At 35.4% G+C, this 72,089-nt stretch overlaps 1 pseudogene; it reads right to left on the minus strand.

Moving 5' to 3' along the window:
• Positions 1–6,813: 6,813 nt before the first annotated feature.
• LOC149559579 (pre-mRNA-splicing factor cwc22-like) lies at positions 6,814–53,440 on the minus strand (annotated as a pseudogene).
• Positions 53,441–72,089: the final 18,649 nt, after the last annotated feature.

Consider the following 72,089-nt stretch of genomic DNA (forward strand, 5'->3'; position numbering starts at 1 on the left):
ACTTTCATACAAACCCAACCTAGACCAACAGTATGACTCAAATGACTTTAGATGGATGCTAATAGATCCATTCACCAATTAAATAAATATTTTTACATTATTTATCATCTTAAGACCTCCTTTGACAACTTATTACAAATGGCTTCTCTAGCTTTTATATCTTTGTCTTCTTGAAATTTGGGTGCCTCTGCACCACATTGGCCAGATGATAAAAAAAAATCTATTGCATTCTCTATTAGAATTTTTCCACACAGTCCTATGGCTACAATTTTGGTCTGCCATTCCTAGGATGTGAGTTTCTATGAAAAGGGCTTTGATATGTTCATTAGTGGTGATGCTTCCATCACCTAAGAATTTAGGAAAGTTTTTTCTTGAACTAGATGAGAGTGGATGATATGTTACAAGCACTAGTGAACCTGTTGCAGGGCAGCCATAATTGTCCTAGCAAGGTATGGTGGAAAATTTACAACCGGACGAGCAACTACTTTAGTAAGGCTAATATGTGTCAAGTGTTGTATGATGAATTTTTATTTATGGGGGGTGAAGGTGGCCTACTCCTACTCTTCTTTTCACCCTTTCATTGATTTACTTCTAGGAGGGGGAAACCAAGTTTTGTAAGCTTTTCAAAAACAAGGTCTTGCCTTCCTTGATCTTTGGTGCTTCTGAGAAATATTCTTTATTCCAAGGTGTTGAGTTAATTTCACCTCTGAGCTTCATGATCTGCTTTTCTTTCTACTCTTCAAAGCTCTCTCCTCTGAACAACTCTTTCTAGTGCTTTGGCTCTAGCTTCTTCTTCTTGTAACACCTGGCTGGCATTTTTGTAGTGCTTTGTATCTCTCTTATTCCTCCAAATGAATGTATTCAGGGATGAGATTATATCTTCCTAATCATCTTGGAATCCAAGATTAGGTTGGAGTATTGGGACTAGGTTCTCATGAGGTAGTACCATCTTTCCTCAAGTTATAGGTTTATGGTCTAGCAACTGTTCAACTCCCCAATAGAGTCACCAAAAATCTATTGGTAAACAGATTGTTCTTCTATCTTACTCTTTGAATGCCCAATATTCTTGAATGATATTTGGTTACAACAGTTGGGAAATCATAGCTTAGTGATTGAATTCTCTCTAAATTCTTACATACAACTCCCTCAGATTTTGTGATTTTCAATGAATCATGTTTATTCCTAAATCTAAATGGGGTTTGTTCTTGACCCATGAATAGGAGAGGTCAACCAAGTTAGGCCTTAAAAGAAACTAACTTAGGAAAAGGTTTGAGTCTTAAAACTAACCAAGTCTACAAACCCACACATCTTATGAACTCATAGAGATTGATGAAATGTTAATGGATTCTATCTATGAATCAACTACTTAACTGAAATCTTCTAATTTTAATAAAGAAAAGAACTAACTTGCAAGAAAACACAAAATATAATCTCTTTAAACTTTCAATAACACTATTATTATCTACAACTTTTTGCATTTAACAAGGGAATAAAACTTTGTTTATTCCTTAACTGAATTCAACTGAAAGAGATATTCTAAGTTAAATCACAAAAATAATGGAATAGTAAATAATCAACACAAAATACATTCAACTTGTCTCTGCAATATGAAGTATCTCACACCAAAAATTAGCCAACCTTTTATTAATCTTTCAATTAGGTACATATAGGATTTCAAGATGACCATTACAAAATGAAACTCAAATCGGTTCATCTCCTCAAATTTGACAAATGGAAAGGAGCTAATTGCCAGTTACAATCATTACATCAAAATATGAATGGGTGAGATAAGAATCACTTCACCTTCTTTCCTTTTTCTGACTTTGCCTTATAGGCTTTGGCGGCAACAATAATTGGGATCAACTCTTCATGTCCATGAACATAAATTTTAGTGTATCTTAAGAGCCACTTGGAATCCTTCTTCTGCTACTAGGATCATTTCATATTTGAATTGCATACTCTATAGTCATTCGAAAGGGCTCATCTCCCTTATGCAGAATCTTTGCCTCTATAGCTTCTTTAGCCTTCATGTGGATGATCATTTTCAATAAGGAAATGCAATCCTCACTCTTGGATTTCTCTAATGACAGGGTAGCTTGGTTAGCTGAGATATTATCTTTCTCTTTTTTGAGCCTCAATACTGCATTACCCAGTTGCTGTATGATTGCAAGACCTTCAAACTTGAGTTTTCCACTCTAGTCCCTACCAATATGCTCAAAGTGTTTTCTTCTTGTAGCTAGGAAATGATAGCTTGAATTTTTATGGTTGTAGGGTCATTGGTGGTTGACACTCCTAAGATGCTTGCTAGAGGGGTGACTAGTTGCCTGATGAAGTAATTAAGTTCAAACATTTCTACCTTCATTGTAACTTTAGCCAACTTAAGGATTTTGTGTTGTCCTTCTATCACATCATTTGTTTATTTCCACAGGCCCACCTTGGTGTCATGTCTAACTTCTCCAAGGTCTACAGAATGCAGTGCAAAGTTCTCTACAGAAATGTCTTCAATTCTCCCTTCCTTGGTGGGTTTAACAATCTCCATAGTCAAATGTCTTGTATCAAGATCTTGGCCAAGGATCGACAGGGTCTTTTGCTTCTTAACTTTACTCAAAGCTAATCTATAATGGATAGCTACAAACAAAGTTTCTTTATTTGGGGCTCCCTCTTCTTTACTCTTCCTCTTTCTGTCCAAGGTGTCTTCCAGCCATGATTCTATGTCAATCACTTTAGATGCAGTCCTAAGTGTGTCTACATTGAACATTTTCCTTTTGACTAGAGTCAATATCTTCACAGCTGAAGAGAAAGGGTTCTTTGGGACTTGGGAAATAAGTTTTGAATCTTTTGGATCCTCCTTTATTTCTGTGGTCTTTGTAGCTTTGTTGAGCTCGGTAGACTCGCTCTCGCTACTTCCACCATCTCCAAGGTCCACCACTTGTATTCGGGGACTACTTGGTAGGAGTAATGCGAGATTCACAGATGGGATCAGACTATTGTGGGGTGAGAGGGCCACCATGATCATAATGTCCCTCAATTCCTTTGTCTTCTTCTTTTTTGCCCCTGTTTCAATTTTGATCTTTGGTACTGAATGATCCTGACAAGTTTTATCAAGGGGGATATTCTTTTTAGGATGATTGGTCACCTCCACTAGCTAGTTGAGCAAGCCCTTGAGTGATAGGCAAGACTGTACCTAAGGCACCACTTTGGGAAGAGGAGGTTGTCACTATATCCAGAGATGCTTGGGTGGTTGTACCTTTGCTCCTACTTCACTATGTCATGGCCCATTCAACCCATTTTCCAATTCTCTTGTAGATTATGGCCATTATCATGTCTAGGTCTGCTAAAACTTCTTTGTAAGATTTTGAATTTATTGGAGCACTCCTTAGCTTAGTCAATTAAGTGTTGCTATACATGTTCTGACCATTGTCTTCAACTCCTTCTACATCAATGTTAATCTTATACATTTTCACATGGTCGACTATCAATCTCTCAAAGGCTTGATCATGACTCTCGAACTTATCTTTATAGTTGGCCCAATAGTCCTCAATGGTAGTAACATGCTTTATCATGCTCCCTGTTTGCAATACATCTTTGGCATACCCATTTGGGCCGAACATGAGCCTTAGGACTTCATATGTGTCTCGCTTATATTTCTTCTCAAAAACTTTCATCATGTTTTTTGGCATCAGACTGAGTGTCAGAGGTGAAGGCTCTAACTTTCACAAGGAATTCTTGTCCTTTCTTCTTTAGGCTCTCGCTCAGTATATTCACTTGTAGGGCTTTCCTTTTGATCTCGATCAACATGATCATGTCGCTTAGGTACCTTGGTAACTTTAAGGGGAATCCATCAAATGTCTTAAGACACAAATATGAAAATGATGAGAACTAAATGAAGAAACATCCAAATTGACTAATGGAAACCAAGGCTTCTGGGCTAAATCTCCTTTCTGAGCATCCCTGTAGCTCCCTACAAATCCTCATAGTAAATGCATCATTCACCTTAACATATAATCTGAATAACTATTCTATAACTATAGACATGGATAGAATTCATAAGATTTAAGATCATCAGGGAAAGTTTCTAATCTTGGGAGGCCAAGCCATAATTGGAGTGAGGCCAACATATAAATCAAGAAGGAAGACATGTAGAATGTATTATAGAACTTGGCTGCCTAGAGAGTATTGGACATAATTTTGCTTACCTCTTGAGCCCAGTCAATGTATTGGGTATTTGAGAAAATTACTTGAACTAAAAAGAAATCTTGCTTGACAAAATCCAAAGCTTCTACCTTACCTTTCAACCTATGCAAGAGGACCAAAATATCAATGATTTTTGGCTTAAGGTTTGTCCCAAACAAGGTTTTGGGAACTTTACTCTTATCACTCCATGGTTTCTAGAACCATGTCCTCCTGATTTATTTCCTCCAAATCATCTTTTTAGCTAAGAATTTTGAGATGGCTCCACCAAAGCCTAAATTGGGGAACTCCTCTTGCTCTGGCACCTGAAGGCAATTCACCATTGTTTGCCTATAAACTGAGATTAGCACTGTATCATCGAGTAGCACAATTTTCCTGGTTTCTAGGTTGTAATGATGACTAAATTCATAAATAAACTCAAGGGCTTGGACCACAACCAAGAAACTAGTTGTTTCAACTAAACCACATCCTTGGAGCTTCTTGAATGATGGGATGAGCATTCTTCACATACTGATGGTGATGACAACTGCTCATTGTTGCAGAGTTAGTTTGGGGCTATTTTGTTGAGTGGTAACTTTGACAATGGTGTAGAAGCTCAACAAAGAGAAATAACCTCGAATCCATTTCTTTCCTACGTATTTTGATAACTTTTCTCTTTGAATAATGGTGGTCAATTCATATAATTAGCTTGTCACCTTGATTTTATGTTATTTTTAAAAAATTTAATACATTCATTTTGAAATGTTTGATTGTCTTTCTAATATTAACATTTAATATTTTTAAATACTTGATTTAGATTTAAATCATTTTTCACCAAATTTTGGGATAGGGGAATGAGGGGACAAGATGGGGGGGCAAAAGGCCTAAATTTGGGGATGGCAAGATGATTGGTGGGGCTTGGAGTAGAGCTAATATAGATATTGTACTTCAAAAACTAGTTATGAAGAATGTATAAGAATCACATTTCAAATGAAATTGTGGTAAATTAGTAAAATAACAAAATTGCAAATACTAAATAGTAAATAGTAAAATACTAAGATATGAATTGTATGTGTCAAATATGATTGTTGATCGTGACTGATATTTTATGAACAGTGATAGAGTCATTTACCACTGTTTATATGAAACCCTTATACACTGAGATTAACCATATATGAAAATGGAATTGGATAATCTGATAATCAATTCTTGTGCAAGTTTTTTTTTTCTATTCTTGCATTCTCTCATCTTGATGATGGATCATGGAGTGTGATCCGAAATGTTGATGGTATAAAAACTTAATGGATCATGGAGTGTGATCCGAAATGTTGATGCTAAAAATACTTACACAATAAAATCCAGATATAAATTCACACATTTCAAATGAACTGTGGAAATCTGATAATGGTAACCAAATGTTGGATAAATATGACAGTAGCAATAAAAATGGAAACACCAACATAGAAACCCCAGTTCTGATTTTTATTTAGGGTAGCTAGTGTAATCACTAATCAGCAATAATGTATGCAACAGTAGCTGCAAACCTTCATAAAGCTAAAAGTGCTTTTCAGAAATGTGAAATTTCAAGTCTGAGGGCTTGCCAAGGGATGTAACAGTTTGACTAAACTTCTTTATCAATAACTTAATAGTAGAGTGAATCTCATTTAAAGAAAAATGCTAACTAATAATTTTACAGACTGTCATATAAGCTTGAAAGGGCAGAAGTAGAAATCTTGATATTATTCACATCCCATTACACTGCAAATGTTTTTAGTTTTCACTGGTTTTTCATCCTTTTAGATTAAGCTAAACACCAAAGATTCACTAGTATGGTTTTTAAAGTTCTCGAACAATGGGTGCAAACAGTACAGTTCTTTTCATTTGGGGTTTAGATTAAGAGAAACCACTATCAATATCTCACAAAAAGTTTCCAGGTTTAACAGCCATCAAGAGCTTTTAGGATCCATTTCACAACCAAAGAAATATCCTTAATATACAAAATTTGTAGGGTATATTCTCCTCTAAATTCTAGGTTTGCAACTTCACTCTCAACTGACGGCAAGCCTCCTAACTAGATTACCATCTGATCGAAGGAAAGCTCTAACCATTTTTTTTTAAATTACTTCATATGTGAAGAACAATACCAACCTTAAGGAAAACTTGAAATTTCCAGCAATAGACATGAAATTATTATGCCACTTATTCATTTGTTTAACCATCTTCTTCATCACCAGTGACCACATGTCCCTTTAGTGAGAACATAAGCAATTTGGATTTAAAGGTACACCACTTGTTTAGACTACCTCAATTTGCACAGGAAACAACACCATGTCACTAGCAAAATGGTGTTCTAACAGGACTTTATTATTTGGTAAAGACAAACCTCTATGGGGTGGCCCTAAACAATTATACCTTAGTGAAGAATTTCAGCTTCAATAGCAAAGGAAGGGTCAAAGAACTACCCTATCTAATAAATCTTTGAAGCTCAAAAGGTGAGGAGAACATGTAATATTCCTTAGGGTAAAATAAAGAACCCCCAAGGATAGTGAATAGAAACTGGTTAGGGTTCCACTCAGGTATGTATGGGTTTTCTTCTTTAAACCAGCAACTAGAAGTATGCAGATCTGCCAGTTATATGCCAGCAACAATTGTAAATGCAGTGGTAGCACCTTCTTATGTGTTACATGTTGTGAAATCCAAGAATATCTTTCTTCAGTTTTTCATAGGTTGCCTCATGCTCTATGAAATCAAGATCTGGTTTAAAAACATCCAGACCAGCTTCTTGATCAAGTTCATCTTCTAGGAAAACTTCATGTGTTAACTGATCCTCTTGCTCTACAAGATCCAATTCTGGACGCACAGCTGGATGACCCTCAAACTTTGTTTTGCGAATTGCAAAAAGACCTTCAATTAAAAACTGCACTCGTTTGTTAATTTCCCCCTCATGGAGAATACCCCTAAATCTTTCAAAAATCCCATAGAGACCCTTGGGTGAAAGGTCTTGCAACAAAGATCCACATTCTTTAACAAACCCAACAGCAACCTCTACACTATCATCTGTAGAATTCTCAAGTAAAAGAGTAAGCAGTTCCAAGGCAATGATCTCATGTGCAACTTGTTGATTCACTAAATGAGCTATGAATTTTGCTGCTGCTATCAACAGGTGCTTGTCATTGCGCTTGTATGCCCTTTTGAGCTGTAATATAGTCCTTCGCAAGAGCAGATTACCAACTTCAGGAAACTTGGTGTTAACTACAGCAACCAAGGCAGCAAAAACATCTGTGAATCCAGGGGATGCCATTTGGGATTTCATACAGGACCTACAAAATAGACCCCTTCCACGGATCAGATTCTCTGCAAACAATTCTGGAATGATGGTCTTGATGTTGGATGCATTTACCTTATTTACCAACCCATTGATACTCTTTCGAAGGGCATCCCATGTCATCCGTTGGGGGAATGTAAACCCCCCCACTTCTTCCAGTACATTTCTCCGTTCCTCTTACAGGACCCTCGCCATTCCCATTATGAGATGGATCGGGCACACCAGAAATTTTCATTTCCACTGCCTGTCCGTCCCGCTTGTTTGTATTGCCTGTCTCCTTATGAGACCTAGTTTTCTCATAACCATCTTTTTCTTCAGGTTTCTCTTTTATGTGACTCCTCGTTTCTCTATATCCGTCAGGATCTTCGTGTCTTCTCTTGTTTATGTCCCTGTCCTTGTCCATCTCCCTGTCTCTATCCCTGTCTTTGCCCCTCTCTTTCTCTTTGTCCCTGTTCCTGTGTCCACCTAGGGCATGCCTATTAGTGTGGCCATCAACACCTTTATCCCTCGATTTTGTTCTGCCTTCATTGTCATCAGATAGTTGCCATTTACTGTCAGAATGTTTTTCATCCCTACTTCTGTGCAAGAGGTGCCGGTTGATCTTTTCTTCGCTGGAATCGACAAGCTTTTCTTTTTCCCGGGATTTTCTTTCATCTAATCGGTGCCTTCTGCCGCGATCCCTTTCATTCCTGCGTTCCTCGGGAGAAACCCTAATTCTAGAATTATCTTCCACGATCTTCTACTTATTTCTCCTGCCTGTTCCAAACTTCTCATCCTCGCTATCCTCTCCCTTTCTGTCTTCTTCTGAGGAAATTTCACCCTCTGAGAACTGCTTCCCTCGTTCACCGTGTCTTCTCATGTTTGATGTCTCGGTTTGAATGGCCAATTCAGATTCATGCCTACAACAAAATTTAAAATACTTAATCCCTAAATTTTCAAGCGTTTACAATAGCAGATTCAGTTTTTTTTCAGATTTCACACAAACCAGGGAAGATGCTGTGAACTTACCTGGCAAGGAGAGCCTCAATCAAACAAACAAATCAAGAAAACTGGCTTTCGAACCCCTGTAGCTCAACTTGAAACTATCAAAAAAAACTCATCTCGAAGATATACAACTGACCACATGTCAAAGTACTTTTAATTCGGAGAAAATAGACATGCATATTCTTAAAACACCGAAATACGTAATACATTTTTTTGTCTAATTTAAAATTTCAGAATTGTTACAAATAAAATTAAACTAGCTTATATATACCTCTATATATATTACACTGAGAGTAATCGTTCTCGAGGCGCCTATTTTCATTTTCATAAATTCTAACTGTGACTAAAATAACATACAAGCTTCTTTGTTCTTTTGGGCCGAGTGAATCATCTCTTGAATGATTAGAAATCCATCCATAATAGATTTTCCTAGAACAAAATCCATTTGTTCTTCAGAGATAATCTTTAGAAGAATTAAAAATTAATTAAAATTGAAATCTAAATCAAAGTAAAATATTATAACTAATTTTAAATTTCAATTTACATCTACATCTAAATCTAAATAAAAATAGAAATAAAAAATAGAAATCTCACCTGCAAAAATATTACTCCAAAATTTCAATTTACTCCTATTCAAAAACTCCAATCTAATTTTCTAATAACCTCCACCTCTTCTTTCCTGCAAAAACATAAAATGAAAATGAAATGAGGAGCCTTGGTTTTATAACTTCTGAGAGGCTCCTCATATCCCCCAACAGACGTCTCTTTACATTCCACGAATTTGTTTCAAATTTTCCCACTCCCCGCAAAAAAAAAGCATGAATGTGCATGAATGTGCAAGCAAAATTATATTTAACAAAAAAAAATCATAGTGAAATTATTTTGCCCCTATTTTTTCGGGCCCTCCTTTTTTCTTTTTTAATATTTAATTTGGAAGTTTGTAACCGCTCCCAATTCTTTTCTATTGACAAAGAATTTTGGCATATTCCCGTGCTAGGCATTTGTGCTGCCATTGTATAGAACGCCTCTCAGCGTAACAAGCCGGAGACAAAACAGATGCATCAAGATCAGGAAGTCATTAAAAATACAATAGATAATTGGCCCTTTCAAAGCTTGAAGTTTGATATGTTCAAACTTGTTTTCACTCAAAATATAGATGGAATTATTACAATTTAGCAGGTAAAAGATCCATGGCAACAATAATCAATTCAATTATATTTAATTAAAATTAAGATTAAGATTGAAAAGAAATAGTAGTTGATATTTTACTAAGATTATAATTAGATTTTCATATAAAATTGAAATTTTAATTAATTATATAATTAAAGTTAACCATTAAATAAGTATGAATATGATATTTATAATTATATTATTCCAATATATTTTAGCCGATAGGCTATTTGTGGGAACTTTGTTCTCGAAAATTTAATTTTTGACGAAAATTTTACAAGAGTTTGACTGAAAATTTGAAAATCCTTCTCGTTAATTATTTATCGGCCAGTTTTTTGATATTTATTAGTTGTTATCTCCAGTTTTAACTATTGTTTTTCTTTTTCTATTTATTAGTTGTGATCTTCACATTAGCTCATGTGGTGATCTATTCAAACTTGAAGCTTTGAAAGGGCCAATTATCTATTGTATTTTTAATGACTTCCTGATCTTGATGCATCTGTTTTGTCTCCGGCTTGTCCAACACTTTGAATTTTTGAAATCTGGTTCCCGAGTCTTAAGTTATCAAAGGTAAATGATGCCTTCCAAAACACGAATTTCATCTCAAAATCTTAACCTCTCCATCAAAAAAAGGTTAAGATAAGTTTCCAAAATACGTGTTTTTAAACAAATTTTCAACCATTGACCTCATCTAAAAAGGTTAAGGTTTGGGATCCAAAACATGTGTTTCATCTTAAAATCTTAACCTCTCCATCAAAAAGGGGTTAAGATAAATTTTCAAAACACATATTTTGAACCATTAACCTTAACCTCTCATCCAAAAAGGTTAAGGCTAGAGGCTCAAAACACATATTTCAAAAACAATTATTAACCTCATGTTTTTGAATGTTGAAAGATAAGATTCAAAAGAGGAGTCATCTCAAAGGCCTCTCTATGATAGAAAATACATCTTAATCATGAAAGAACGAAGATATTTCTTCAAGGTATTCGATAGAGGCTTCAAAAATCTAAAAGCAAGATAATGTGCAAAGAAATCATTGGGGAGAGAAATGTTGAAATCCTAAGAGCTCTCTTGGAAACAGATTTCCTCCTCAAGAAAAATTAGTAGGTGAAGATTATTGATTTACAAGGGAAAGTGATATTACTTCTCCATACAAAACCCATGATGTGCATCATTCCAAGTTATTTGGCATTGGATGACATGTACACAAAGATGCAAGGTAGCCATGAAGATCATGAAGAAGTGGTTTGGGTTGGGTTGTGTGATGAAGGAGAAAGAACAATGTTTGAAAGAGTTGTTGCAGATACTCCTTGGCCCGTGCTCCCTAATCCATGATTGATTAAATAGTCATTGGAACATTTTTTTTTTACTTCACTAAATTTACCATCGTCGTGTGCAAGGGTGATGGTGGTGGATGGAAAAGGAAGAATCTCCAACAAGAATGCTTCGGAGATGATAGAAAGGTGGTAGCTTCAATGGTAAGAAACAGTCGCGAGAGAACCTCAAGGAGGAAGCTCAAGTAGGAGTTAGGGTGTAGCTTGATATGTAGGAGGCATGATAGTAAAGTGTGAAGTTGGTTATTGAAGAGTCGGCTATGTAAATCAATGAAGGAGACTAGAATTGGGTGCTTATGTATAGGAAGTCAGTTATTATTAACCTTTGATAATAAGAGAAGGGTGGTGGCTTTCTTGCCTATGTAGAAAGGTTGTATGGAAACCAAACCCCATACTTTCTATTTGATTCCAAATATCAACATGAGAAAAACTTGGTGAAGCCATATGTTGGTCTAAGGAAAGCACTGGCCAAAGTATGAAGTTTATGACTTATTTGACAAAATGCACTAGGATACAAACTTTCTACTCATGATCAGGCACTCCACGTGACATGCTAATTATGTGGAAACATAAAGAGGACATGGAAACTAGTTGATCGATTTTCTCAAAATGATGTTATCCTTGTAGCTTGGGCAGTATAAACAAGGCAGGTGAACTATTTGACCAAATTCCACACTAAAGAGTGTTTATCATGATTACAAATTTTGTATACATTTGGCAAAATAGATGCAACTACAGGTATTCAGATGGATTTCATGATCAATAGTTGTCAAGATTCTACTAAGCAAAGCTACTAACTTGTTTGATAAAGTACCAAGGCAATATACATCATTACACCAATGCAATGGATGTTTCTTGATGTTGATAGGTTATTGTTAATCTAATAATGTAATCTATTTGACATAATGACCATGCCCATATGATAGACTCCATAAGACATCTTTAGTAGATAATGGAAACATGGAGGTGTTTGATGTGGAGTTCATTATTACGACCGACAAGTTGATGGGTGCCAAGAAAGAATCATTTGACAGTGGTAGACCAGGCTTCAACTAGATTCATCAAGAGTGATAAATGGGGTATTGTGGGTCACGGTTACAAATCTTCATAAGAAGACCGACACTATACATACACATTGGGAGGTGGAGGATAGAAACAAATATAAAAGTATTTACCAATCTCCCTTTTCTTGTAGCTGAGCCTCTACATAGCATTTCTAGAGCACCACGATATCAATCTTCATATACAGTTGAGGGATTACTTGATTTACAAAGTGATTTAGAATTCGTCTCACAAATTTTTGAGAAGAAAAATGTAGAGTAGATATAAGCACAATTGGAGGGATCATTAACCTAAAGTTAGTATTCGGTGCACTCATGTATGCCTCATGCTCTTGATCTCTTCGTGAAAAGAGGATATATATTCATTAATAAAGTGATATAACTCAAGAATAAATCATTCAAATATCAAAGGAGATCTATAAGGATTGATTATTCAATCTTCCTCTCGAAAGATGTAAGATTTGAGTTTTAGGTTATATTGGGTTAATTTTGTAGAGGTTAATTAACCTCACCCAAATCACATATTTGGGAAGTAGTTATTAACCATAGAAGGGTAGTTCTTAACCTTCATCTCTATATAAGGAATCGTCTTACCTTTGTCTAGGGACTTCTTTTCTAATTTTTGAATAGGAGAAGACTTAGATTAGAATTTTAGTGATAAGATGATATTTGGAAAGTGTGTACAAATTTTATCTTTGTAATTGAAAATTCCTCTTAGGTTCTTGGTGCAAGAAAATAAAGGAAAATGTTATTTGAGTTATTTTCTCTCAAAATCTAAATTGTTAAAAATATTGGTTCTCTTTGCAGTGAAAATTTTCATGGTATTGTGCAGATGTTTATGAATCTTTTCATCAACATTGTGCTGGTGGTAATTCTCAAGCATACATCTTGATTGTTGTTATTAGCGGCTTAAGTTAGTCCAGGAAAGCTTTGAAGTTGTGTGGTGCATTTGTCATCAATGGCTTTCTATTGATCTTTTAAAGTTTGATTTCATCCTTTTTTGAAAACTTCAAAATTATATCTTACGAGGGAGTTGCCCCTCTAAACACAAAGGAAGCCCGCATATCAAGGGGCTATCCAACTATTGTGAACAATTTGCCACATACACTCCGTTGGGCTATTTTCAAGTGACAAATCTATTTATCAACAATTATAAAATGAATAGGTATGTTTAATATAGTTATAATTGTAATAAAATTAAATTTTGAAAAAAAAAATTTAGTTTAAATGCATCTTAAGGTACATTTTTTAATATATATGTGATTAGTAATATTATATATTTTATATCATGGTAACTTTCATATTATATAAATTATAATTTTTTATATAATACTTATTTTCAAATATGACACAATTATATATTATTTTTTAATCTAAAAATATAATTCCATACAAAAATTAAATTTAAAATAAAATAATAGAATCTAAAATTTTAATTACAATAAGATAAAAATACAATGAAGAATAGTTTTAGGGAACTATACTAGTTAAAAATTGTAATTTTATAGTGTTTCCTATACAAGGTTAAATGGTTTAGTAAAAATAGTAAAAATGGAAAAGTTATTAAATGATGCAATAGTACTAGCATAGGGCAAGTATGAATAAGACCTAAATAAATTAATAAAACTAAATAAAAGATATTTTTGCATGTAATCCTAAATTGTCAAATAGAAAATTTGAATCTATAATTTTTTATTTGAATATTTAAAAATGACATTTTAGAAAATATTTAAACCTATCCTTTTGAAAATAAAAGCCACGATTAGTTACTCTCTCCCCAAACTAATTCTCACTCTCTCTCCCCCGTACTCAAACTTTTCAAAAAAGTTAGGTTAGAGAGTTAGAGTTAAAGAGTTTGAGTTAATGATCAGCCTTCTCACTCTCTCTCCTTGAACCCATACTCACTCTCTCTCCCCAAACCTTAACTTTTCAAAAGTTTGAGTTAAGATTTGAATTTCACCCCAAATTTGTTTTTGCCACCTCTCAATATTTCCAAAAATCCCAACTCAAACTTTATTTTAGAGTATTTACCTCTCAACTTCTCTTCTGGAGTAGAGTACACAAATGACAATGAGCTATTGACAAATATTTTGGAGAGAGAGAGTTATGTGGCCTCATGAAACAAAAGCACGAGGAGTTTGACAAATAACTCCCATAAAGGTTCATATGCTCTCATACTCTTAATGTTAAACCACAATATGAAATGATGTAACATGTGTAATTCAAAGTTCATTAAAATTTTGTAGATAATGGTCAAGCAATTCCAAATGTGAGTGTGAATGCCCTGAATTTGACAAAAAAAATAGGCACATAGAGAGAGTGGTCCCCTCAAGATCTGATAATGGTGAGAAAATGACCCTAGGAGAATTCCAAATTTGGATAGGAAATACATATGCAACAATGATGGATTTGGTGGGTTATTGAGAATGAAAGAGAGACACATTGTATGGTAAGATAGTAATGGTGAACATGCTCAAAGGAGAAATTAAATGGAATGCTCACTATTTCATGGCCTCCATTAACAGAAAGTTTGACACCTAGAATGCATAGTGGAAAAATAATAAAAGAAGTATCAACCTATATGGTGAAATGCCCAAAGATAGTTTGGTATACCAAACTGATATGCATGCAAAATATGGAATCATAGGCATGACATCAACCATATGTTTGACATAATCCATGGAAAGAATATGACAGGTATGGGTTTCTATGCATAAAGAAAATTTTCAAATCCCCATGGAGGCCCTCGGGTAGATCAAGATATAGTTCTAGACATTTCCCTACTCTTGCAACAATCCCACAAGTAGTTGTTAGCAATTTAGCCATACATGCAATCAAGAAACTCCAAAAATTGTCCACTATGACACATTCATGACCCATAGGGAAATGTCCACTATGAAACTGGGGACTTCCAAATCTGTCCACTATGACCCAGTCATGATGTCTAGGTATGACTTATCCTTTACAAAATCATTTCACATAATTTTGACCATTTTTAACCTGTTTGGCAACTTTTGCACAATTGACATCTTTTTGACATCATTCCCCAACTTTTGCCAATTCACAAGGTATAGTCCTCAACCTATGCAGAAGGATGTAAAAATGTCATAGAGGACAAGATAACTCAAAAACACACCTTTCTTGGGTTGCCAGGGTATAAGACCCACAACCCCTAACACCCAAAACATAAACAACCTAAAGTAAGAAAACAAAACCACCTAGAGTGAATTGAACCTAGTCAAATCCACCTAGGAGCAAACCCAACAATGACCTTTTGAGGCCAAATCACACCAAATTGACTTGGCTAGGGTCAATGCAAGCCAAAAACCCAAAGGGTAGAGTCAGGACTACAAGTTAGCCTAGGTGCTCCTCCACCATACTCCGTTAAAAAAAAAAGTTCAATCCCCCCTTAGATTAAGCAAGTTGGAGTCTATGCCCAACTTCTTAAAGTCTACTTCCTTGATCCAAGTAACCTCTACATCTGCTTGGCCATGCCACTTGACAAGATATTCCCAATAAGTTGTGGTCCTAGTCTTCTTGTGGACGTTTGAATCAAGTACCATGTCAGTTATTTATGGTGGGGGAGGAGTCAAATTTAGGTCTTCAACTACTTAGGTGACTTCCTTAAGTCTCTGATCAACAACTAGAACTGGACCTTTATACATAATTAGGTCTACCACATTGCAGATAGGTGACAAGCCAACTTCCTCGAGAAGTTCTGCCTTGTAGGCATTGTTTCCATATTTGGCCAATATATTGCATGGTCCGAACATCCTCATTTGAAAGCTTGTGAGGGACCCCCTTCTGCAACCTTGCTTTCTATAAATGGACCATCACAAGGTGCCCAACTATGAACTATACTTCTCTCTTACTATCATCCATTTTATGTTTAAGTTTCTTAGTGTTATTAATGAGAGTCTTCCTCACTATTTCATGGAGCTCCCTCATGGAATGTGTAAAGTTTTCAACATAACCATTGCCTTGTCTCCCATTCTTGAAATCTCTTAATTCACACACACCTCTAGGGTGTAACCCATAAATGGTTTCAAAAGGGCCTTTACGATTTGACCTATTGAATGTGTCATTATATGCATACTCTGCCTGTCCAATGAGTTGGTCCCTAGACTGTCCATATTCCTTAGAAAGAGACCTCAGTAGGTTTCCAATACTCCTATTGATAACCTCATTTTGTACATCTATATGACTATGGTAGGCAGATCCAAAGGAAAAATTTGATCCTAACTTGTGCCACAAGGCTTTCCAAAAGTGACTCATGAATTTGTCTCCCTATTTGAAAAAATACTTAAGGGTAGGCCATGGATCCTTACCACCTCTTTAAAGAATGAGTATGCAATTTGGCAAGCATTATGTACTATCCTACAAGGAACAATGTGTGCCATTTTACTAAATTTGTCCACCACGACATAAATTTTATCAAAGTCGTGCTTGGTCTGTGGTAATCCTACTACAAAATCCATGCTTAAACACTCCCATGGTCTGCTAGGAATTGGTAAAGACCTGCATTGAAAGATGTACCTTTTTCCTTTTGACACACCAGACAACACTCCACATATTGTCTAATATCCCTCTTCATTTCAGGCAAAAAGTAAAACATAGCAACTAGTTCTTGTATCTTATTGATGCCAAAGTGACCACTAAGTGCCCCATTATTCTTTTCTTGAATCAATTTTTCCCTCATTGATCTCTTAGGAACACATAATTGTTAGAAATAGGGATTACTGGAAGGGAGGTGAACCAGTAATCTATAAACATTAGTCACCAACTAGATATTATTTCTTACTTTAAACCATACATAACAAAGTAATAAAGTAATGTTGAATAGTAATAGTAACCATGCACAAAGATAACTCATAACACCATATTTTGTTAACTAGGGAAACCCTGGCCAAGGGAAAACCCCAGTGGGGATGATACCCACTAGATAATATACTGATATATAAGTTCCTTGTTAGAGGATGGACCCAATTAGGAGTCAATGAGAAAATTTAGTATAAGGAGTCCTTGTTAGGATACTATGAATACATGTTAGAAGACTGTAACCCTATTAGGAGTTATGCCAATCCTGTTAGGAGTTCTAGTACAATAAATGCAAGACGAGCCCACTGCCCAAACATGCACTTCCAATTACAAGAAGAGTGCACTAGCCAAATGAGTAATCAGACTTCTAGAATAGGTACTGTAACTTCTTTCTCAACTGATCTCTAATCTTCAGCTTGATCCAAGATCATGAAATAGCTTTTACAAAACTTTGCATATATCACTTTCACAAAAGTTCTCACCCAATTACTCAACATAACAATTACAAGATAACACATACAATCACACTCTCATTGTGAGATGTCCTTTACATAAATGCCATGCCTTTACACAAATTTTTGCCAGGTTGGCTAAGACCACAATACACTTTTGCAACTTAGAGTAAACATCTAAGATGTCGGCTGTAATTGGACAAGTAATTATTTTGTAAACAAAATAATCCTTTCCTTCAATTCTATTGTCATGTTTCGCTAAAACATGAATATCTCTTTTTCATACAGTTTGTATTGACTTCCAAGGTTATACACATCACCATCAACATGTATACAATTTCCACCAAATTTTTCTAGTCATAATTTGACATCAACAACAAGTTATAAACAAAACAATACACTATTGTATACCAAATTTATGATAATAATGACATATCTCCATTATCCAATTATCAACAATCTCCCCCTTTGGCATTGATGGCAACAAAATAGGGAAAATTGGCTAAGTAACAAAAACTCAAAGATAATAATACAGTAACATTATATCTTTTACAAATTGTCCATCTTTTCATATGTTTCCCCTTTTAATATACTTTCATAATTTTATCTTCTCTTTATCTTTATTTACAATTTTCTCATGTACTTCTCCCCCTTTGACATCAATGACAAAGGTCAAAATGCCAAAATTGTTCAAAAATTGTCCATCTGCTATCAAAAATGTTGTCTTTCTGCCTTAAGCTGATAGAATCTTCATCCAATCTGTTGGAAATATTCAAAACTATGCTAAGTTACTGAGAGAGGAGGGGTGAATCAATAACTTCTAAAATGTTAGCAATTTCAATTCTTAATCCAATAATTAGTTAACACTTTATTCATCACATTTGATCTAATTGCATGCATGAGAAACTGAAAACATAAAAGCATCCATAACACTTTGACACAAAGATTTGGTGACCTAGAAACCTTCCAAATAGAAAGTAAAACTACGGTGGGGATGATGCCCACAAAATTTAGTACTGCAACATTAATTTGGCCTATTAAGGCTTACATTGATCACTTCTGATGATGTGCCCTGTTAGGAGCAATTAGAACTACTAGGTCCACCTTGTGAAAGGATTTACAAACATACAATGAAGTATGCACTCAGTAAAGAGATTTATGAAAGACTATTAGGTATACCTTGCTAAAGGATTTTGACTAGTTCACCTATTAGGATGAAGCAGTAGTAGATCTCTGATTTACAATTGATTTTGTTAAAAGAGATTTCTTTATGTACAAATCACCTTTCTATGATAGATATGTCTCTACTCCTCCTTATGCTTTTATGGCCTTTACAATTCACTCTTTTTCTACTACATTCATAACTTGAACTTTCACATACACATACATATTCACATTACATTGATATGGTACAATATATTACATATATATACCTATCCAAATTACACAATTACAAAGTCGGTGCCCATGAAGACACTTGGGTTCTAAAGATTGACTCGGTGAGTTTTTGATACTCGACATCCACTATCAATGCTCAACATCATCATGCACTTGGTAGACATAGAAGCTTGGTCCATACTAATCACTTTCAAGTAGTCTTCAACGCAGTCTACATTGGTGACTTATTAGATATTGTGCAGCTCAGAAAACACTAAATCGCGTGGTTAGCATAGAGTAACTTGGTTAACACTAGCTTTGCATCACATGCGCTGTGAACTCTGTATGTATTGCAATGCTCAGTAACCACTGATAAACTTAGCATACATTGAAATGCACAGTTTAAACTGTTGGACTTTATATTGACTGAATCTACTTGGTAACCATTAGGATTTGTCCAAAGGACTTCGTAGTAACTGTAAAACTCGATGACAACTGAATTGCATGGAAAACACTGAGAACTGAATAATGAGCTCAGTAGCTATATACAATCTGAATAAGTGTGTGTCACTAATAACAAACCTCACTGATATGTCAACAATCTCCCCTTTTGGCATTAGTGACAAAAACACTTATTAGCCAAAACTGAATACCTTGTATTCATCACCACGTGATACTAGCTCAGAAGAGTATACTATATTTTTTGAGATTTTTCAAAATTGATTTTGTAAGGAATATATAATATACTATACATCTTTTTTTATATACAACATGTCTTACTGGTCATTTCACACTTGTTACAAGTTCTCCCCCATAGCATATTTCTCCCTCATATTGTCTTCTGTCTTTCTCCTCATATTATGTGTCTCTCCCCCTATTTGACAGTAATGCCAAAGAATTATTCTAACTTATTTACATAGAAAAACTAAAATGGGATAAGAATTCAGAATGTATCTCGAGAATGATTTCCAACGTTTTATCCCAATTTTCTTGCACAACTTTACATGTATGAAGCGCAATTTGTACCTCTGCTAATAGTTCAATCATATGGTCCACAATAGAGAAGCTATTATCATGGATTAGATTTTTTGAAGGTACAATATGTTTTTGCATTGTATCCATGTTTGGAAGGATCATATTTTGTATGTCAATCAATGTTGATCTAATCCTTGCTTCTTCTCTTAGCAATTCAACTTGCATGTCTAACAAGAATCTTAATTTCTTGAAATGTGTAGAGCTTGAACTAGGGTCAAGTTGCAACTATTGAGCACTAGCCTTTAGATCTATATCTATTTTGGACAATTTGTCCTTTATTTCCTTTGTAAACTTAGAGACATCACATAGTTTCCCAAAAAGTGATGACACATTTGAACATGATGACTCAAGATTGACCAAAATTATAGAAAGCTCTACTTACTAAATGGCTATTTGCTGAGCAATGTGCTACAACACTTTATTATTAAATTTATTTTCAGCCTTTTCCACTAACTTATCTTGTCCATCAGTGTCCTCATTGAATTTCTGGACTAGTTCCGCTAGCTGATACAAAATAGGTTGAGAAGAATCAATCTCAATTCCTATTGCCTTTGTTAAAATCTTCTTAGCATCTTCAATTATCTTATACTCTTTATCTCTCTCCTCTCTTGGTCTTTTTTGTTTAGCCTTTTTCTCGAGGAGTTCACCAAATGTCTACATTTAGTCTAGAGTAATCTTGTAAATATCCCAATTGGGATTATTATTTCCTCATCTAAATTGATGTCTTCCTCTATCTCCTTTCCTTTCCCCAAAAATTTTGTGCTCGATTGAACCTTAGGCTCAACTGTCCTTACACTTATTGCTTTCATATCCAAAATCAAAACAATAGTAGACATACTTGGGCTTGCAATAAAAACTGATACTATATTAACTGAAGGAATACTTACATAAATACTTGAAGAATCCAAAATTTATGAAGCCAAAGTTGTAGAACCCAAAACTAAAGTAGTCAAAGCTAGTGTGCTTAACACTAATATACTCAAAATTGAAGTAGCCAATGCATCCATAGTTGATGATGCCAACTTAGTTGATGAAGAAGGAGTCTGCAGCTCAGTAGATGAAGTAGAAGTTACTTCTATCAATGATGTGTTGAGCTGAGTAGGGGCAAAGAGTGATTGGACATTTGATATATCACTAGTGGTCACAATCAAACTTGCTGAAGTTGTCTCCATACTTGATGTAGTCAATGGTTTTCTTAGGGAGTGAGGAAGAGAGGCAACAACTGTTGCAACTATTTTGACTGGGTTAGTCTCATCATCATTTTGCTTTTCTTCCTTAGTATCCTCTTGCTCCTTGTATTCTTCGTAATCAACTGTAACAAAATGAGTTGATCCTTCATCATCCTCTTCATCCTTGTCTTCAACATCATCATCATCATCCTTTACTTCAACTAGAAATTCACTTGGTTTGTGAAGATGATAGGCATTTTTCCAACTGTTTGTTTCATTCCTAACAACATGCTCAATGTCCTTGATCAAAACTAGACAAGTATTTTTAACTTTAGAGTCAAATTTTCTTCATTTTTCTTTAATGAATCTTTCACCTTAGCATCTAATATGCTCGGTAATAACTACCTCAAGGTTTGTGCATATATGTCTTTAACTATTTGCATAGCAAAATCCCATCTTGGCTTTATCTTTTCTAATAATTCACTATGAACTTGAGAAGCGATTTGATCTAGTGAGTATTTCCACTTACAATTTGTCCTTTATTGTCCTAATCTCATATTTCAATGATTTAAAATTTGTTATCACTGCTCCTTCTTCCAATTGCTTTAACCTATCCTAGAAGGTGTGTGGAGATCTATTGAATATAATGTCATCTCCTTCCTTGTTAGCTTTCTTTCGTGATCTCCTTCTGAAGACACCAGTGGATGACTTTACTGGCTTGGTGATGATCACCTTGCCCTTTTTTCTTCAAAGGTTCTTCTTTCTTAGATTCTTCTTCATCCTCTGCTTCCTCCACATCCTCACTTTTTCCCTCGGTTAACAAGAGAGGTGCACTTGATTTTAGCTTTACTATCCTTCTCTTTCCTTTGTTGACCACCTGTGGGAGCTTTATTTCAAGTTCAATCCTGGCCTTTGCTTCATCACACATTCCAAAGTAAGAGGCCTTAGGATCAACCGGTTCATTGACAAGAGCTTCAATGATATCCTTTGTCTCATCAATATTCACCTCATAGCCAAGAGGTTTCACCCACACAATTCTAGGCTTAACTACCTAGATATACACCTTGTCACTATCCACCATGAAGCATACATCATCCTTGTAGTCTTCAACTAACTTCTTTAGAATTTTGAAGCTATTGTTCACTTTCTCTTTGAATACATTGAAGTAGTTGTCCATGATATTGTTGTAGTTCTCACCCATCTCGACAATAGATTCATTTATTTGGTAGAGCACGGGAAAATCTTTTCTCCAAACTACAGTTCCTTTAGAAGGAAAAACTTCTATACATAAAAGAATAGGTAGTTTAACAATGAACCAAACTTGTATGGGTTATTCTTTGATGTTCTTATGCTTTCCATGTTTTTGTTGAACTATCTAACAATAGTGGCAAGGTCATATGACAAGTTGTTCTTAACCACCCTGTATGCAAATCCATGGCTTCACATGACACACAGTTTAGTCAGCTTGAACTGTATATCTTGTGTGCAATAACATGAATTCCAAATTTTAATTTTACATTAGTGACACTACTGATTTTTATTCCTCTACCATACCAAATGACTACTGGTATTATGGTAAAATAGGGCATAAGAAGAAAGACTACTAGTCTTGAAAGAAAAATGGAGGAGAAAAGAAAGATGGAGACAAGGAGGCAAATGTGGTAAGTAACAAATCCAAAGGGGATGCTTTGCTTCTATCTTTAGAAAGTGTTGATGATTCATGGGTTTTAGATTTTAGTGCTTCATTTCATGCGACACTTCATAGAGGTTATTTCATTGATCATGTCCAAAGTGATTTTGGTCTTATTTATTTGGGGGATAATGAACCCAATTAGATTGTTGGAAAAGGAAAAGTCAAGATTAAGTTGTAGAATAAGAATCATTGGCTACTATTAGAAGTTCTAATCTTTCCTTGGTATATTTATAAACCAAGGTTAGAACTCCTTTCTTTATTGTTGTAATATATTAGGATATAAGCCAAGGTATCCTAATATATTTCTTTTTTGTCCTTTTTCCACTACATCTTATTTTGTCATCTAGTGGAATATGTGAGGACAAATATATATTGTAATTTCTAATTTTAGATTATTCCTCCTTAAGAGGAATCTCACACTTGGCCTCACACACTTATGAATGGTGGCATTCATAGACATGGGAGTTACATTCTAACTCCTCTCTCTCATCTCTATTTTAAGAGATGACCCTCTTCTCTCATTTAACAATGAGGTTTCTTCCTCTTCTCAATTATTGTATGAGCAATTTCTCTCTTTCTCTCTCTCTTTTTCTTCTTAAGCTTTTCATGCCTCATTCATAATGTCACAAGGGGTTTTCTTTGCTTTCCCCTTTCCAAATATCTTGTCTCATGGTGTTGGAGCTTAAAGTTGTCTCTCTCCTATTTTATGGTAATATCTTTTCATGCATTTACTCACTTAGATTCTTTCTTGGTATTGCTTATTTATAGATTTCTTTTTCCATTTCTAACAGCTACTACATGATATAAGACATGTTCCAAGGCTGAGTAGGAATTTAATTTTAGTAGGGAAACTCAATGATGAGGGTTGTGTAGTTACTTTTAATGATAAAAATTGGAAGGTTTCAAAAGGTTCCCTTGTAGTAGCAAAACATGTGAAAGTAGGCATCTTATATCTTTATACAGATCATATTATTCCTTCTACTTTAATTATTTCAGAGAAACAAAAATGTTCAGGAACAGTTGTTGTAGTTGAGCAGGGAGAACAAATAGCTACTCTAGATTTTGATATAGCATTGTGGCACAACAGACTTGGGCACATGAGTGAGAAAGGTATGAAAGTACTTCATTTAAAGAAAGTTTTACCAGGTCTAAAATGTGTTAATATGGATTTTTGTGAAAGTTGTGTGTATGAAAAATAAAAGAGAGTGAGTTTTGTGAAGACTGGGAAGGAAAATAAAAGGGAGAAATTAGAGCTTGTGCATATAGATGTATGGGGACCGGCTCAGGTATCTTCCCTTGGTGACTCTCATTATTATGTTACATTTATTGATGATGCAACTAGAAAAATATGGGTGTATTTCCTTAGATAGAAATTTGATGTATTTAAAACTTTTAAGAAATGAAAATGCTTGGTTGAAAATAAGATTGGTAAGAAATTAAAATATCTTAGATCTGATAATGGTGGTGAGTATTGCAGTCATGAATTTGAATATTATTGCTCCACTAATTGTATTCGTAGACAAAAAACTATTCCAAGGACTCCACAGAAAAATGGAGTGGTTGAACACATGAACATGACTATAATGGAGCATGCAAGGAGCATGAGGTTTCATGTTGGGCTGCCCTTACACATGTCGGTGGAGGTTTTCAATACTATTGTATATTTGATTAATAGAGGTCTCTCTACTCCATTTGGTTGTAGTATTGTAGAGAAAGAATGGACTGGTAAGAAGGTGAGTTAATCTTTTCACAAAACCTTTAGTTGTGAAGCATTTGCTCATATATATTTTTAAAATAGAACCAAGTTGGAAGCTAAGTCAAAGAAATGTGTATTTGTTGGATATGGCATTAAAGAATTTGGTTAAATACTTTGGGATTTTGAAAATTGTAAAATTGTAAGAAGCAGGGATGTCATATTCAATAAGAAAGTATTGTACAAAGATCTATTGCAGAAACATGAGAAGAAATAAGATGATTATAGTAGGTGCCATTTAAATCATTGTGTTTATTTTTAGAGATTGAATGATCATAGCTACATTGTGTTTATGTAAACCTCCATCCTCTTCTTTCAACATGTAAACTCACTTGTTTTGTAAAGCCCTTTTACCTGCAGGCAACTTGCATAAATCTCGTGTCTTATTTTTCAACAAAGAGTCCATTTCACCAGGTTAGTCATAAAAGGATTTGCACAAAAAAAGGGCATTGATTTTGATGAGATATTCTCTCCTATTGTTAAAATGACTTCTCTTCACACTGTTTTAAGTATTGTGGCTATTGAAGATTTGCACTTGGAGTAGTTTGATGTTAAAATAACCTTCCTTCATGATGATTTCAATGAAGAGATATATATGGCATAGCCATATGGATTTGAGGTCAAAGGTATGGAGAACTTAGTGTGCAAATTGAAGAAAAGTTTATATAGCTTAAACAAAGCACCTCGGCAATGGTATCTGAAATTTGACAATTTTATGGATGAGCATGGATATAGTAGGTGTCATTTAGATCATTGTGTTTATTTTAAGAGGTTGAATGATGATAGATACATTATTTTATATTTATATGTTGACGATATGCTTGTAGCTGATCTGATGGACGGATCTAGACTAATTGCAGTATTGAATATTTAATTAAAAATACAACTCAACAGAAGTCTTAATAAATTTAATGTAAATGAAATTAAGCATCACAAACTCAAAATATTGAAGTGAAATAAATAGAATTGAGAGAGAGAGGAGAAGATAGAAAGTGCAAACAAAATTTGATTTCAGAGTTCGCCACAAATGTGACTACGTCTCTGGGTCGGCTCCAATAGAGTGCAACCGATCTGATTAATCTCCAAAAATCAATTACAAATGCACCAAGTCCATTCCTTCAAGAAATTCAGCAGCAACAAAACTCTGATGTACAAGAATGGCTCAAAAATCTCCTTACAAGACCTCTCTATTCTTTCAAAACTTCACCAAAACCAATTTCTCTACAAGTCTCCTTCAAGAATTACAATAATTCTCCAACTTTGATTGCATTCCAAAATGACATCCTACCCCCCTTTTTTATACAAAATAATTTTCCTAAATTGGCTCAAAACCAATTAAGGATATAAAACAAAACACCCCCTTTGAATAACCCCTTTGCCATTTTTATATTTTGGCATTTATACAATTTTGGGGGTTAATTATTAATAAAATAACAAATATATCCTATTTAAAGAGTAGGCGGTTTGTTTGTTTTAAACTCAAATAAAAATTATGCCCCACATATAACTAAAACAATGCATGGTGCAATGACCACATAGCTTTTACACCCGTCGCAAGGTCGGGGGTTCAAATCCACAAGTTGTTTAAACTAAACTTGGCGGCAGGAACAATTTAAATAGCAAATTTGACATTTTATGTTGAATACTCCGTGTGGCCCAATGACCAAGTCTTGTTTTGGTAAAGAGGTGGTTGGGGGTTTGACCCCCACTAGCCCAAGTCTTCCATCCACTTGCCAATGATGTCTAAATGCCACCATGACATCATCAAAATTCAAAATTTTATCTTTGTAATTGAAAAATCCTCTTAGGTTCTTGGTGCAAGAAAATAAAGGAAAATGTTATTTGAGTTATTTTCTTTCAAAATCTAAATTGTTAAAAATATCGGTTCTCTTTGCAGTGATAATTTTCATGGTATTGTGCAGATGTTTATGAATCTTTTCATCAACATTGTGCTGGTGGTAATTCTCAAGCATAGATCTTGATTGTTGTTATTAGCAGTTTAAGTTAGTCCAGGAAAGCTTTGAAGTTGTGTGGTGCATTTGTCATCAATGGCTTTCTATTGATCTTTTAAAGTTTGATTTCATCTTTTTTTGAAAACTTCAAAATTATATCTTACGAGGGAGTTGTCCCTCTAAACACAAAGGAAGGTTGCATATCAAGGGGCTATCCAACTATTGTGAATAGTTTGCCACATACACTCCATTGGGCTATTTTCAAGTGACAAATCTATTTATCAACAATTATAAAATGAACAGGTATGTTTAATATATTTATAATTGTAATAATAATAAATTTTAAAAAAACTTTTTTAGCTTAAATGTATCTTAAGGTACATTTTTTAATATATATGTGATTAGTAATATTATATATTTTATATCATGGTAACTTTCATATTATATGAATTATAATTTTTTATATAATACTTATTTTCAAATATGACACAATTATATATTAATTTTTAATCTAAAAATATAATTCCATACAAAAATTAAATTTAAAATAAAAATAATAGAATATAAAATTTTAATTACAATAAGATAAAAATACAATGAAGAATAGTTTTAGGGAACTATACTAGTTAAAAATTGTAATTTTATAGTGTTTCCTATACAAGGTTAAATGGTTTAGTAAAAATAGTAAAAATGGAAAAGTTATTAAATGATGCAATAGTACTAGCATAGGGCAAGTATGAATAAGACCTAAATAAATTAATAAAACTAAATAAAAGATATTTCTACATGTAATCCTAAATTGTCAAATAGAAAATTTGAATCTATAATTTTTTATTTCAATATTTAAAAATGACATTTTAGAAAATATTTAAACCTATCCTTTTGAAAATAAAAGCCACAATTAGTTACTCTCTCCCCAAACTAATTCTCACTCTCTCTCCCCCATACTCAAACTTTTCAAAAAATTTAGTTAGAGAGTTAAAGTTGGAGTTAAGTTGGATGGTTTGAGTTAATGATCAGCCTTCTCACTCTCTCTCCTTTAACTCATACTCTCTCTCCCCAAACCTTAACTTTTCAAAATTTTGAGTTAAGATTTGAATTTCACCCCAAATTTGTTTTTGCCACCTCTCAATATTTCCAACAATCCCAACTCAAACATTATTTTAGAGTATTTACCTCTCAACTTCTCTTCTAGAGTAGAGTACACAAATGACAATGAGCTATTGAAAAATATTTTGGACAGACAGTTATGTGGCCTCATGAAACAAAAGCACGAGGAGTTTGACAAATAACTCCCATAAAGGTTCATATGCTTTCATATTCTTAATGTTAAACCACAATATGAAATGATGTAAAATGTGCAATTCAAATTTCACTAAAATTTTGTAGATAATGGTCAAGCAATTCCAAATGTGATTGTGAATGCCCTGAATTTGACAAAAAAATAGGCACATAGAGAGAGTGGTCCCCTCAAGATCTGATAATGGTGAGAAAATGACCCTAGGAGAATTCCAAATTTGAATAGGAAATACATATGCAACAATGATGGATTTGGTGGGTTATTGAGAATGAAAGAGAGACACATTGTATGGTAAGATAATAATGGTGAACATGCTCAAAGGAAAAATCAAATGGAATGCTCACTATTTGATGGCCTCCATTAACAGAAAGTTTGACACCTAGAATGCATAGTGGAAAAATAATAAAAGAAGCATCAACCTGTATGGTGAAATGCCCAAAGATAGTTTGGTATAACAAACTGATATGCATGCAAAATATGGAATCATAGGAATTACATCAACCATATGTTTGACATAATGCATGCAAATAATATGACAAGTTTGGGGTTCTACGCATGAGGGAAATGTTTGAAATCCCCATGGAGGCCTTCGGGTAGATCAATATATAGTTCTAGACATTTCCCTAATCTTGCAACAATCCCAGAAGTAGTTGTCGACAATTTATCCATACATGCAATCAAGAAACTCCAAAAATTGTCCACTATGACACATTCATGATGTCTAGGCATGATTTATCCAGTATGAACCTGGGGACTTCCAAATCTGTCCACTATGACCCATTCATGATGTCTAGGCATGATTTATCCTTTACAAAATCATTTCACATAATTTTGACCATTTTTTACCTGTTTGGCAACTTTTGCACAATTGACATCTTTTTGACATTATTCCCCAAATTTTTCCAATTGACAAGGTATAGTCTTCAACCTATGCACAAGGATGTAAAAATGTCATAGAGGACAAGATAACTCAAAAACACACCTGTCTTGGGTTGCCCGGGTATAAGACCCACAACCCCTAACACCCAAAACATAAACAACCCAAAGCAAGAAAAAAAAACCACCTAGAGTTAATTGAACCTAGTCAAATCAACTTAGGAGTGAACCCAACAATGACCTTCTAAGGCCAAAACATACCAAATTGACTTGGCTAGGGTCAATCCAAGCCAAAAACCCAAAGGGTAGAGTCAGGACTACAATTTAGCCTAGGTGCTCCTCCACCATACTCCCCTAAAAACAAAAAGTTCAATCCCCCCTTAGATTAAGCAAGTTGGAGTCTATGCCCAACTTCTTAAAGTCTACTTCCTTGATCCAAGTAACCTCTACATCTTCTTGGCCATGCCACTTGACAAGATGTTCTCAATAAGTTGTGGTCCTAGTCTTGTTCTAGACCTTTGAATCAAGTACTATGTCAGTTATTTATGGTGGGGGAGGAGTCAAATTTAGGTCTTCAACTGCTTAGGTGACTTCCTTAAGTCTCTGATCAGCATCTAGAATTGGACCTTTATACATAATTAGGTCTACCACATTGAAGATAGGTGACAAGAAAACTTCCTCGAGAAGTTCTGCCTTGTAGGCATTGTAGCCATATTTGGCCAATATCTTGCATGGTCCGAGCCTCCTCATTTGAAATATTGTGAGGGACTCCCTTTTGCAACTTGGCTTTCTATAAATGGACCATCACAAGGTGCCCAACTATGAACTATACTTCCCTCTTACTATCATCCATTTTATGTTTAAGTTTCTTACTGTTCTTAATGAGATTCTTCTGCACTGTTTCATGGAGCTCCCTCATGTAATGTGTAAAGTCTTCAACATAACCATTGCCTTGTCTCCCATCGTTCAACTCTCTTAAATCACACACACCTCTAGGGTGTAACCCATAAATTGTTTCAAAAGGGCTTTTACGATTGGACCTACTAAATGTGTCATTATATGCATACTCTGCCTGTCCAATGAGTTGGTCCCTAGACTGTCCATATTCCTTAGTAAGAGACCTCAGTAGGTTTCCAATAATCCTATTGATAACCTCATTTTGTACATCTATATGAATATGGTAGGTAGATCCAAAGGACAAATTTGAGCCTAACTTGTGCCACAAGGCCTTCCAAGAATGACTCATGAATTTGTCTCCCTATTTGAAAAAATACTTAAGGGTAGGCCATGGATCCTTACCACCTCTTTAAAGAATGAGTATGCAATTTGGAAAGCATTATGTACTATCCTACAAGGAACAACGTGTGTCATTTTACTAAATCCGTTCACCATGACATAAATTTTATCAAAGTCATGCTTGGTCCTTGGTAATCCTACTACAAAATCCATGCTTAAACACTCCCATGGTCTTCTAGGAATTGGTAAGGACTACTAGGAATTGGTAAAGACCTGCATTGGAATATGTACCTTTTTCCTTTTGACACACCAGACAACACTCCACATATTGTCTAATATCCCTATTCATTTTAGGCCAAAAGTAAAACATAGCAACTAGTTCTTGTGTCTTGTTGACGCCAAAGTGACCACTAAGTGCCCTATTATTCTTTTCTTGAACCAATTTTTCCCTTATTGATATCTTAGGAACACATAATTGTTAGAAATAGGGATTATTGGGAGGGAGGTGAATTAATAATCTATAAACTTTAGTCACCAACTAGATATTATTTCTTACTTTAAACCATACATAAAAAAGTAATAAAGTAATGTTGAATAGTAATAGTAACCATGCACAAAGATAACTCATAACACCATATTTTGTTAACCAGGGAAACCCTGGCCAAGGGAGAACCCAGTGGGGATGATACCCACTAGATAATATACTGATATATAAGTTCCTTGTTAGAGGATGGACCCAATTAGGAGTCAATGAGAAAATTTAGTATAAGGAGTCCTTGTTAGGATACTATGAATCCATGTTAGAAGATTGTAACCCTATTAGGAGTTATGCCAACCCTGTTAGGAGTTGTAGTACAATAAATGCAAGATGAGCCCACTACCCAAACATGCACTTCCAATTACAAGAAGAGTGCACTGGCCAAATGAGTAATCAAACTTCTAGAAAGGTACTGTAACTTCTTTCTCAATTGATCTCTAATATCCAGCTCAATCCAAGATCATGAAATAGGTTTTACAAAACTTTGCATATATAGCTTTCACAAAATTTCTCATCCAATTACTCAACATAACAATTACAAGATAACACATACAATCACGTGCTCATCGTGAGATGTCCTTTACATAAATGCCATGCCTTTACACAAATTTTTTCCAGGTTGGCTAAGACCACAATACACTTTTGCAACTTAGAGTAAATATCTAGGATGTCGGCCGTAATTGGACAAGTAATTATTTTGTAAACAAAATAATCCTTTCCTTCAATTCTATTGTCCTGTTTTGCTAAAACATGAATATCTCTTTTTCATACAGTTTGTATTGACTTCCAAGGTTATACACATCACCGTCAACATGCATACAATTTCCATCTAATTTTTCCAGTCATAATTTGACATCAACAACAAGTTATAAACAAAAAAATACACTATTGTATACCAGATTCATACTTCGACAAATTTTTGAGTCCTAAAAGCTAAGTATCTTTATTTATGAGGTTTCATGTAATCATGTACATCATCTGTTGCCATAAATGATAATAATTACATATCTCCATTAGCCAATTTTCAACAATATCCCCCTTTGGCATTGATGGCAACAAAATAGGGAAAATTGGCTAAGTAACAAAAACTCAAAGATAATAATACAGTAACATTACATCTTTTACAAATTGTCCATCTTTACATATGTTCCCCCTTATAATATACTTTCATAATTTTATCTTCTCTTTATCTTTAGTTACAATTTTCTCATGTACTTCTCTCCCTTTGACATCAATGACAAAGGTCAAAATGTCAAAATTGTTCAAAAATTGTCCATTTGCTATCAAAAATGTTGTCCTTCTGCCTTAAGCTGATAGAATCTTCATCCAACCTGTTGGAAATATTCAAGACTATGCTAAATTACTGAGAGGGGAGGGGTGAATCAATAACTTCTAAAACTTTAACAATTTCAATTCTTAATCCAATAATTAATTAACACTTAATTCATCACATCTGATCTAATTGCATGCACGAGAAACTGAAAACATAAAAGCATCCATAACACATTGACACAAAGATTTGGTGACCCAGAAACCTTCCAAATAGAAAGTAAAACTAGGGTGGGGATGATGCCCACAAACTTTAGTACTGCAACATTAATTAGGCCTATCAAGGCTTACATTGATCACTTCTGATGATGTGCCCTATTTGGAGCAATTAGAACTACTAGGTCCACCTTGTGAGAGGACTTACAAACATACAATGAAGTATGCTCTCAGTAAAGAGATTTATGAAAGACTATTAGGTCTACCTTGCTAATGGATTTGTATTGGTTCACCTATTAGGATGAAGTAGTAGTAGATCTCTAATTTACAATTGGGTTTGTTAAAAGAGATTTCTTTATGTAGAAATCACCTTTCTATGATAGATATGTCTCTGCTCCTCCTTATGCTTTTATGGCCTTTACAATTCACTCTTTTTCTACTACATTCATAACTTGAAATTTCACATACACATACACATTCACATTAAATTGATATTGTACAATATATTACATATATATACCAATCCAAATTACACAATTACAAAGTTGGCCCCCATGAAGACACTCGGGTTCTAAAGACTGACTCGGTGAGGTTCTGATACTCGACATCCACTATCAATGCTCAACATCATCATGCACTTGGTAGACATAGAAACTTGGTCCATACTAATCACTTTCAAGTAGTCTTCAACTCAGTCTACACTGGTGACTCAGTAGATATTGTGCAACTCAACAAACACTAAATCGCGTGGTTAGCATAGAGTAACTTGAAATGCACAGTTTAAACTATTGGACTTTATATTGATTGAATCTACTTTGTAACCATTAGGATTTGTCCAAAGGACTTAGTAGCAACTGTAGAACTCGATGACAACTGAATTACATGGCAAACACTGAGAACTAAATAATGAGCTCAGTAGCTATATACAATCTGAATAAGTGTGTGTCACTAATAAAAAACCTCACTAATATGTCAACAATATACCCTTTTGGCATTAGTGACAAAAACACTTATTAGCCAAAACTAAATACCTTGTATTCATCACCACGTGATACTAGCTCAGAAGAGTATACTATATTTTTGAGATTTTTCAAAATTGATTTTGTAAGGTATATATAATATACTATACATCTTTTTATATATATAACATGTCCTACTAATAATTTCACACTTGTTACAAGTTCTCCCCCACAACATATTTCTCCCCCATACTGTCTTCTTTCTTTCTCTTCATATTATGTGTCTCTCCCCCTTTTTGACAGTAATGCCAAAGAATTATTCTAACTTATTTACATAGAAACACCAAAATGGCATAAGAATTCAGAATGTATCTCAAGAATGATTTCCAAGGTTTTATCCCAATTTTCTTCCACGACTTTACATGTACGAAGTGCAATTTGTACCTATGCTAATAGTTCAATCATATCGTCCACAATAGAGAAGCTATTATCATGGATTAGAGTTTTTGAAGGTACAATATGTTTTTGCATTGTATCCATGTTTGGAAGGATCATATTTTGTATGTCAATCAATGTTGATTTAATCCTTGCTTCTTCTCTTAGCAATTCAACTTGCATGTCTAACAAGAATCTTACTTTCTTGAAATGTGTAGAGCTTGAACTAGGGTCAAGTTGCAACTATTGAGCACTATCCTTTAGATCTATATTTATTTTGGACAATTTGTCCTTTATTTCCTTTGTAAACTTAGAGACATCACATAGTTTCCCAAAAAGTGATGACACATTTGAACATGACGATTAAAGATTGACCAAAATTATAGAAAGCTCTACTTGTTGAATGGCTATTTGCTGAGAAATGTGCTACAACACTTTATTATTAAATTTATTTTCAGCCTTTTCCACTAGCTTATCTTGTCCATCAGTGTCCTCATTGAATTTTTGGACTACTTTTGCTAGCTGATACAAAATAGGTTGAGAAGAATCAATCTCAATTCCTATTGCCTCTGTCAAAATCTGCTTGGCATCTTCAATTATCTTATACTCTTTATCTCTCTCCTCTCTTGGTCTTTTTTGTTTAGCCTTTTTCTCAAGGAGTTCATCAAATGTCTGCATTTAGTCTAGAGTAAGCTTGTAAATATCCCAATTGGGGATTATTATTTCCTTATCTAAATTGATGTCTTCCTCTATCTCCTTTCCTTTCCCCAAAAATTTTGTGCTCGATTGAACCTTAGGCTCAATTGTCCTTACACTTATTGCTTTCATATCCAAAATCGAAACAATAGTAGACATACTTGGGCTTGCAATAAAAACTGACACTATATTAACTGAAGGAATACTTACATAAATACTTGAAGAATCCAAAATTGATGAAGCCAAAATTGTAGAACCCAAAACTAAAGTAGTCAAAGCTGGTGTGCTTAGCACTAATATACTCAAAATTGAAGTAGCCAATGCATCCATAGTTGATGATGCCAACTCAGTTGATGAAGAAGGAGTTTGCAGCTCAGTAGATGGAGTCGAATTTACTTCTATCAATGATGTTTTGAGCTGAGTAGGGGCAAAGAGTGATTGGACATTTAATATATCACTAGTGGTCACAATGAAACTTGCTGAAGTTGTCTCCATACTTGATGTAGTCAATGGTTTTCTTAGGGAGTGAGGAAGAGAGGCAACGACTATTGCAGCTATTTTCACTGGGTTAGTCTCCTCATCATTTTGCTTTTCTTCCTTAGTAGCCTCTTGCTCCTTGTATTCTTCGTAATCAACTGTAACAAAATGAGTTGATCATTCATCATCCTCTTCATCCTTGTCTTCAACATCATCATCATCATCCTTTACTTCAACTAAAAATTCACTTGGTTTGTGAAGATGATAGACATTTTTCCAAGTGTTTGTTTCGTTCCTAACAACATGCTCAATGTCCTTGATCAAAACTAGACAAATATTTTTAACTTTAGAGTCAATTTTTCTTCATTTTTCTTTAATGACTCTTTCACCTTAGCATCTAATATGCTTGGTAATAACTGCCTCAAGGTTTGTGCATATATTTCTTTAACTGTTCGCATAGAAAAATCCCATCTTGGCTTTATCTTTTCTAATAATTCACTAGGGACTTGAGAAGCGATCTGATCTAGTGAGTATTTCTACTTACAATTTGTCCTTTATTGTCCTAATCTCATATTTCAATGATTTAAATTTTTTTTATCCTTGCTCCTTCTTCCAATTGCTTTAACCTATCCTAGAAGGTGGGTGGAGATCTATTGAATATAATTTCACCTCCTTCCTTGTTAGCTTTCTTTCGTGACCTCCTTGTGAAGACTGCAGTGGATTACTTTACTGGCTTGGTGATGATCACCTTGCCCTTTTTCTTCAAAGGTTCTTCTTTCTCAGATTCTTCCTCATCCTCTGCTTCCTCTGCATCCTCAGCTTTTCCCTTGGTTAACAAGAGAGGTGCACTTGGTTTTAGCTTTTCTATCCTTCTCTTCCATTTGTTGACCACCTGTGGGAGCTTTATTTCAATTTCAATCCTAGCCTTTGCTTCATCACATGTTCCAAAGTAAGAGGCCTTAGGATCAACTTTTTCATTGACAAGAGATTCAATGATATCGTTTGTCTCATCAATATTCACCTCATAGGCAAGAGGTTTCACCCACACAATTCTAGGCTTAACTACCTAGATATACACCTTGTCACTATCCACCATGAAGCATACATCATCCTTGTAGTCTTCAACTAACTTCTTTAGAATTTTGAACCGATTTTTCACTTTCTCTTTCAATACATCGAAGTAGTTTTCCATGATATTGTTTTAGTTGTCACCCATCTCGACAATAGACTCATTTATTTGGTAGAGCACCGGCAAATCTTTTCTCCAAACTACAGTTCCTTTTGAAGGGAAAAACTTTTATAAATAAAAGAATAGGTAGTTTAACAATGAACCAAACTTGTACGGGTTATTCTTTGATGTTCTTATGCTTTCCATGTTTTTTTTGAACTATCTAACAATAGTGGCAAGGTCATATGACAAGTTGTTCTTAACCACCTCGTATGCAAATCCATGGCTTCACATGACACACAGTTTAGTCAGCTTGAACTATATATTTTGTGTGCAATAACATGAATTCCAAATTTTAATTTTTCATTAGTGGCACTGCTGATTTTTATTCCTCTACCATCCCTTTTAGCTAGGGTTTTCTTCTCTAACTCTGCCCGACCTAGGGTTTTTGTTGTTTTGGCTTTGGCTACCATAGGGATGCTAGTGATTTGATGAAAATTAAATAGCACATTTTAAATGAGTATGAATGTCGTTGATAAGAAGTACCTTAGAAGGAATTTGGGATTGAGCTCCACTTGGATCTAGTGTTTCAGCAACTGTAGGAGTGAGCTTGAAATCTAGTGCCTTCCACTCAACTCCACAAACCAATATGTCAGATCCTCACTTGACCTTGTTGATGGTGGATGCCATTTTTTCTTGATAGATTGAGAGAAATTAAAAAAAAAAAAAAAAATTTGTGGCAAATTTTCTCAAATCGCTTTGATCGCACTGAATATTGCTCTTCATAATAGCACTTGAAAATTCACAACAAGAAATGAATTTGATTCCATGCCTTTCGTTAAAAATTTTCCATTAATACTCAGTAGAAAAGTAGATATGTTGATAGACTGTCATCCACTACATGGCATTGAATACCCAATGACATCTTTACAACTCGGTAACCATAGGTGTCTTTATTACTCCTGACCTTTCTCAGTAGAGTCTATGACCCAACCTTACTCTGTAGAGAAGGTGACTCAGTAATAACTAATATCAATCTTGCTCAGTGATCCCTTTACATCTTGTATATAGATTTGGATCTTTTTCACCTTTCAACTAGAGTTGATTCGGATGTCTTCTTTGATAGCCTGGTTTTAGGTCTCCCTTGAGAACTTAATTAGAAATGATAGAGTCACCCAATTCTTGAGTGAGATGACCATCATTTCTCAAGCTAGTATCCTTGGTAGACTTAGGAATCCATTTCTGTCTTATTTGTTTTCGGATGCTATTAGCCTTTGCCTTCTTTTTATCTTCAATTTTACCAGTATTCATACAATTCTTGGCAAGATGACCAAGTTCTATACAAATAAAACATCTTTTGGTGGTATCTCTTTTCCTCATATGATGTTTAACACAATTCATTCCAATGTGTCCAAATTCTCCATGGTAATGACATCTACACCAGGTATTGTAGTCCCAACCAAATATTGCTTTCACAGTTTTCTCTAGAGGATTTAATGTCTTGGTTTTGCATTCTGATGTCTTGTGTCCATGCATCTTACATTTATGATAATTGCCTTCAAATCTTGATTTCTATTTTCATTCATTAGCCTTATGACCACACTAATTGCAATTGTTGCATTTTCCATTAAATTTTACTTTCCCATTGCTCCAACATTTTCTTGATGTATGACCTATCTTACCACAGTGATTGCAAGTAGGTCTTTGATTCTTTTGAGCACCTTTTTGGAGGATTCACCTTCTTCTTTGTATCCAATTCTTGCTTTTCCTTTTTACCTATAGGGGTTTTGCTCATTCAATTGATTCATGTCTCCTTGAGATTTCATCATTCTCTCATTGATTTGTTTTTCATAGTTTAGATCATTCCTCAATCTTTTATTGATTTTCCATTTAGATTTTAGATCATTTTTCATTCTTTCATTGATTTGCCTTTTAGAATTTAGATCATTCCTAATTCTTTCATTTTCAAATCTTAGGCTCATGATTTCCTTATTTGCATTGGAAAGCTGATCAATAAGGTATGCTTACTAAAGGGATTGGTTCTAGATTTCATTGTTCCTTCCATCTATCTCTTCTTTTATCTTGTTTCTTTGTTCCAAGACTTCACATAACCTTACTGACTGAATCTATTGCTCTCTTCTTAGTTTCCTCACTTCTTCTTGTAGAGAACCACATAGCTTTGATACCAATTGTTGGAAATATTCAAGAGTATGCTAACTTATTGAGAGGGGAGGCATGAATTAGTAACTTCCAAAACTTTAACAATTTCAATTCTTAATCCAATAATTTAGTTAGCACTTAATTCATCACATCTGATCTAATTGCATGCATGAGAAATTAAAAACATGAAAGCATCCATAACACTTTGACACAAAGATTTGGTGACCCAAATACCTTCCAAATAGAAAGTAAAACTGGGGTGGGGATGATACCCACAAAATTTAGTACTGTAGCATAAAGTTGGCCTGTTAAGGCTTACATTGATCACTTTTGATGATCTACCCTATTAGGAGCAATTAAGACTACTAGGTCCACCTTGTGAGAGGATTTACAAGCATACAATGAAGTATGCATGTGGTAAAGATATTTATGAAAGATTTTTAGGTCTACCTTGTTAAAGGATTTTGACTTGTTCACCTATTATATGAAGTAGTAGTAGATCTTTGATTTGCAACTGGGTTTGCTGAAAGAGGTTTCTTTGTGTACTAATCACCTTTCTGTGATAGATATGTCTCTACTACTCCTCATGCTTTTATGGACTTTACAATTCACTCTTTTTCTACTGCATTCATAACTTAAACTTTCACATACACATCAACATTCACATTATATTGATATGGTAGAATACATTACATATATATATCAATCCAAATTATATAATTACAAAGTCAGCCATGATACAAGTTAACACAAATATTACAAATTCATCCCACATGAAGACACTTAGATTCTAAAGACTAACTTAGCGAGGTTTTGATACTCAACATCCACTATCAATGCTTGACATCATCATGCACTTGGTATATGTAGAAGCTTGGTCCATACTAATCACTTTCAAGTAGTCTTGAACTCAGTCTACACTGGTGACTCAGTAGATATTGTGTAACTCGACAAACACTAAATGACTTGATTAGCATAGAGTAGCTCGATTAACATTGGCTTCACATCACATGAACTGCAAACTCGATAAATATTGCAATGCTCGGTAACCACTAATAAACTCGACATACACTAAAATGCATGATTTAAATTGCTGGAACTGACTAAATCTACTTAGTAACCACTAGGATTTGTCCAAAGGACTTATTAGCAGTTGTAAAACTCAGTGATAATAGAATTACATGGCAATCACTGAGAACTAAACAATGAGCTCAATAGCTATATACAATCTAAATAAGTGTGTGTCATTAATAAAAAATTTGACTAATATATCAACACAATCATCAGAATTTTCCTTGAGATTATCCATACCTTTAGTCCATGTCTCCTTGGCGAATTCGACAGAGGTGAGAATTATACATAAGGCATATGATATAATCTCAACCATATTAAGGTCTGAATACAAAAAGTTAAAATAAGTGTCCTTGGCCTTGACACATTCCTCCAACTATTTCTCAACAAATATATACTTTTAGAGCAATAGATTCTCTAAATTCTAACACTCTTCAAAATTTGTTCCTTCCAAAATTCTATTTTTCTGATATCATTATGAATATTGGCCACTTGTCCTTCAAATTCATCAATCTTACAACTTGGATGTTGTATATGGCTGGATAGAGCTTCAAGCTCACTCATCTTTCCTCCAATCTAACTATTAATGTCTTTAGTCAGTTTATAAGATAGAGTACACTTAATGTATAGTATCTTCCCATCTTGTTGACAATTCTGAAGTTCCTTGATACAAGTATCAAGACCTATCAAATCATTCTTAATATTTTGGCAAATGGTGCTAAACAAGTTAGCATCATGTGAAATATGTGCCTTAGACTCTGCTACACTCAAAAAATTAGTGAATTCCTCATCAAATGACTTCAGCACTACTTGTGCCCTCTGTCCTAGATTTTATTTTGTATGCTACACTACCTAAGTACTATGTAATGTATCAGTAACCTCCATTTGGATTTTTTGCAGGCTCTTCACTATCTTGTTCTTCTAAATGAGTTTTGAAAGGGATGAGATCAAGTCAGTTTGATCATGATCATCAGTTGCTAGGCTGGTAAGTGAAAACGAAGTAGATGAACTAGAAGGTTTAGTGTCATCCTCTCTTTGCTTCTTGGCTACCTCTTTGATTGTTCTCTCTTCTTCTTTCTTTTCTCTTTCCTCTTCCAATCTCTTCTCCTCATCTTTAAGAAATTTTTGGTTGGCCTCTTCTACTTTCTTCTTTTCTTCTTCAAGTAATTTCTTCTCCTCTTCAATTTGCTTTAGTTTGTCTTCAGTATCCTTGATATTAGGTTTATTCTTTTTGGAACCTTCAAATGGATTTACATCATCAATGTTAATGGTAACATTGGTCTGATCTATCTACATAGTGTCATTGCTTACTAATAGTTCTGAGGTTTTGGGTGCTGGTGGAGATGTTGCCTTAGATTCTATCAACATATAACTTATTGTTGTTACAGTCTCACTTCTTAAATTTTCTTTCTCACTGTCATGTCCCCTTTTCAAATAATTAAAAAATAATAATCTTTGCTAAGACAGGCAGGCCCAAGAAAGTGAAGTTTCGGAAAAAGGGAGTTAATCTTTGGAAACCGGGGACTAATAAATGATAATTATTATTAAAATATGTTTCATTAACCTCTCTTGGACGTGAGTTATAGTTATTCCCTTTTTAAAGAGTTTTGGAGGCATTTTGGGGGGGATTCCAGACTTGATTTTCGCTCATTCTTTGTTATTCTTCAGAGGCTGCCAAACCTGTGGAGAAGGAGACCCAAGAATGGGAGTTTGCAGGTTTCTAGGGAGACCCAAGAATGGGAGTTTGCAGGTTTCCAGGAAGGCTAAGGATGGGAGTTTGAAGCCATTCCATGTGCATGCTCATACAGAGTTTGCCTTTGTTCTGAACAGTGTAGATTTGTGGGTTTTTGGGTGTGTTTTTTGCATGAGTTTGGTGTTTTCAGTTGAGCATTTCATATCAGTTTTGGTTGCTTCTGTATTTCAGACTTTAAGCTGTTAAAATAGAGCTGAATATATGTATTGGGATGTGATTAAACTTCTGAGATAGTTTATTAGTGTTTTTGTGGTGTTTCCAGGCATTTTGTGTTAATTTCGGGAGCCCGATGAGAATAGTTTTTGTCCTACATTTGTGAGCTGTTGTGTAAAGGCTATATAGATTTGGAAATGTCATTTTGTAGGCTGTTATGCTGCTGAAATTTCTATAAAAATTTTCACTTTCAGATTTATTAATAACAGGTGAAGCTGTGAAGCTTTTTGGCACTATTTTCGGCATACCCGATTTGGGGTTTCTTGAGAAATTTGGTGGATCTTTGTGATAGCAGTTGTTTGATTTTGAAAATCTGATTAGAGGTGTGAAATACCATATCAAATCAGAAAAGGGGACATTTCAGTGGTATCAGAGCCATGATCTTGCCAGCCTGAGGGTTTGTAGAAGTTTGCAGGTCAGTTTTGACAACTACCCAGATCTTGCATTTCAGTTTTGAGAACTACCCAAATCTTGCATGTCATAATTTATGATTGCATGTTGCTTATAATCAGCTACATGTCAAAATTTATGATTTCATTCTACTTCTAATCATTTTCATGTTAGTTCTTGGTGAATTTGGTGGTTGTAGAAGTTTGCATTTCAGTTTTGACAAGTACCCAGATCTTGCATGTCAATTTTGACAACTACCCAGATCTTGCATGTCATAATTTGGTGGTTGCATGTTGCTTCTAATCAGTTGCATGTCCAAATATATGGTTTCATGCTACTTCTAATCATTTACATATTAGTTCTTGGTGAATTTGGTGGTTATAGAAGTTTTCATGTCAGTTTTGACAACTACCCAAATTTTGCATGTCAGTTTTGACAACTACCCAGATCTTGCATGTCATAATTTGGTGGTTGCATGTTGCTTCTAATCAGTTGCATGTCCAAATCTATGGTTGCATGCTACTTCTAATCATTTGCATGTTAGTTCTTGGTGTTTGAAGAAGTTATATCCTATTGGGGTTACACTCTACTTTATCCAGAATGGACAGGTATAGTACAGAGTCTTAGAGGGAACGATCTTGGACAATTGATAGCCAGAGTCAAAATAGTAGAAAGGATGGTTATTTAGACATTCGAGATAAACTTATGAAAATAAGCCATGACATGTCTAAACAGTTGGTTGAGCACCACTGTATAATGAATGACATGTTATCTGACCCAGCTAAGGTGGATAAGTTGATTGGATTTCTATTTGGCAGATTTTCTCACAGGACAGATGATACAATTCCCAAGAACTTGCATGAGGAGTTTGAGAAACTAGCTGATAGCCAGGTAGAGGTCTCAGATTCTACTTTTCCACAGGAGGTGGTGGGAAAGGATATTACACAGATTGATAGTAACAGTCAACTCGATACTCAAATTGAGACAATTGTTTACAGGTTGTCAAAGGGTGATGCCACAGGTATTCAGGATGGTATAGTTACAACAGGCAGTGACTACAGTGTAGTGGGTTCAGATGATGATTATGAGGATGTTGTTGTGCAGGATGGTGAGATACCTGGTAGAGATGAGCAGACATTGAGCATTCATGACTTTGCTGAGAAAGAGTACCAGGCGCAGTTAGATGCTTCATCACATGAGGTTGAGGCAGGTAGTACTTCACATGATTTATCCCGCTAGCTGAAGGTGAGTGAAGATAGTATTGTGACTTCATTACCTCATCATGATAGGTATGTGGAGTTAGTTGGTATTGGTCATATTACTTAGGTGAGGAGTTTGCTTGAGTTACCAGTTGATTCTAGTTTACGGATATGGACTCGAGATTGTTATATTGGTGTTTGGGATTCAGTTGACTGGAGATCTTTAACACTTTTTGGTAGCAGTGTTTATTTGGGTGCTATCATGGATTTGATTAGCAGATTACACGGTGTTGTCTTTTCTTGTGCCAGTATCTTGTCTGATGTTGGTATTAGTTTTTATACACCGGTGTTGGGCTTTGTTCATATATCCAGTCGACCATACTTGCTGGAATGTGTTGATGATCTTTCATATTTGGCAGTGTGTACAGATGAGTCCTAGGATCATATTGGCATTGATGACATCCAGGAGGATGTAGTGGGCAATTTTGAAGACTTAGTTTCTTTGGGTACAGAGGAGTTGGACAGCAGTGCTACAGTTTTTGATACTCTGTATGTTGATATGAGCTTTAGAGTTGATTCACAGGACATGGATGGTAATACTCTAGAGACTAGTAACTTTGAGGATACTCCTTTAGACAGTGCATCAAAGGAGGTTTGTAGGAGACAGTCAAGCCAATGCCATCATGTGTCTAATCAGTTGAGAGTTAGTGACCGAGACATTGCTATCACTTGCCAACATTTTGATGCTGCTCGTCAGTTATTAGCAGTTTATGGATGGGGTTCTCCTACTAGTGATGAGCAGGAAGGAAGTTATCTTTCCTTGACAGAGATCCACTCTTTATGGGAGGCTATTCAGATTTTGAGACAGAATTATATGTAGTTGGTAGCTGACAAAGATTATCTTATGGAGTGGGGTAGTACGGCATATGATGCATTGTTGGCCAAGGAAGATGAGGTGAGTGAGCTTACTGAGCAGCTTGAGGTGACTTCTGAGATTCTTGAGAGTACATAGTTGGCTTTCAAGGAGTCATAGTTTCATTTGGCTAAGGTGACCATGGAGTTAAAGTGACTACAGTCTTTATCTGATTCTATATAGTCACAAGCTATGGTGTTTGGTGATTCGAGGATGTCCATGGCTGAGATTGTCAGAGACAGTGGAGATGGGGATGCATCCATCCTTGATACTAACATTGGCATATCAGGTTCATTCCCACTAGAGTCAGGTTTAGTTGAGTTGGGTATTGTAGAAGATTATTGTATGCCTGACAGGGTTGTGGCCTCTAGTACTGAAGGCACAGAGACTAGAGATGTATCAAAGGTCATGTGTGATGTTGGTGAGTCGACAATTGGCATGGTTCCTACTAGTAATACTACTCCCTTGGTGATATCTTTGGAGGTAGTAGTCAGTTCCAACATGGTTGATGATTAATTGTAGTTAGTTTCATCTGGATTATAGTCTGAGCCACTGACTGAGATTGGCGCATTCTATCGGCATTACACTGTGAGGTACGCTCATCAATTTACCTTTGATGACCATGTTGATGAGATTATGATACAAAGATGTACTTTGGTTCCTAGTGCTTATCATCAGTTATGGAATAGTTTGATGCCTCGAGATGAGAGTTTTGATGGGCACGACATGGCAACAGGTTTTGTAGTTGATAGCTTGATAATACATGACTTAGAGCATGAGTTTTGGAGTGATGCTTCAGCAAGTGTTGTTATTGATTCTACTCCTTTGGCTATGACATCTCCTGACTTAGCTAGTGATCAGTCACAGTGGGTTGTATCACTTGTTCATGGTGAGCTGTTGACTGAGGTTGGTTTTTTTAATCAACATTATATTGTAGGGTATGTACATCAGTTAACAATTGATCCTTATGCTGAGGAGTTGATGGCAAGAAAATTTGGTTTGGGTTCCATTTCTTGTTGTTTATCTTGTGATGGCTTTTCACCATCAGGGGTGCATGGGAGTTATGGTTATGAGACAGTGGCCAATGATCTACAGAGTTTTGTTGACTACAGGAGTTGTACAGTGTGTGGATTCTCCATACTTGGTATAGTTTCATTTGAGAGCATTCACCATTGTTGCAGAGTTGGATTGTACATTCCATATAGGCCAGTGGAATGCATTGATGGTATTTACTATGTTGGTAGTCCACTTTACTTGGGTTTTGATATTCTAAGAGTTTGTGTCTCATGGGTTTTTGACTGTGGTAATGGTGATTTTGAAGTTTGGTTGAGCTATAATTGCCAGTTTGATTATGGATTCCTCTTGGTCATATTGCAGAGGATCTTGCAGGAGTCTGTGTTAATTGGTAGTAGTATAGTTCATGACTACATTTGGGATCCAGGAGGATTGATTGGTTTATTGTTCAGCCATTGCTTGAGGACAAGCAATTTTTGGGAGGGGAGGACTTGTCATGTCCCCTTTTCAAATAATTAAAAAATAATAATCTTTGCTAAGACAGGCAGGCCCAAGAAAGTGAAATTTTGGAAAAAGGGAGTTAATCTTTGGAAACCGTTGGACTAATAAATGATAATTATTATTAAAATATGTTTCATTAACCTCTCTTGGACGTGAGTTACAGTTATGACCTTTTTAAAGAGGTTTGGAGGCATTTTGGGGGGGATTCCAGACTTGATTTTCGCTCATTCTTTGTTATTCTTCAGAGGCTGCCAAACCTGTGGAGAAGGAGACCCAAGAACGGGAGTTTGCAGGTTTCCAGGGAGACCCAAGAATGGGAGTTTGTAGGTTTCCAGGAAGGCTAAGGATGGGAGTTTGAAGCCATTCCATGTGCATGCTCATACAGAGTTTGCCTTTGTGTTGAACAGTGTAGATTTGTGGGTTTTTGGGTGTCTTTTTTGCATGAGTTTGGTGTTTTCAGTTGAGCATTTCATATCAGTTTTGGTTGCTTCTGTATTTCAGACTTTAAGCTGTTAAAATAGAGCTGAATATATGTATTGGGATGTGATTAAACTTCTGAGATAGTTTATTAGTGTTTTTGTGGTGTTTCCGGGCATTTTGTGTTAATTTCGGGAGCCCGATGAGCATAGTTTTTGTCCTACATTTGTGAGCTGTTGTGTAAAGGCTATATAGATATGGAAACATAATTTTGTAGTCTGTTATTCTGCTGAAATTTTTGTAAAAATTTCCACTTTCAGATTTATTAATAACAGGTGAAGCTGTGAAGCTTTTTGGCACTATTTTCGGCATACCCGATTTGGGGTTTCTTGAGAAATTTGGTGGATCTTTGTGATAGTAGTTGTTTGATTTTGAAAATATGATTAGAGGTGTGAAATACCATATCAAATCAGAAAAGGGAACATTTCACTCACCCACCATAAACAAAAGTGGTCTGACTTTATTCCTCAGATAATGTGCAAGATTACTCAATAATCTCTTAATCTCTTCTTCGTAATCAATCTTGTAAATAGTTCTTAGCATAGATTTTTGAAGTCCTAAATCTTCTTCTCTTTTTCATTCCTTCTTCTCAATAATTCTATCATAGACTTTCTAGTTCATTATACCCTCAATGTCCTTCAATTTTGGATTATTTTCTATAATATATCTCACAATAGAGATATCAATCTGATCTTTCTCAAAATTGTTATACAAATCATAAAATTTGTTCATCTGAACAAAGTTACCCTCAATAGCAATAGCTAAGTTTATCTTTTCTATCTTTGGCTTCCAAGGTTACTGATATTTTCCTACTGATTGCTTTGATGTTGCCACCTTCTCTACTTGCTTGACTTCTTCTTCTTCTTCTTCTTCTTCTTCTTCTTCATCACTAGACTCAATAATTGTCAACAATGTCTTTTGTCTTTTGCCTAGTCCAGTGGCTTGTTGCTTGACCCTTTTAGAATTTTTGATCATAGCTTCCACTAATCTCTCTAATTTTCTCCTTGGTTCACTTGGTTACACATATGATACTCCTACATAAAGAATGCTCTATTCTGAAGATGTCTCTGTAATAGATGTTGACAAAGGTTTCACATTTAGTATTCCTTGCTTCATGGTTTGCCTGACTACTTGTGATTCACCCTCAGTCATACCAACCTCTGATAAAGCATTCTTCATAATAGTTTCAATCTTCTTGTGAGAAGTCTTCTCCAAGGATGCCTAATAAGCTGAATAAGTAATCTCATCATATGTTCCAAATTTGTATTCTACTTTATCCTTTTTTGATTTCAACAACAAATCAATATATCCAACTACAATATCATTACTTAATTCATAACTTAAGGGATCAAGAAAAGTTTTCTAGGGTTCTACTACTTATATATAATTAAAATCTCTATCAACCATAACACAAATATCATCTTTAAATCTATTTACAATTGTAGGTGCAATTCTGAATATTTGTCTCATTTCATTCTGAAATGTTTTCATTATTAGGTTTTCACTATCCAATATCTTATCTACTGGATGTCTTCTACATACATATGTGATCTTCTCTATTGTACATCTATCACTACTGGTTATCTCTGTGACTAATAAATATGGAAATACTTTAAACACATGACAAAATATGTGATTGATTAGTGACTGAAATCTTAACATACCATTCTTAGTCCTCTTGATCTTTTCTAGGTTCTCAAGTAGTTGCATTCTTAGAATTTCATTGAGGTTTACTTTTTCCTTCTCAATACATATCTTATATGTTGCATAGATGAATTTGGCTAATAATTCATCAATCTTTGAACATGCACATATAGAGTAGGCAATAATTCTACTCAAGAACCTTACATCATCTTGCTTAATGGTGTTGATCACCATGGCATTTAACCTAAGGGATCAAGAAATGTTTCCCAAGGTTCTACTGCTTATATATAAGTAAAATTTGTATCAACCATAAGATAAATGTCATCTTTAAATCTATCTACAATTATAGGTGCAATTCTGAATCTCTGTCTCATTTCATTCTAAAATGTCCTCATTATCAAGTTTTCACTATCCAATATCTTATCTATTGGATGTCTTCTACATACATATGTGATCTTCTCTATTGTACATCTATCACTGCTCATTATCTCTGTGACTGATAAATATGGAAATATTTTAAGCACATGAAAGAATATGTGATCTACTAGTGATGAGAATCTAAACACACCATTCTTAGTCCTCTTGATCTTTTCTAGGTTCTCAAGTAGTTGCATTCTCATAATTTCACTGAGCTTTACTTGTTCCTTCTCAATACATATCTTATATCTTGCATAGATGAATCTGGCTGATAATTCATCAATCTTCTGAACTTTCTCATACAGAGTAGGCAATAATTCTACTCAAGAATCTTATATCATCTTACTTAATTGTGTTCATGTGTATAGCTCACAAGTTTCTTCATAACCATGTTTTCACCTATAGGTACAATGCCTTGTTTGCTAAGAGCAATTACCTCATGAATAAGGTTGGCAGAAATATAAATTACACTATCTTGCATCCATAGTTTCCCATCATGTATTCAACTTAATATGATTTGTGTCCACTCATCTGTGTCTAATTTATGGTAGAAATGATATTTAAACAGGTCTAGTTCCTTCAAGTGTTCAAATCTAGGTTTCATAGTCATATAATGATTGAAAACTAATTCCATGTCCTTGTTCATATATTCACTCCCAATAGATTCAAACTTACTATTAAGATAACTTTCTATATCTTCCACATATACTACATTATTCAGAGTAATGGATAATGATGAGTTAGGGTTTCCTTCTCTTTCCAAAAATAGGGTTTTCTTCGAGATCACCTTAACAAGTCACTTCTAAGTGCTCTTTGGATGTATTCACAATGAAGTATAAAATCAAGTCTATACTCCATTTATTCCATCAACTTGAACTTGCATTAATTGTGTACTTTGAAAACACAAAAAAGTTGTCAATTATCTTCTTTAATCAAATATTTGCTCAAGATCATCTATCCGATCTTTAGATGCCACCCGAGGTTTACTATAGCCTCTTTTCATCATGACAAAGCTCCTCAAGACTTCACTTCACAAAATGCTCTGCAAAACATAGTTTTCATCTTTTTCTATAGAATTAACTTTCTCTTTAATACTAGTAACTCAATTCCTTCATAACTTGTTTGGGTAAGCTCCAAATTACAAGCAAGCTTAGATCCTATCTAAATTTATCTTGATACACCTTTGCCAAACTTAACTACCTCTAATTCGATCTATGTATGAATTTCTCAAACTCTTGTACTGTGAACAAGCTTAATTCAACTTAATTGAATCAAACTCAATAACCGACTTTGATCTTCTTGTTTCATCATCTAACTTATCCTTTGAGATGTCCAATCCTTTTACAAATGCCTCATTAATTTCTTCTCAAGGTTGACTGACTACATTCCTTTGTTCCTCATTGTCTTTGTTAGTTCCAGACTTGCTCTCATGGTTCCTTCTGACGTTTCTTCCATCATTTCTTCTATTCTGAAGTTTTTGCCCATTCTATAATACTTTGCTATATGTCTGAAGTTGTTGCATAACTAACATATTGGTGTTCTACTTCTAGGATTTTGTTGATCATTAAGTGCATGACAATTATAAGCTATGTGTCCAAAGTTACATTACACTTATAACACATGATCTATTTTCTGTCTTCATAAGGTCTTCCTTCTTTTGATGTCCTTTCATTAGATCTTCTTATATCTTAAGGGTTAGTATTCCTAGACATTTTACTATTTCTTTTATCATTATCATACAGTTTAGGTTTCCTATAATCAATTGCTTTATGACCCATACCATAACAATTATGACAATAAAAATCCTTAACATGATTAAATGACTTATTTGTAGAATCTATTTTCATATGACCTATACCTAATTTCCTTAGGAGATTCCATTTACTTTAGGTCATCAATTATTTCAACTTCCTTGTCTTGTCCAATTTCTTTGGATTTATCAGAAGATTGACTAGATTCAATCTTATCATCAGATTTACCTTTTTCTTTCAAATCTAATCTAATCTTAGGTTTCTTTGCAAACATGTTAATTAGATAACCAAGACCAGTCTTATCATAAGTAGGTATTTGTATTGACATTGAATCATCAAGCTTTTCTCTACTAGAATAAAGCTTCTCAAGTTGCTACTTGCACTAAGTTAATTCACCCTTCACAATAGTATTATACTTATGAAGTTCTTCATGATCTTCTTTCAATGTTTCAAATTCAAATGTCTTCTATCCCAAACCTAGTCTCAGATCTGAATTTTTAGTCTTCAAATTAGATTCAACTTTACTAGGATCATGCTTTAAAGTCAACTTAAGATTTGTAATCTTCAATTAATGCTTCAAGATCTTGTACTCTGTCTTCATCTTCGAATAATCATCATCACTAGTTCCAGATTTAGTAGATCTAGGCTTGGATTTGAGATGTTTATTTTTTTCCTTTAGTTGTCCAATGTATATTTTGTAGTCTTCATATTTTTCTTTCAACTTATCTCTTTCTTCAGTAAGGAGATCAATTTTTTCAAGTGCCTCTTCAAGGTTCTTCATCAACTGTTCCATATCCATAGGGATCTTACTCAAGTTGTTAAGCTTCTTCAAAGTAATTGCACTCTAATACCAATTGTTAGAAATAGTGATTACTAAGAGCAGGGTTGAATTAGTAATCTAAAAACTTTAGTAACCAACTAGATATTATTTCTTACTTTAAACCATGCATAAAAAAGTAATAAAGCAATTCTGAACAATAACAGTAACCATGCACAAAGATAACTCATAATACCATATTTTGTTAACTAGGGAAACCCTTGCTAAGGGAAAACCCTAGTGGGGATGATACCCACTAGATAATATATCGATATATAAGTTACTTATTAGAAGATGGACCATGTTAGGAGTCAATGAGAAAATTTAGTATAAGAAGTGAGACTTTGATTCCCTGTTAGGAGATTCCAACCCTATCAAGAGTTGTAGTACAATACATGCAAGATAAGCCTACTGCTCAAACATGCACTTCCAATTACAAGAAGAGCTCACTACCCAAACAAGTAATTTACTTCTGGAATAGGTACTATAACTTCTTTCTCAACTTATCTCTAATCTTCAGCTCAATCTTTGATCACAAAATAGCTTTTATAAAACTTTTCATTTATTTATTTCATAAAAGTTCACATCTAATTGCTCACCATAACAACTACAAGATAGCACATACAATCACACTTCTCATCGTGAGATGTCCTTTGCATAAATACCATGTCTTTACACAAATTTTTTCTAGGTTAGCTAAGACCACAATAAACTTTTCCAACTTAGAGTAAACATCTACGATGCCAGCCATAATTGGACAAGTAATTATTTTGTAAACAAATTAAACTTTTCCTTCAATTTTGTTGTCTTGTTTCACTAAAACACAAATATCTCTTTTCTGTACACTTTATAGTGACTTCCAAGGTTATACACATCATCATCAACATGTCTACAATCTCCATCTAACTTTGCCAGTCATAATCTGACATCAGCAACAAGTTATAAATGAAACAATACACTGTTGTATACCAAATTCAAACTTAGCCAATTTTCTGAGTCCCAAAAGCTAAGTATCTTTATTTCTAAGGTTTCCTATAATTGTGTACATAATGTGTTTCCATAAATGACAATAATTACATATCTCCATTAGACAATTTTCAACAATAGTTGCCCCTCTTAAACAACAAATGATTTTGCAAAGTATATTCAAAGAACTCACCATGGAAATTGTTCTTATACTCCTTGCATACCTTCTAAATGTCTGCAAAGTCTTCATCATCAACATATAGGTCCTTGAAGCTATCAATCCCATTGCTCTGCAACTAAACCTCTTTCATTGTTAGGAGTCTCCTACTTAGTGCATCAGCTACCTTATTCTACACCCCTTTCTTGTGCTTGATGTTAAAAGTATACTCTTGTAGATATTACATCCATTTCATGTGTTTGCTACTAAGTTTGTCTTGGGAGTTGAAGAAACTGGGTGCTTGGTTATTAGAATAGACCACAAACTCATTTTGAAGCAAGTAATGCCTCCACTTCCTTAAAGCTTGGACTAGAGCATACAACTCTAGGTCATAGGAAGAGTACTTCCTCTTTTCCTCATTCAACTTCTCACTATGAAAAGCAACTAGCCTTCCCTATTGGCTTAGGACTACCCCGATTGCCACATTGCTAGCATCACACTCCACTATGAAGATCTTGTCAAAACTAGGTAAAACATGAATAGGTTGAGTTGCTATCTTCTTCTTGAGTGTCTCAAACCCATCATCTGACCAAGGAGTCAAATGAAACCTTATCTTTATTCCTCCTTTAATAGTGTCTAGTATAGGAACACAAATAGCACTAAAGTGTTTGATGAACTTTCTATGGTATTGGGCCAAGCCATGAAAACTTCTCACCTTAGTTGCAACTTGTTGGTAAACATATTGTTCTTCTATTTTACTCTTTGAATGCCTAATATTCTTGAACAATATCTAGTTACAATAGTTAAGAAATCATAGCTTAGTGATTGACTTCCCTCTAAATTCTTGGGTATAGCTCCCTCGAATTGTGTGATTTTCAATGAATCATGTTTATTCCTAAATCTAAATGGGGTTTGTTCTTGACCTATGAATAGGAGAGGTGAATCAAGTTAGGCCTAAAAAGGAACTGACTTAGGCAAAGTTTTGAGTCTTAAAACTAATGAAGTCTGTGAAATCACACATCTTATAAACTCATAGAGATTGACGAATGTTAACGGATTCTATCTATGAATCAAATACTTAAGTAAAAACTTCTAACTTTAATAAAGAAGAGAACTAACTTGCAAGAAAACACAAGACATAATCTCTTTAAACTTTCAATAGTACTACTATTATCTACAACTTATTGCATTGAATAGACGAACAAAACTTTGTTTATCCCTTAACTCAATTAAACTAAAAGAGATATCCTAAGTTATCACAAGAACAATGGAATAGTAAATAATCCACATAAAATACATTCAACTCGTCTCTGCAATATGAAGAATCTCACACCAAAAATTAGTCAACCTTCTATTAATCTTTCAATTAGGTACATAAAGGATTCTAAGATGACTGTTACAAAATGAGACTCAAATCGGTTCAACTCCTCAAAATTGACAAATGGAATGGAGCTAATTGTTAGATACAATCATCACATCAAAATATGAAAGGGAAAAATAAGAATCACTTTGCTTTGTTTCCTTTTTTTGACTTTGCCTCATAGGATTTGGTGGCAACAATTATTGGGATCAACTCTTCATATGTATGAACATGAATGCTAGTGTATCTTAAGAGCCACTTGGAATGCTCTCTAGCTAGATCTTTGATGGCATTTAACTGGTCATGTATCTCCTCTACAAATATGTGTACACACTAGCCAAGCTTTTGGAGCTCTAACACTTTGTTTTGGTAATCAAAAGACTTCTCTATTAGGTGATCGAAATGATTAGAGAAATTCTTTTGAATGATGGAAACTCCAACTATCCCTTTCCCTTGTCCAATAGATTGGGAATTTGTATGTAGGCCTCTTAGTAATTCATAGTCTCTATCCTGATCCTTCTTAAATTTGACCTCCATTTCCTTTAATCCTTCTTTTGCTACTAGGATCATTTCAGATTTGAATTACATACTTTGTAGCCATTCAAATAAGGGCTCATCTCCCTTTGGCATAATCTTTGCCTCTATAGCTTCCTTTTCCTTCATGTGGATGGTCATTTTCAATAAGGAAATACAATCCTTGCTCTTGGCTTTCTCTACTGATAGGGTAGCTTGGTTAGCTGAGATATTATTGTTCTCTATTTTGAGCCTCACTACTACATTACCAATTTGCTTTATTATTGCAAGACCTTCAAACTTGAATTTTTCACTCTGGTCCCTACCAATCTACCCGAAGTGTTTGTCTTCTTGTAGCTGGGAAATGATAGCTTGAATGTCTATGGTCATAGGGTCACTGGTGGTTGACACTCCTGAGAAACTTGCCAACGGGGTGAATAGTTGCCTGATGAAGCAATTAAGTTCATGAATTTCTGCCTTCATTTTGACTTTAGCCAGCTTAAGGCTTTCAAGTTGTGCTTCTATCACATCATATGTTGATTTCCATAGGCTCACCTTGGTGTCATGTCTAACATATCTGAGGTCTATAGAATGCAATGCAAAGTCCTCTGCAAACATGTCTTCAATTCTCCCTTCCTTAGTGGGTTTAGCAATCTCCATAGTCAAATGCCCTGTATCAGGATCTTGGCCAAGGATCGATAGGATCTTCTATTTCTTAATTTTACTCAAATCTAATCTAGAATGGATAGCTAGAGATAAAGTTTCTTTATTTGAGGGTCCCGCTTCTTTCCTCTTTATCCAAGGTGTCTTCTCGCCATGATTATGTGCTACTCACCTTAGATGCAGTCCCGAACATATCTACACTGAACATTTTTCTTTTGACTAGAGAAAGGGTTCCTTGGGACCTAGGAAATAAGTTTTTAAGCTTTGGGACTATTCTCTATTTTTGTAGTCTTCTTTGTAGCATCCTCAAACTTAGTAAACTTACTCTCATTCCTTCCACCATCTCCAAGGTCCACTACGAAGGTCCACTACTTGTATTTTGGGACTACTTGGTAGGAGTAATGCATCATTCATAGATGGGATCAAACTATTATGGGGTGAGAGGGCCACCATGACCGCACTATCCTTCAATTCCTCTTCTTCTTCTTAGCCTCTGTTTCAATTCTGATCACTAGTACTAAACAATCTTGACAAATTTTATCAAGGGGGATATTCTCATTGGGATGGTTGGACACCTCCACTGACTTGTTGAGGAGGCACTTGATTGATGGAAAGGATTGTGCCTGAGGCACCACTTTGGGAAGAGAAGGTTGTCGCTACATTTAGAGATGCTTGGGCAGTCGAACCTTTATTCTTGTTTTTCTGCATCGTGGTCCACTCGACCCATTTTCTAGTTCTCTTGTAGATTCTAGCCATCATCATATCTAGTTCTTCCATAGCTTCTTTGTAAGGTTTTGAGCTTATTGGAGTGCTCTTTAGCTTAGTCAAGTAAGTGTTTTTATACATGTTCTAACTGTTGCCTTCAACTCCTTCCACCTCAATGTTAATCTTATACATTTTTACTTAGTCAACTGTCAGTCTGGCAAAGGCTCGAACTCATCTTTGCAATTAGCTCAATAGTCCTTAATGGTAGTAATGTGCTTTATCATGCTCCCTATTTGCAAGACATCTCTGGAATTCCCATTTGGGTTGAACATGGGCCTTAGGACTTCATACATGTCCAAATTATATTTCTTCTTGAATACTTTCATCATGTTTTTGGCATTAGACTGGGTGTTACAGCTAAAGGCTCTGAATTTCATGGGAAATTTGCATCCATTCTTCTTTAGGCTCCCACTTAGTATATTCACTTGTAGAGCTTGCCTTATGATCTTGATCAACATGATCATGTCACTTGGATACCTTGGTAAGTTTAAGGGGAACCTATTAAATGCTGCAAGACACAAATATGAAAGTGATGAGAACTAAATGAAGAAACATCCAAATTGGCTAATGGTGGCCATGGATTTTAGTTTAAATCTCCCTTTTCGAGCATTCTTGTAGCTCCCCACAAATATACATAGTAAATGCATCATTCACCTTAACATAATCTGAATAACTATTCTATAATTGTAGACATGGATAGAATTCATAAGATTTAACATCATGAAGGAAAGTTTCTAATCTTGGGAGGCCAGGCCATAATTGCAATGAGGTCAACATGTAAATCAAGAGGGAATACATGTAGAATGTATCATAGAACTTGACTGTCTAGAGAGCATTGGACATAATTTCGCTTACCTCTTGATCCCAATTAATGTATTGGGTATATGAGAAAATTACATAAACTAAAAATAAATGTTGCTCAACAAAATTCATAGCTTATACCTCACCTTTCAACCTATGCAGGAGGACCAAACTATCAATGATTTTTGGCTTAAGGTTTGTGCCAAAAAAGGTTTTGGGAACTTTACTCTTATCACTCTATGGTTTCTAGAACCATGTCCTCCTGATTTCTTTCCTCTAGATCATCTTTTTAGATAAGAATTTTGAGATGGCTCCACCAAAGCCTAAATTGGATAACTCCTCTCCCTTTGGCACCTAAAGGTAGTTCACCACTATTTGAATATCAATTGAGATTAGCACTGTTTCATTGGGTCACACAATTTACCTGGTTTCTAGGTTGTAGTGAGGAATGCATTTATAAATCAACTCAGGGGCTTGGACCATGACTAGGAAACTAGCTACTTCAATTAAATTGCATCCTTGAAGCTTCTCAGTGATGGGATGAATTAGTTTAGATCTCAACCTTTTTTGGAATTCTACCACATCAAAGAAGTGAAGAGAATTATCTGTGAAGTTCTGCAATGCAAACTTGACCCCAGTTAACCCATCAAAACTCGCAAAATTGGTTGCCATGAGTTCATGAACAAGATTTTGATTTGAGAAAGCAAATGAGATAAAGAATGTAATAGTTATAGGTTTTTCCAAAGTTATATGTATTGATAGAAAGAAACATCAAAGAAAAGTTGTAACTAATTCAACTGCTTATCCATATATATATGAGTCTCAATTCATTCGTTGATTTTTAGAATTCACACCACATGAATGAATTTAAGGAAATACCCATTGGATAGTAAATGTGAGAGTTCAACATACATGTAGAGGTCTTTTCACTATTCCATTTAACTCAATGGTAACTTTCTATGTTTCCACTACTTAATTTTCTGTTTTCTTTTAACTTTTAGAAAGTTACCATTAGGTTACCTCGTTGAGGAAAATCCACCAAATGAGATCCTTGCTATGTTTCTTCTTCTTTAATGATTTAATCCATTCCAATATCATCCTGACATGCTTCACATCCAATATATAACAGAAGAGTTGATGGAAACCCTAGCAAAATTGTATGAAAATCCCTCCACTTCAAACAACATATTTCTCATGAAGCATTTATTTAATATGAAAATGGTAGAAGGTGGATCTGTTGTAGATCATTTAAATGAGTTTAATACTATTACTAGTTAGTTATCTTTTGTGGGTATTAATTTTGACAAAGAAATTAGGGCTCCCTTGATTTTGAGTCCTTTTCCTAAAAGTTGGAATACCTTGGTAATAGCTATAAGTAATTCTATTTTTGGACCTAATACCCTAAAATATGATGATGTGATTGGTGTTATTCTGAGTGAGGAAACTCGTAGGAAATTCTTAGGTCGATCTACATCAGAAAATGATTTGAATGCACAAAGCAGAGGCAGAATGACTGAGAGAGGAAGTAATTCTAAAAATTATGCGAAATCAAAAGGAAAGTCAAAGGGGAGGAGGTCTCAATTGAGAGGACCAAATGACTATTGGTATTATGGTAAAATAGGACATAACAAGAAAGACTACTAGTCTCGAAAGAAAAATGAAGGAGAAAAGCAAGATGGAGACAAGGAGGAAAATGTGGTAAGTAACAAATCCAAAGAGGATGCTTTGCTTCTGTCTTTAGAAAGTGTTGATGATTCATGAGTTTTAGATTCTGGTGCTTCATTTCATGCCACACTTCATAGAGGTTATTTTATTGATTATGTCCAAGGTGATTTTGGGCTTATTTATTTGGGGGATAATGAACCCTGTCAAATTGTTGGAAAGGGAAAAGTCAAGATTAAGTTGCAGAATAAGAATCATTGGCTACTACATAATATAAGACATGTTCCAAGGCTGAGTAGGAATTTAATTTTAGTAGGGAAACTCAATGATGAGGGTTGTGTAGTTACTTTTAATGATAAAAATTTGAAGGTTTCAAAAGGTTCCCTTGTAGTAGCAAAACATGTGAAAGTAGGCACCTTATATCTTTATACAGATCATATTATTCCTTCTACTTTAATTATTTCAGAGAAACAAAAATGTTCAAGAATAGTTGTTGTAGTTGAGTAGGGAGAACAAATAGCTGCTCTAGATTTTGATACAGCATTGTGGCACAACAGACTTGGGCACATGAGTGAGAAAGGTATGAAAGTACTTCATCTAAAGAAAGTTTTACCAAGTCTAAAATGTGTTAATATGGATTTTTGTGAAATTTGTGTGTATGAAAAATAAAAGAGAGTGAGTTTTGTGAAGACTGGGAAGGAAAATAAAAGGGAGTAATTAGAGTTTGTGCATATAGATGTATGGGGACCGGCTCAGGTATCTTCCCTTGGTGACTCTCATTATTATGTTACATTTATTAATGATGCAACTAGAAAAGTATGGGTTTCTTTCCTTAGACAGAAATTTGATGTATTTAAAAATTTTAAGAAATGAAAATGCTTGGTTGAAAATAAGACTGGTAAGAAATTAAAATGTCTTAAATCTGATAATGCTGGTGAGTATTGCAGTCATGAATTTGAATATTATTTTTCCACTAATGGTATTCGTAGACAAAAAACTATTCCAAGCACTCCATAGAAAAATGGAATGGATGAACACATGAACATGACTATAATGGAGCATGCAAGGAGGATGAGGTTTCACGTTGGGCTGCCCTTACACATGTTGGTGGAGGTTTTCAATACTATTGTATATTTGATTAATAGAGGTCCCTCTACTCCATTTTATTAATAGAGGTCTTATTTTGGTAAAGAGGTGGTTGGGGGTTCGACCCCCACTAGCCCAAGTCTTCCATCCACTTGCCAATGATGTGTAAATGCCACCATGATGTCATCAGAATTCAAAATGATATTTTTTTACCTCCAAAATTCAAATTCTCATAACTTTCACATATGAAGTTCATTTTTGACAAAACAAACATCGTTGGAAAGCTTGTGATGAGATCTTCATTTTTAAATCCATTGTTGACCACTTTTAAGATGGTTTGATTTTGCACCTTATCTAGCCCTTTGGTCTTCCTATTGACCAAAAATTTGACCGATTGTAACTTGCATGAACGGTCTCCTTTTTGCTCCGTTCAAGTTACATTGGAATCAGGATGCTGAGATATTTTTGATGGTGCAAAAATTTGGAGATTTGAAGACACTTCAATTTTCATTAAAATTATCCATTGGATCAGTAGCTAGGTCTAACATGGATCATATTAAGGGGCTAAAATGCCAGTTATCACATGCATTTACATAGAGAATTTGGGGGCAACAAAAAAAATCCTTGGTATGAAGATTTGTAGAGATAGGAAGAATAGGAGATTGACACTATCTTAGGTTGATTATATTGAGAAGGTGTAACAATGTTTCTTTATGGAGCATACTAAAGCTATTAGCACACCTTGACCTAATCATATGAAGTTGATCAAGGAAATGTGTCCAAAGATACAAGAAGAGGAGGATAAGATGTCCAAGGTACCCTATGCTTTAGTTATAGGAAGCATGATGTATGCTATGGTATGTACAAGGCTAGATATTGAACATATAGTGGGAGTCATTAGTAGGTATATGAGTCATCCAAGAATTGAGCATTGGAATGTAATCAAATGGATTCTTAGATATTTGAGAGGAAGATCCAATAAGTGTTTACACTTTGGAGGCTCTACTACTGATTTACAAGGATATGTTGACTCAAATTTGGTAGGGGATATTGATACTAGGAGGAATACTCCAGGTTATGTATTCACTGTTGGTGGGGCAGTCGTGAGTTAGGTTTCTAGGTTGCAAAAGTTTAATGCTTTATCCACTATAGAGGCAGAGTATGTTGTTGCTATAGAGGCAACCAAGGAGATGATATGGTTTAAGTTCTTCCTAAAAGAATTGGGATACCCTTAGAGGGATAATTATTTGTTTATAGATAGCCAGAGTGCCATTCATCTTGCAAAGAATTCAGCTCTACATTCAAGGACAAAATACATTAAATTTTGGTACCATTTTATTTGATTAGTTTTGGATGATGGATAGTTAAAGTTGGATAAGATATATATAGATGACAATCCAACATATATGTTTACAAAGATCATGACAAGGGAGAAGTTGAATTCCTCTTTAGCTTTGGTTGGTCTTCTAGACTGAACATAAATAAAAGAACAACAAATTTTATAATGGGTTGATCTAGTGGGAGCCCCATGTGGTAGCAATATTGCTATAAGATCAATCTCCAAGTGGGAGATTGTTGTCTAGTGTGGAGTCTGATCAGTCCCCAAGTGGAAGATTGGTAGTTTGTGGTGACTAATCAGAGAATGACTATACATACCTCATAAATTGTTTGGCTTAGAAAAAAAATTGGGGTACTATTCACCAATGACACAAAATTTTGGGCTACTATTCACCATTCACCAATGGCATAAACTTTTGGGCTAGTATTTTCCAATTGGATATTGTTTATATTCACCAATTTATGGCTGACATGTTGTAACTTGTTTTAACCCTAAAGTAGAAAAAATACTTGTAAAAGGGTTTAGGGTTAGGGATTGTAAGATAAGGCATGATGAAAAAATTGGTTCTTGCAACGGTATTGAGTTGTAAGGGATTATGGATTGTACTTAGGTTGTGATAATTCGATCATAATAATATTGGACTTCCTATTTGGTGGACATAGCTCAGGGTTTGGGTGAACCACATTAAATCTTGGTGTCTTGTGTTCTTTTTGGTGTGATCTATTATTTTTCTAATATTTTTTATATTTGCATGTAATTGTTATTTATGTTTGTGGTTAAATCCTAATAGTACAATATCTCCTATCATAAACTTTTGTGGTCTAATCTTCTTATCAAACAGTTTTTTCACATGCATCTAATGTTGTGTGATGTGATCCACAATTTCTTTCTTTCTTCTTCAAGCTTGCTCAGATATAGGATCCTCTTCTCCAATCCATATTTATAGATGTCATCTTCAATTACTATCCTTAATTTGTTTGTAGCCAATTCTAGAGGTAAGGGAAGACTATCCTTCATTCCATAGACTAGTTCAAAAGGGGAAATTCCAATCGCTCTCTTTAGGGTCACTCTATCTGGCCAAAGGGCCTCGTGAATCTTCTTGTGCTAGGACCTCTGATTATCTAATTCCATCTTTTTCACAATGTTCACCAAGTTCTTGCTGCTAAATTTGGCTTGACCATTCCCTTGCAAAAAATAGTTAGACGAGTGGCTAATTGTTATGCCATATTCAAAACAAAACTTGGTGATTTCAGTGGAAGAGAAATATGTTGCATTATCCATTACCAATTTAATGGGTATACCAAACCTAACTAGTTTATTTTCTTTTATGAATTCATAGAATACTTTGGAAGTGGTCCTTTTTGTGGCCTTTGCTTCCACCCATTTTGTGAAGTAATTGGTTGTAGTGATGATGTAGGCATGACTAGCACTAGATGTTGGGTTAATAGGACTGATGAAATCAAGACCCCATTGTTGGAAAGGACCTTCAATTACCATGGGTCTGAGAGGTAGTGTGGCTAATTGGGGCCTACCTATGAACATTTTAAATTTCTTTGCATTCAGAAACCTAGTAGTAGGCATCTTTAAACATTTTGGGCCAATAATAACACTATCGCAATATCTTAAAAGCAATAACTGAGGATGAGAAATGCCCACTACATGCTTCATCGTGAAATGTTTTCAACAATCTTTCTTGTTTTTGTTTATCTACACACCTGAGGAAAGTTTCATCTAAGGATCTTTTGAAAAGGTTATCATCCCAAATCACATACTTAGTAGCATTTAATTTTAGGTCTCTTCTTTGCTTTTTTTTCAACCCTTCAGGACATTCATCATATGTTAGGAGGTATGTAATATTTTTGAACTAAGGGTCTTGTAGACTTACCACCAAAACCAACTATTTCTCATCCTCTTCTTCAACATTTTTGTTCTCTGCTATAACCTTGCATAAGGTGTTACCTCTCACTAACTTTTTAGGCTTAATTTTAATGTCATACTCTTGTGTTTTATCTACCCATGTCCCTCTAGTATTGCACACTACATCTTGTTGAGTCAACACACTTTTTACTGCTATGTCAGGTACATGAACCACAGAATGAGAGTGTAGGATATAAAATCCAAAAAATTCAATGCTTTGACCACAACAAAAGCATGTTTTTCAATTTGAGAATATTTCAACTCATGGTTCTTTAGGGGTATACTCATGAAGGAAATAGGAGCTTTTATTCCTTCTTTATTATCCTACATGAGGATAGCTAACAAGGTGTGTTTAGAGGCATAACAATAGATCATGAAGTCTAGTTTGTAGTCAGGATGACATAAGACAAGAGCATTAGCAATGGTAGTCTTCATACTTTAAAAGGCTTATTTTTCAGCATCATTCCATTTAAAGCTTGAATTCCCTTTCATCATGTCTAAAATACACTTAATGGTTTCAGAAAAATTAGATATGAACCTTATGAGGAAATTCACTTGTCCAAAAAATGACTTAACTCCTATCTTGCTCACAGGTAGACTTAATCTTTGGATGGCCTCAATTCATTTAGAATCAATTTAGATACCTTCTTGTGATACTATATGACCAAGTAATTTTCCTCTTTTCATGTTGAAAATAGACTTCTTAGTATTTAAAGAGATTATGTGTTCTCGACACCTTTGTAACACCTTCTTCAGATCTTCTACATGATTTTTTCTCTTCTTTTAGAATACAATAAGGTCAACCAAGTATATAATGATGATTCTATCCTTCAAGTCAGCAAAATATTTATTTGTACACCTCTGAAAATTGATACCAAAATTAATAAGGCTGAATGGCATTCTATGGTGTGCAAACATATCCCAAGGAGTGGTAAAAGTTGTCATATGTTGATCTTTCTCTTCCACTTCTATATGATTTTATCTTGAGAAGCTATCAAGCATAGACATCATTTTAGCTTTGGGTACTATTTGTTGTAGATAATCCATGTTTGGAAGGGCATAATTATCTTTCAAAGATGCCTCATTTAGATTTCTAAAATCCACGCAGATCCTTATCTCTCCATTCTTTTTTCTAACTAGTACTATATTTTCTATCCACGTAGAGTGATGAATGGGGTAAATGATTATGGCCTTCAGGATCTTGTTGACCTCCTGAAATATGATGTCTACTACCTTAAAATTATAGTTCCTTTTCTTTTGTTAGAGATGAGCTGCATCAAATTTCAAGGGGATCTAGTGTTTCATTTTCCCACCTTTGTAACTTTTCAAATCTTCATAGCTATAGACGAATATTGTAGACACCTAAATCTGATTACACTGATTTAGTAATCCTATTTAGCTATCTCTAAAGACATCATTAATTAAATTCCTATTTAATTAATCCTTTTCCATCCCCTAGCTGATTAATTTAATTAATCATCTATAGTCCTAATTGATAAATCAAATAACCTATTATTTATCAATTAAATCCTATTCTTATATCTAATTCCAAATCCCACATTTATTAAAATCACTTTCATAAATAAAACTCTCAAATCTAATAAACCCCTAACCTATCCTAAATCCTCCATTTATCCTAATCCACCCCATCCACCCATACTAACTATGCTTAGCCACTAACTCACCCACCCTCATGAATGCCATCCACTTGCACATCTCTAACATCCTTAATCTAATCCTAGCCCAAGCCTAATCCCCCCCGCCCCCCCAACCTTGTCACATTCCTTAAGTAAGCATAAGACTTTCCTAAGCTAAGCAAAGTCAACAATCTCAACTCCCTCCAAAATATCCCGACCACCAAGCCTTCATTGCTCTTTAAAACCCAATGAATGCTCTTACAAGCATTTATGAGGGCCATTTAAGTCCTTGAGCCTCCTTTTTTGACTCATCCATGCCCTTTCCTCCACCCACTCTACCTTTGACATGTGGCACTCTCTGATTGGTGCTAAACAAGCACAATCCATGTGCTCCACTTTGAGTGCATCCTAACGCTCCCTCACCATCTTGCCATCCTTGCATCCTAGCTCTCCATCCCTCAAGCCTCTTGCCTATAAATTGAACCTCCTCCCTTCACAAAAAATCCCACCTTCCATGCAAAGTTATAATGCTATTTTGAGAGCTCATAAACTACCAAAATACCATTATAATGGAAAAATCACTCCATGACTCCATTGTTGAACCCTTGTTTCACTCACCCCATCAATCCATTTGAAGTTTGAGAAATATTATTGAGCATTAATCTACATCAAAGGATGCATCTACAAAATGAAGGAGGCTTTTGGAGTGATCTTGCTCTTAGTTTGCACTCTCTTACACCTTCTTTTGTCTAATCTTATATGGGAATTTATTTTTATGTTTGTGAATGTTTTTCTTATTGCTAATGTTCTTTTCACACTAAATCTTGTTAAAATATCCCAACCACCAAGCCTTCATTGCTCCTAAAAACCCAATGAATTCTCTTACAAGCACTTATGAGGGCCATTTAAGGCCTTGAGCCTCCTTTTTTGACTCATCCATGCCTTTTACTCCACCCACTCTCCCTGTGACATGTGTCACTCTCTGATTGGTGCTAAACAAGCACAATCCATGTGCTCCCCTTTGAGTGCATCCTGACCCTCCCTCACCATCTTTCCATCCTTGCATCCTAGCCGTCCATCCCTCAAGCCTCTTGTCTATAAATCGAACCTCCTACCTTCACAAAAAAATCCACCTTCCATGCAAAGTTATAATGCTATTTTGAGTGCTCATAAACTACCAAAATACCATTATAATGGAAAAATCACTCCATGACTCCATTGTTGAAACCTTGTTTCACTCACCCCATCCATCCATTTGAAGTTTGAGCAATATTATTGAGCATACATCTACATCAAAGGATACAACTACAACATCAAGGAGGCTTTTGGAGTGATCTTGCTCTTAGTTTGCACTCTCTTACACCTTCTTTTGTCTAATCTTATATGGGAATATAGTTTTATGTTTGTGAATGTTTTCCTTATTGCTAATGTTCTTTGCACACTAAATCTTGTTCTACAAATACATCTTGATATTCTACAAAAAAATGTTTGGCACTTTCCTTTTCCTTGGGTCAGTAACATTTTCTGATGTTGATCATTTTGGGACTTTACAGATCTCCAATATTTACTCCCTCATATGCACTAGTGGTAGGCCCCTTTTCTATCCTCTTTTCTTTAATGTAAGTATCATGCCTATTAAAAAAATCTTTCTAATGACACAAAGTATGGGCGAACAATACTACCTTGTAGCTATATTACATCAATCTCCTCTTTTTTTCTTTTTGCGAGGATATTCTTGGTTGGTTTCATTAGGATGACTTTCTTGGATAGTTTCAGCATCTTTTAGAAATAGCTATAGACATTTGTCATCTTCGAACACTTGTCATGCTTCTACATTGTTGGGGATGAAAAGTTGGTACACAATTTCTACATGATACATTTTCTTCTTGAATTTTGGATGAGGAAGTGGTAGGGAGGTAGAAATGGCCAGTGAATCTACCTTAGAGTTCATTTCCCTCGGCACTGATTCAATTGAGAATCCAATGAGCCATTTGATTTCATCCCAAACCCTATTTTTGTAATTTTTCAATTTATGATTGTTTACAAAGTACTACCCCTTGATTTGTCCCACAACAAGCTTTGCATCACCCCGAGCTTTCAATCTTTTTATACCTTTTTCTTTCGTAACTATTATCCCAAGTAATAGGGCTTCATATTCCATTGTATTGTTCATGTTCCCAAATTATAACTTAAATGCCAGGTGTTTAGCTTCTCCTTTAGGCGATATCAATATCACACCCACATCAAAATCAGATAAGGAACAACTTCCATCAAATTATAGTGTCCATACTGATGATGATTCTTTTTCTTCCATAGGAATTTGATCTTCTTTATTTTTGACTTTTTGGTCACTTGAAACATCTCTAGTAAAGAACATATAGTTACCAAATTCAAATTCTTGGTAGAGAATCTAAGCTTTGGGGTCATCTGACTTTAGAGCTATAAATTTTACTTTGTCCTCAAGTTCTAAATTTAATTTCTTGCTTCTTATGGTATGACTACCTAAGACCAATTATATTTTATTTCTCCTCCTAGGTCTCTATAGAAACTTTTACTTAGAAGCAATCCATAGCTAACTGGAATATCTGTGACTAGGATAGTTGGTAATAATTTCTTTTTTGGATGGGAGGCCAATGCTACTTGAGCATCCTTGATTTGTCCAAGTAGGGGGACATGTTTGGCATCCATAGAATAACATCTACCATGCACCTTCTAAGTAAGAGTGAGGCCTAGAGCTTTAACTACAAGATAAGGCATTACATTTTCCAAGGCACCCAAATCGATTATACAATTACTCAACTTGCACCCATTAATATATAATAATACCTAGAATGGATCTAGTTTTTGTCTAGGGAAAGTTGCTAGAACTATGGACTCTTCTTGATAAAAAAGGTTAGATGTTAATGAATCATCTTCCCTTTTAGTGGTAATTTTATGGTTCATGGTCAAATTATCTTCTTTGCAATGATCTACCAATCTTTTTAACTCGGAAGGATAGGATTTCAAACAGTTTATTGGGGAAATTTGAATTCTAGAGTCTTTACAATATTGGATGAAATCAAAAGGATTTTTTTTCTTACTTTATTGAGAGGTTGTGGTTCCTTGATCAATATGACTAGTACCTGAAAGAGAGGCACATTCACTTCCCGGGCTATGACTGAAAGACTGATTTTTGTGTTTTTGGCTCCTGGTCAGTATTGTGTATGAGGTTCCATGAATCCTTGCATAAAATTCACCTTGTCTTTCTGAGCCCAAATCATACTCTAAAAAGAAATTTCTAGAGTTTTTATTTGAGTACAAATATGAATTAGAACCAAAAGTTTTAACATTCAACTTGTTAGTAGATAACAATTGCATCATACAGGTCATTTCAGGATAACTTTCATTACCATGATCTATTGTTAAGTCAAAACCATACATGTTTCCTTTCTTAGGTGTAACTTCTATAGCCAATTTCAATAGTGGACCAGTAAGTTGTGGGAATTTTCCATTGGTATTCCTTCCTAGCTGACTTTGGTAATTTCATTGGTAAGAATTGTTGAATCTAGGAAGTTGTCTCTTCATAGCAACAAGTTCATTTGACAATTTTTGCAACATATCATCTGATGAAGTAGTAGTACTGGAAATCCCTTTGGTTTGGAGCTCTCATTTCCTTTATCCAACAGAGACAAGTCATCTTCTAGTTCAACTACCTTCTTTTGAGCATCCATCAAATTCATGGGATGGGATTTCCTTAGGTCATAGTTGATATTTGGTGGCATGGAGCTTATGAAGAATATTTTCAAATTACCCATAGTAGGTCTATTTGTAGTATGGATTCTACAATTTATCTTATTGAAATTAGCGTATTCTACAATTTATCTTATTGAAATTAGCAACAAAATCCCTCATACTTATAGTAGGTTGCTTCTTTATAGATGTCAATATTGGTGTAAATAAGTATTTATGTATTACACTTTACTTAAGTTTACTTAGGTTAATGCATTATTTTATTATTTATTAGTTTGACACCTAGGATTTTGTGTACTCTTATGATTTTTCATGTTGACAACATAGAAGTAAGCAACTCTAATTCAACACATGGTCTCTACAACACTAGAGTTTGCATAATTAACTAAGTTTTCATGTAGACAACATAGTAGTTTGCACTCTTAATTAAGCATATGGTGTCTACAGCATAATTTTACGTGCTACACCTTTGTAGGCTTATCCTCTCATTGTCACACTTACTCCTATGCTTAATGGAGGATAATCTACTCCTAGTGGACATGTGCTTGGTTGTAAGACTTATTAGTGTGCTAACTCCTAGACATTCTAGAAGCATTCTAGAGGCCTTTATATTCAGGCACTCCTAGTGTATATGTACATGACATAACATCAATTGAATATCATATTGTTATTTGATCATACTTTGGTCTATTCTATGCTTGTGCTTGAGTTCCTTGATCTTGGGTGATTTTCCCCTAAGGAAAATTCTTACATGGTATTAGAGCTGAAGGAATTTCTCTTCACATAGCCATTGGAGACCATCTTCTTGCCTCACCTCTCAGAGGACCTCAACCTAGATTTGGAGTATTATAGTCATTGGGAGCATCCATAGCCAAAGTGGACCTCACCATTACATTTGGAATGTTAATTCAATGAAATTTGACTATAAATTTGCCTACCCTAGGCCATAGTCAAATTTGAGGGAAAAAAAAATTTCAAACTAGTACCCGAAGGCCTGATTTCCAAATCTAGTATGATCATTGTTTAGATCTAAAAATTAATTCTTCAAATATGATTTAATTCCTTTGTAATTTTTATTTGCATTTTTCTACAAAATTCTAGAATTTTTTTTAGGCCTATTCAGCCTGCAGAGAATTTTTTTTGTAGGAACCAAGTGGTGAAACCCTGGCCCCCATAGGGAATATTCACTATAAATCTAGAATATTCTTTATTATTTTTTGTAGCCACATTCAACATCGGCCAACATCTCTGAGGTTAGACAAAGAAAAATCGCCAGGATTCTGGGTTGTGGGGTAGGCTCTTTCCCCTCTACCTATCTTGGTCTCCCTTTGGGATCCTCACCCCCGGAGTCTTTTTGGAATGGTATTTTGGACAGATTCAATAGGAAGATGGCTGGTTGGAAAGGGGTCTCTCTTAGTCAAGCGAGGAAATGCCTCTTAGTCAAATCTTCTCTTCAAAATCTGCCAATCTACGCCCTGAGCCTCTTTGGAATTCTAGGGAAAATAGCTGAAAGAATGGAGAAAATCCAGAGAGACTTCCTTTGGAATGGTAATGAGGGGAAGAAAAGATACCCTCTTGTTGCTTGGGAGAAGTTTTGCCTCCCTAAGAGGTACGGAGGTCTGGGCATTAGAAAGATCACCCACCTCAATAAGGCTCTCCTAGCTAAACAAATATGGCGGATCTTCAGTAGCACCAGTGAATGGAGGGATACCCTGGTAAACAAGTACCTTAGAAGACCCACTCTTCTTTTCACCCTTTTTAATGAAGATATCCCAAAAGGATTGAACATTTGGAATGGGATCATGAAAGCTAGGGACCTGGCTAAGGCTAGGATATCATGGAAATTGGGAAATGGGAAGGACATCCAGTTCTGGTCGGATAGATGGCTTTCCCAAGATCCACTTATCAATAACCCTGTTTTTGAGAGATGGATGCAAGCTTGTACTGATCAAATTGGGTCCAAAGTTTGTGATTATTGGAATGGCCAGGAATGGAGTGACCTATCCCTCATCTCTGAGGACTTGACTCCTATAATGCTTATGCTCAATTCCATGATTCCTATCAATTTGGGGGATGAGCTGGTCTGGAGGGATAATCCCAATGGAAGATACTCTGTTGCCTCAGGCTATAATTCCCTTTGGAGCTTAAAAGAGAAGGCCCCTTGGGCGGAGGCTTGGATTCCGGGTATCACTCCAAAGATCAACATTTTTTACTGGCTGGCTCTTCAGAACAAAATCCTTACTCATGACAATCTCATGAAGCGAGGACAAGTTATGCCCAGTAGATGTCCCTTGTGTAAGAATCAGGCTGAGACCGGAAATCAAATTTTCATCTTATGTGACTATGCTAGGGATGTGTGGAATGTCATCACACATGATAATGAAACCCTCTGGTGCAAACCGGATAATCTCATGGATTTTTTCCATCAGTGGAAAGGTCTTTGTAAGATTGCTGGTCGGCAGGATCACTCGGACTGGATTTTACCCCATTTTTGCTAGGGAATTTGGAAGGAAAGGAATAATAGAATATTTAGAGACAGAGAGGAGCCAGCTATAATCCTTGGCAGGAAGGTCTCGAAGAATATAAAGGAAAATCTCCAAGTGATGAAGGAGGAAGAAGAAGAAGAAGGGGACAGAAAGATAGCTAAAGAAAAAGATAGGAACCTCAAAAGGCAGGATGCTAGCTGGCTTCTCCCCCCAGATGGTTGGTCAAAAGCCAACTTTGATGGGGCTTCTAAGGGTAACCCAAGCCCTTCAGGTTGCGGTGGAATCATAAGAAATAGCTATGGGGAGGGAATAGCTGCCTTTGCTTCCCCGCTGGGAATCCAGACTATTCATTTGGCTGAAGCAAGAGCTGCGAGTAAGGTGGTCAAGTTGGCTTTTGAAGCCAGGATTACTAAACTCTGGCTTGAGGGGGACTCCAAAAACATTATTAATACCATTAATGGTATTTCCCCTCCCTCGTGGATGATTGCGAACATAATTACTGAGACTTGCGCCACTCTCACAAAGTTCGATAAGGTCCACGTCACTCATGTTTACAGAGAGGCAAACCCAGTCACTGATTGGTTTGCTAATAAAGGGGTTAACGCCACCAATAATCTAACCTGGCATGCCGAAAAAGATTTTTTGGCAGAGGCAAAGTTGCTTATCGACCAAGATAAAATCTTGGGAAGGATGGCTCAAATCCAATGCAATTATGGATAATAAAGATTGCTTAATAAATGGTAAGTGCCATTATTGGCATCATGATTTTCACCAGCAAAAGGGGTTTCCTCTGACATTTTGACAAGTTCGAAAGGACGATACCAGTATTTTCAGAAAGGGGTATATTCATGGGTATCATAAAAGAAACATCACCATTTTTTCGAATGCAAATAACTTGCACAGTTCAGAGTTCATGAGAATTTTGGAAGTTGATCAGGTAAACATGACAGGTGAGAGGAGCAGAAAGGAGCTGGTGGGGGAAGTTCAGAAGTGGAAGAACAAGGCCAAAGTTTGGAGAGAGCTGGAAAAGGGTGGCGTTACTAATTTCTTCGAGAAACTTCATGGCTCGGATCCTAAGATCACTAACAGCATGGTGAATTCGTGGAATAATGGTAAGGTTAAGGTGAACGGGGTCTACTTTCAAATTACTGAGGATGTGGTTGCTGAAGTCACGGGGATTCCGATGGAGGGGCATAAATTCTTCAGAGACAAGAAGATGTCCTCTAATGCAATCAAGGATTTTGTGAACAACATTGAAGAGCTGAACAAGCTGGGCAAGAAAGAGACATTTTTTGTAACAGATACTATAAAGAAGCTCTGGAGGTATGTTCTCTATGCTGTCATTGAATATATAACCCTAGACCCCAGGTTTGATAGGGTTAGGACTCACCATTTTGTGATTCTGAATCATTTTCGCCATGGTAGTAAGATCTCCTTCCCGTATTATCTTTTTAACTCGATGAACAAGGCCATTTCTAGTTTTAAAAAGAAAGCTACCGTCAACCCAGCCCTGCATGAGGGCCTTTTGCTTCTAATTCATGAGCATTTCCACGCTCAAACCATTAGCAAAAACCCTATCCAGGGGGCGAATGTTGACAAGAGTAGCTCTAGTTTTTCCTCAGATTCTGATGATGTCGAGAGCATCAGCTCTGATGAGGTTTTTGAGCATTCAGGTAAGAAGACTAAAAGCCATAAGAAGGATTACCCCTCTATCAAATTACCTAGCAGAAAGAGCCCTAGAGGTCATAGCCCAGCTAAAACTGGCTCTGCTGAGGTGGAAGAGGAAATGGATACTGATGATTCTGACAAGGTTTCGAAGGAGGAGCTGGATGAGGAGAAACTGAGAAAAAGATAGAAGAGGGAGGGAGAGAGCATGGAGCGCTCCAGTAGTCAAGGGAAGGATTCTCCGCCCATTCCCCTCTCCCCTATACATCCTCAGCCTCCTTTGGAGGAAAATGACAACTCTGGACAGATTGAGGGGGAAGTGCAAGTTAATAACAGAAGGAAGGCTTGGAAGAACTTCAATGTGAGAACGGCCACTATGGGAATCTACAGAGAGGCGATGAACCCCCAACTCCTGGTGGACGACCTCGAGAAGCCTAGACTCAATGAGCTAATTAACCCGGCTATGGTGGCTATTTCTGATAATGCAAGAGAAACAGGCATGAATCTGTTGAACAATGCTTGCAATAGCATGATCAACAACTTCAGATCAATTAAATGGCTTTTCCATGAGCTTGAGGATGTCAGAGATAGGGTTTCCCAAATGGAAAAAATCAAGAGCAAGACAGGTGCAGAAAGCCAAGGTGACCGGAACAGCTGGGAGACTCTGATGGAGAGGAGAGTAAAAAATATTGAGAACTACAATCACAACCTGGCAAGTCAAATGATCTCCCTCCTCGCTTCGATCAATGACAACATCCTCTCTCTCTTGGAAAATCTCAAAGATAGGAACCAGATGGAGGAAGATGATAAACAGAACAGAGACAAAGATAGGCTGGATGTGGATAAAGCCAAGGACAACACTATGGAGTAGGATTTGACGAACGCCCAGGATCATAAGGCAGACAAGCAACAAGAGTGTGCCGAAGCTTCCCAGACCATGCTCGAGATGGAGAAGTAGTCTGCTAGGTTGGGTCTCTGTCCTTTGGTTTTTGTTTCTCCTGGCTTTGGCTTTTTGTCTGGTCTCTATTTTTTTGGTTGGTTCTCTGGCCTTTTTAGTGGGCAGTTGTTTCGGGCTGGGCCTTTGGGCTTATTTTCAGCCGTAAGGCTTATGTTTTGGCTGGGCATTTTTTCGCTTATTTTCAGCCTTTCTTGTTGTTAAACTTATGGGTTTCAGGACCCCTTAAAACCTGTTTACCTTATCAAAAACATCGGCCAACACACTTAAAATTTTGATTGATTTCTAGGTGGTTGTCACATCTTACTACCAACTGCTAACTACATAATTTCATCAGTGGCCAAGCCTATCCTTGACAACCATACAACACGACAAGTGGCTTCATGCTATTTCAAACTAGTGGGTTGTGGTGTTTTTAAACCACACAAATTTTTATACATATCGTGTGTGGGACTAAAGTCCCACACCGAATTTCAATACCACCGGTGCTACTCTCAACATCTTCTACCAACCATTGCAAGCTCTAGCCTCCATGTGGTACCTTTGAAGCCATTCCTCCATGTGGACCGCAAATAGCTCCGTAGGTAGGGATAGCTCAGCAGGC

This window comes from Cupressus sempervirens, chromosome 5 (genome assembly GCF_028749045.1).
Source record: "Cupressus sempervirens isolate cs-2001-9-10 chromosome 5, ASM2874904v1, whole genome shotgun sequence".
Classification (NCBI taxonomy): Eukaryota; Viridiplantae; Streptophyta; class Pinopsida; order Cupressales; family Cupressaceae; genus Cupressus; species Cupressus sempervirens.